General features: G+C 44.6%; 1 protein-coding gene across 1 annotated transcript; it reads left to right on the forward strand.

Moving 5' to 3' along the window:
- The first annotated feature begins 32,849 nt into the window (after positions 1–32,849).
- LOC135293271 (uncharacterized) lies at positions 32,850–38,494 on the forward strand. The gene is made up of 2 exons (XM_064407264.1): positions 32,850–34,492; positions 38,248–38,494. The coding sequence occupies exons 1-2, from the start codon at positions 33,627–33,629 to the stop codon at positions 38,492–38,494; spliced, it is 1,113 nt and encodes a 370-aa protein (XP_064263334.1). The 5' UTR covers positions 32,850–33,626.
- The last annotated feature ends 13,443 nt before the right edge of the window (positions 38,495–51,937 follow it).

The raw sequence follows: 51,937 nt of genomic DNA on the forward strand, positions 1-51,937 counted from the left end.
CCTGTTCCATGCTCTTTGTGACTTAGCATGTGTTCTTAGCTGGTTATGGCACAAACATTTAACATCATTTTTTCACAGGTTGCCTATGCTGGCATTAATTCTTGGTGTTTTGTGGTCTGTAGTTACATTCATTGTTCTGTTCCAGAAACTCTGCCCGTTCCTTTTCCAAGTTATAGCTGGGGATGCATGTAGAACAGACGTAGATGTTTTGGAGGAGTGCTTTTTCTTAGACTGTTATTTAGTGTATGAGATGTTCCAGCACCCTCCTATGGAAAAAATAACTTTATTCCTTCCATTTTACCTCTTCCTCCTGCATTCCCCTGCCTTTGTCATGCCAGGAAGGTGGCACATGGCTGTGTATCTCAGCCACTCTGGACTATCTTTTCCCATTTCCTTCTCCATAGCTGCCAACCCTGTGGATAGCTGATCAGCATTTCTGTCTGAGTGCAAGAGCTGAGTGCTGGCTGTAGGGAGCCTCCATCTGGGGCAATCCAGGACTGGTGTCCTGCAGGCAGGATATAGGGTGGCAGTCACTTCTGCCTTGTGGAGCTAAAGTTGCCTGGTGGTTTAGGGGCCTGCAAACAATAACCCAAATTTCCTTGCTGTTCAGTGTTCCATAGGTTTTTTCTCCTTCCCAGTGCAGTATTGAGTGGCCATGTGCCTGGTGAGGCCTCTTCAGAGGTCAGTTAAATGGGCAATCTGGATAATCAGTGTTTGGGGAAATAGGCCTTGAGGCAGAGTCCCAAGAGCTGTAGCCATGGGCCAGAGCCCTGCTGTGCCAGGCAGTATGCAGGAATGAGGTGAAACTGTTTTAGAGAATGTCTTTACAAAATCCAGGAGATACTTGTGGTTTCTGCTCTGTTGTTGGTATGATGAGCATCACCTTCAGCTCCTCAGCAGTTCACCAGCCAGCTCTTGAACCAGCCGGGCTCCTTTCACCTACTGTGGTGGACAGAAGTAATTTTTAGAGTTTAAACTTGTAAATGGACTAAGTTTGTGGACTTGAAAAAGGAAATCCTTTTGCATGTGATGGGGAATTTTGGTTTTGGAGAAGAAGTTGAATATCATTACACAGGTGATGACAATGGGAGGAATACGTGATCCGCAAGTCTTTTGTTTTCTTTAGGATTAAAAATTCATTCCTGTAGTCAGTCTTTCCAGTGCTGGTCTTTTCCTTGTCCCTGGCAATGCCCTCTCTTGTCAGATGTGTAGCTGCTGCCCTGGAGTGTTTGCACTCCTTGTGGCAGACCAGCTGGCTCTCCCTGCAGGAGCACTTGGGAGCTGAGCACCAGCTGCTTCTGGGCAGCCAAGGGAAGGTGTGAACACTGGAAATGGAGCAGTGGAGGGAATAGCAGCAGCAGGAATGTGGTAACAGGTAGAGAGTAGAGTACAAGCCCACTGTGAGCAGGGTATACACACACCAGTTGTGTTTGGTAACAGGCAGACTTTCCTGGGGGTATTCCCTGTCCCTTGCTGGAGAGTGGAGAGAAAGGAGAGGCTACAGCAGGGGTGGGGCAAACTGGGAGTGGAGGAAAATCTCAGAATTACAGAACACCCCGTGTTGGAAGTGACCCACCAGGATCATTGAATCCAACTCCTGGCCCTTCCCAGGACATCCCAACAATCCCACCCTGTGCATCCTTGAGAGCATTCAAACACTCCTAGAGCTCTGGCAGCCTTGGGGCCATGCCCATTCCCTGGGAAAGCTGTTCAGCACCCAAAGAAAACCTTTCCCAAATGTCTGCATAGCAAATATGTTCTTTTCATTTTTCCTTGATGGTTAACAAGAGAATTCTGTCTGGTTGAGAAGCAGTAAATGGCAACTTTCCATATTCTGATTTTGTTCATTTGAACAAAATAAAAATAAAAACTTCATTTGCTAAGCCTGTAATGTCAAAATGTGAAACTGTTACAGCTTTTCCAGTAAGTCACTGGTTTTCTTAATTACTGTGGTACTTTGTGACTTTCAAGTGACTAACTTTTGGGCTGACACCAAGCTCACGTGGCCACCAAGCAGCCTATAGGAAATGAGCCTTATTTTCTCTCCCTGTTTTTTTTTTTTTCTTTCTAACGTGTAAGATGACAATAAGATGACAATAAGGTTGAATGAAGCTGTTGGAAATGAATAGAATAGAAATTAATAGAAGTGAGTCAGGTTGTGGTGAAAACCTAAAGGCAAGGGTAAGCCAGGTTCATTCAGTGCTGTTTCTAAATTCTTTTCCTTGAAGGGGAATAAAGGAAAATATATGAATATGAGAATTTTTTTAACTTGAATTGAGGAATTACCTAGTGAAAATAAAAAAAACTATGACCATAACTAAATTATAAAGTGATCCAATGACTCTTTTCTTCTTTTTTTGTTTCCCATAGGCCGAACTCACGGGCACCAAACAGCGTAGGTACAACTTTGAAGGCCATGGGGACTGTGGGCCCATCATTTCAGCTCCAGCCCAGGATGATCCCATCCTGCTCAGCTTCATCCCCTGCCTGCAGGCCAACCTGCTGTGCGTGTGGCACTGGGACATCAAACCCGACTGCGAGGAGCTCTGGATATTCTGGTGGGGGGACGAGCCCAACCTGGTCGGTGTCATCCACCACGAGCTGCACAGTAAGCCACTCTTTGCTTCTCAATTACTTCCATTTTTTTCCAGTGAAAAAGCAATTTTTTATAATGCCTTAACTTGCTATCTTATGTGATTTTGTCATAGTTCATGTTTTAAGACTTACTGGAAAACAAAAAAACCTGTAAGTTTGACTTTTTTTGCCATGTGATAAAACGCAAAGTGAAACTTGAACTCCCACCTGTAGTCAACATCATGACTTGGATTTTTGTGGAACCTCTGAAAGTAAATTCTAGTTCCTAGGGATGATGATAATAATAATAATAATAATACCCCAGCTCTGGCATAAGGTAGTAGCTGATGGAATAAATCACCTCTCCTGTAGAGTCAGGTGATCTCCATGGCACCCCAGGTAAACCTGTGGGGTCAGGACTTGCTCCTTGCTCGAGCTGCAGGATTTGAGCATGATCCAAGGCGAGTTGCAGCGAGTGGAATAGGAGGCAGGAAGAGGCAGGTAGGTCAGAGGTGACAGTGATAAATTGGTGATTATAGGCTTTGTGTAACTGGGATTGTCCTCAGAGTCACCAGCATGTGGAGCCTTAGCATGATAAAGTTACTTCTGCTGTGCCTGTTTTGATCCTGCTTGGGTTTGACTATATCCAGTGTGTATTATTTTCTTTCCGGTGGTGTGTTGTTGCTATGACAAGTCTTAGTTTGTCTGAACTAAAAGGTCTTTTATTAGGCTGATTAATTTTACCTCTATTTTCACCTTGTATCTTGCAAGAAAACAACTGAAGTTTACTAGTTCTGGAATAATAACAGTAGTTTAAAAAGCCCAAGAAAATCATAAGGATCAGGTTCTGGTTTCTTGCAATAATGTTTTTATCCTTGTGGTCTTTAGACCCTCTGGTGACTTGGTGATAAAATTTGTTTCAAGTTCACAGTATATTTTGTTTATCAAGTGTGCTTGAATTGTCCCTTATCTCCCACCTGTACCCTGCACTGTTTTAGTCCTGGGTTATGGTATATTAATTTCTTTTCATTCTGTTCTAAGCACTGTTCCAAACTTCCTGCTTTGATGGTTGCCAGATTGTTTATTTGGCACCAGAGCCTGTGAAATCACAGATATGGAGGCCTGGGTACCTTGGGGCGTGTTCCACGCAGGTAGCCCTGTGATCATGTATAATTAAAGAGATGGCTCACAAGTGCTGTGCCGAGCCATTCCACTGACGTTCATTTTTTATGAGACACCTGTTTTGAATGAGGGAATGGGTAATATTTCTACTTACCCAGCAAAGCTTTAATAATATATGCTTTTCTCTTAGTGAAATATAGTTTATTTAATATTTCAAATGCAGTAGATGGAACTTAAGTGTCTTTTTATTTGAGGGGAGTTGCAGGTGATGTTTCTGTTTCTGTTGTAAATTGGTGGAGCTTGTTTATATCTGACATCTTGGTTACAACAATATGATGCTGCTTGCAGTGGTGGTGGTATGGAAAGCCACTTAAATGTCTGGACAGCTGAACCTGCTTCTGCTGGGTGCAGTATGGGGCAGAGTATAGCAAAGCAGCACTGTCACACATTGTTTGCCTGGTTCAAAATTGTATGGAATCACAGAATCATTTAGTTCAGAAAAGACTTCCAAGGTCATTGATTCTAACCTGTGTCTGATCCCCAGCCAGAGCACTGAGTGCCACATCCAGGTGTTCCTTGGACACCTCCAGGGATGGAACTCCACCACCTCCCTGGCAGCCCCAGCCAATGTTCAACACCTTTTCATGCAGAAATTCCCTGGTGTCCAACCTGGGACTCCTCTGGCACACCTGAGGCTGTTCCCTCTCCTCCTGTCCCTGTTCCCTGGGAGCAGAGCCTGACCTCCTCCTGGCTGTCCCCTCCTGTCAGGAGTTGTGCAGAGCCACAAGGTCCCCCCTGAGCCTCCTTTTCCCCAGGCTGAGCCCCTTCCCAGCTCTTTCAGCTGCTCCTGGGGCTCCAGCCCCTTCCCCAGCTCCCTTCCCTTCCCTGGACACGCTGCAGCCCCTCAAGGTCCTTCCAGAACTGAGGGGCTCAGAACTGGACACAGCACTCGAGCTGTTCCTGCATCCAGGCTGGAGCCTTCAGAGCAGTAACTTCTAAGTGGAATTCAATCTGAAACTCGTTTGTTGTCATGTGTGTAAATCCTACAAGGATAGATTTCCTTGTTCTATATTAAAAGCACATTGCAACACTTGTAGTGACTTATCAGGTATAGTTCAAATGTAAATTGTGTAAGTGTTGTACATTTTCTGCTGATAGAGCTGTTGGGCTCTGCTCAGTACATTTTAGACTTCTAACATCAGTAATGACTAATATTGAGCCTCAAATTCTGCCAGAACAAGGCATTTATGTCCATTGATTCCTTGAGATAGGACAAAGGACACAGTTTGTGTTCACTGCTTCATGCAGCCAGGAGGAACAAGTTTCTTCTGATTTTTGTTATAAACAGGCCACAATACTGAGCTATTTGATAGTTGAAATTAGCTTCCTGAAAATCTAAAGGGCTTTTCCATGTGGGCATACAAACAGAAAATAAGAAAATTACTGAAGCAGAGTTTTCCTTGCCTGTCAGCTGGGCCAGGGTAACACAATGCATTTTTCTGGCATAACATGCTCAGGAAATGAGCTGCTTTGGCTTAAAATGCTGTTCCTGCAGGTTGGATTGTCACTGTGACTTAGAGTTCCATTGCCAGAACTTTGTTCTTGTGCTGTATTCACTTCTTCAGGAGTACAAGTCCCAGGAATCTGATGCTGCAAATCCAAGAGGAAGACTAGAGTCTAACCAAAACATTGACATCTGAGATATAGGGACTATAGGGAATAATGTCTGTTAGTAAGGTCATGAATTCTTATCAAGAATAAAGTTTTGGATTTCTCTTTTCTTGCCTAGGATTTGTGCTTTGAAAGAGAAATATTTTAGTGATAATTAAATTCTAAAGAATTTAATTTTTAAATGTTATGTTTTATTAATTCAAGTCTAAATTATTTTTTTTTTTTCTGGATAAGAGAGTCACTCCAGTAGTGCTGTGTGATACTTAGTGCTTTGAGTAAACAGAGGAAAAGTCCAAACTGAGGCTTTGCTTTCAGAAGCACTTCAAAAACTTTTGCTCATGAACTCTTTCTCTTTATAACACTGAAGGTTTGGTAAACAACAAATCTGCCATTAATAAAAGAATTTCAAATAGTCATAGGGAAACCAACTTAGTGTTTGTAAACAGGAGGTGTGAGGAGAGTTGTTTATGTAGTAGCTTTCCAAAACTGTGGATAATTAAATGCTGTCATGGGAGATTAAGTAAAAACAATTATTTGCAGAGCAGTTATAGATCAGTGGAGTGGTTGGATTAACCAAGCAGCTGGGAACTTCAGAGGTCTCTCTTGCACATTCTCCTACATTTCTTCTTCCTGCCAGCCTTGACTGTGGTGTTCTGATTTTTATTGTGCTGGCATTTAAAACTGGATGAGAAGTTGAAGATTTTTATTCAATCCTGGGTGGAAAAAGCTGATTGGGGTGGGGTCAGTGAGTGGGGGAAAACTGGAGTGGCTCTATAAATCTGAAAAAGTTGGGTGTGCTTAAGTTTGTTGAAGTTTGGTTTTCTGAAAGATAAATGCTATTTAATGATATTGCCTGGAGAAGTTTGGCAACTGTTCCAGCCACAGTACCTTTTCCTATAAATCCATTTTTTTGTACATCTGACAGAAGAAGTGGAAGGAGAGGAGGGAGTGTCTGACTGTTGGCAGCGTTTTTGACAGGAACTTTGTGGATTTGCAAGTTGCAGAGCTCTCATTTGCATTTGGTGACCAAATACCATCTGAAGCATCACGGAGAATTTAGACTCAATTCTTGGGTTTTCTCTCTTCTCCCACCCCTGCCCTAGACCCTGTGGGTTCCACAGAGATTATAGGGAAGGGAGATCTGTTCCTCAGTTCCCTTCTTGGCTTTTGCAAAGAGCACTTTGCCCTGACATTTTACACCACTCCAAGAGTTGGACTTGATGAACTTATGGGTCTCTTTCAACTCAGAATAATCTGTAATTTTCTGACAATTTTGTCTATCAATTTATAATCTCTGTTCTGGATTTATGGATGTATTCCACTTGGTCTGCTGCATTTGTGGTACAGAATATTGGCATTCTCAGGGACTATTATGTGTACCACTACTGAGAATACAGGTTGGAGACTGTAAGCACAGCACTGGAGGTGGACTCTGGAAGGCTGGCAGGAGATAGGAGCTTGAAAATGAAGACATTCTGGGTGTTTGATAGTTCTTTAGGTAAAACTACATCTTTCTATCAGCTTAGTAGCTTGTGTGCCTGAACTCACTGATTCTGGTAGGTAGTTGGGATTTCCATCTATGTATTGCACATGATCCATTAATTTCTGGAGCTGCTTCCCCAGAAAAATGATACTATTTCAATTTCTGCTGTGTAGAATGTAAGAATTTGGATGTAAATGCTTATGAAGAATAGATGATCTTGAATGAATTAGGCAATTCTTTCTTGAAAGATTATTGTACAGGATCTTTGCAGCTTGGTAAGTTTAAAAACGTAGCTGAAATTTGAGCTATGACAGGAAAATCCTGGAGCTTTGGCTCGTTCCTGTTTATGAATTCTTGGCATATCAGGTTGGCGCAGCCACAATCCCCTGGTGCTGATAAAAGCGAGGAGGGAAAAATGCTGCCTGTAGGAAGAGCTGTGTGCAGGGCACCCACATTAACCCATGTGGTTGTTCCCAAAATTAACTTCTCTTATTGTTTCTCTATCTGAAATTTGCTGATTTTTACCTACAGGAAAGCAGAACATTGTCAGCTCTGTTTTTAAGGGTGTTTCCTGAGGAGAACAACTTGCCCCAGAACTCAGTTTAGTTGTGTTTATTCCTGCTAGGAAGGGTTCTTGATGCTCTCTTATGAACTGCCAGATTTCCAAGTTTCATTTATCAGTCAAGTCTTCTAAATCAAGTCAGTGTTTAACCTGTAAGTGGTAAGTAGTAGGTGGTCAGCATTTAGTAGGGATTAAAAGAAAAACAATGTAAAACTTGGAAAAAATTATATTTTTTGTTTCCACTAATGTAAAAGAGAATAAAGTAGTGAAAAATCTACTTTCCATTTCAATTTGGGCCTATTTAAAGTTCTTTCAGGGTACTGTCTTACTTCTGCAATTGTGAGGAATTTGGAGCTCTGTCAGGAATTAGAGTATTTTCTAAGCTCTGTGTAGTGAGATGTGTTAATCGTTGAATGAGAAGATGTTTCTGTCTATTCAAACACATTTTAAGTGTGTGAAGCAATGCATGAAATGAAGACTGACCTCCCTTGCTGTGAAATGGGTGTTCAAATGAGAGTGCTCTTCAGTCTTTTCATTCTACCATGAGATTATGGCAGGGGGCAAGAAGGGAGGGAGTTGCTGCTGGAATTGCATTACCCCTGACTTGGAGACTTCCTTGGATTTGCCCGAAGGTTATTCCTGGGATCCCTGGGCTTTGGTGAAAACATGGGATGTGTATTACAACAATTTTCTGCACTCTGAGTAACTCCAAAAACCCCAGAACTCTTGCCATGCCCAGAGGTACCAGGAGCGAGAGCAGCCAGGGCATGGAAAAGCAGTTCATGAACAAGGAATAAAGGATCTGAAATGCAAGGCTTTTGGAAGGCTTTCCATCTAAAAAGCAGCAATGAATATCAAGCAGCTGAGTACCACTTATTAATAATTTGGAGTGAAATCTGAAAATGGTTAATTGCCGGTTCTTGAGTGCAGAGTGGAATTAACAAGTAGGTTCCTGTGACAGAAGACTTTATTGGAATATTAAGTTACTGAAAAGTCTGTTTCTGGCTTGATTATTTTCAATAAGATAAGTAATTTGCATTTTCTTAATTGCCTAGCATAGATTATTCCCAAAGACATGAAAATAAAGTTCAACTTTTCCATTCTTTTGGCTAGGAGATGGGATTGAAAAGTGAATTCCTTCTTTCTCAGCCTGCAGAATTGTTCTGTGACCCTTATATCTGACACTGGTAATTGGTGTCCAGTGATTGCCAGTTGAAGTTCAGCTTAGACAAAATAAAATTTTCTTTTAAACAGGCATATTAAATGAGGTGATTATGCCATCATTTGGGATTAAGGAATTGCTTCATGGGAAGATGCCAACTCCTTTTGTACCCATGAAGTTGACAAGAGCCTGATTGTGTTTTGCTTCATTTTGTTTTGCTTTCTTTTAAAAATAAATGTTCTTCCCACCACTTCTACTCCTTTTACTTGTAAGTTGGGTTATGGGAGTCTTTAAAAAATATTTAAAAATATTCCAAACATTTATTGGAATGTTTGGAATAATGATTGCACTTACCTTTGCCTTAATTCCTCTTTCCTGCAGTGGTGTTGTCTCCACATGAACAGGGAATCTCAGCGTTCAGAGCAGGATCCAGTGAGTACATGTGGCATTTATGAATTCATTACCAATTCTAGTCAAGAAATGGACGTAACTGATCCGTGTGGGTCCATTCCAGCTCAGGATATTCCATGGATCATTCTCACATGGTGTGTTTTCCCTCTTCTTACAGCTGGCAATATCTAAAGCTAAAAAGTCTGGTCTTTATTAAAAAGTCTGAAATCTACCAAAGGGCCATATGTAAAAAAGCCTCATGCTTTTTGTTGTTTTATTTTATTTGTATCACTCAAGAATTAATATCTTAATTTTGTTCATGGCTGGGAATTTGGAGGTTTTCCTGTTGATTGCAACAAATTACCTAATGAAAACAGTTTAGAGGAAAGACACTGATGGAAGGCAAAGCCAAGAAATTCTCTACTGAATCCATGTGCTTCCTCATAATCTTTCTGCTTTCCAAATACAAGCTCAGTTCAACTGAAATAGTTGAAATTTTGTGTAATTAACCTTTAGGTTTTATTTGCCACACAATAGTTCCTGTTTTTCTCTGGTGTTTTTGTGAACAAAGGACTTAGTATTCCAGAGATAACATTAACAGCTGCCTTCTGGATGGACATTTGATGATCCTTTGGCAGAACTGTGTCAGCAAAGCCAGACTTAGAGCAAATCCAGGCTATTTAAGCTGGGATAGAACTGTGGGAGTGGAACTGCCAGGAAAGCACTGGAAATCCAAAGCAAGGTTCCAATAGCTGGGAATCCCTCCCATAACAGCAGAGTGAGGTGTTACTAATGAATCCAGGAGAACTATTGTGTAAAATGGGCTTGGAATTAACTGGACTGCTGAGAACAAACTCAAGTCCAAATTTTGAATGTAAATAAAATTGATGTGTTACCACAGGCAATTTGGTGAACCATGAAAAACGAGACATTATGCTGCAGCTGCAGCAAAGCAGTATATAAAGGATTTATATTCTAGTTATATGAAAATTAAACAATCATTAAAATACTGTATTTTTAAAAGTGCTGCTCAGGGAGGGGGGAAATGAAAAAAATCCAATCAGTAGAATTTATTTTTCAACAATGTATTGGGCAATATCAGCCACAGTAGCTGATGTTTTTTCCTTTAGGGAATCTCTTTTTCCAGTGAAATGAATTCACTTAACTGTGTGAAGTAAATCTAAGTTAGCTTGAAGTGAAATCTGCATTAATAGGGCTCATTACTAATGTTTGTATTTGGATGTATTGAGTAATTCTAAGAACCCAGGGTAAGATCTACTGGAAAATTCAGACTTTAAAAATAGATGGAATGCCACCTTCTGAAGAAAATTATTAAAAAATTGCATACAATTGTATTTCAGTAATGGCATTTTTAGAATAATTAATGAACTTTAAGTGACAGTGATGGTGCTGGATTGCAAACAGAAAACACTGAAAGACAGCTCTGATTATGTTAACACATCATTCCTCTTTAGAGAGAGATGGTTTTCATTATATAAAAGTCACTTTCTTTATAATGAAGTTCCTGTTAAAGGTCATAAATCTTACCTAGAGAATTCTTGTACCCCAAGCCTGAGACTGGTTTCATTTTAAGGGGGCTTCATTATACACCTGCACTTACTTATCCTGGGATTTGACTGTAATCTGTAGGACAAGTACCTTGGATACCTGGCAGTGTGTCCCTGTAGCAATTCCCAGATGTGATCCATGGCTCGGGGTGTCAGTGATCAGCCAGGAAAATGGGAGGAGAGGCAGCTTTGGAAATGTGGAGTTTGTTCCTGATGTTCATTGAAACCTCAGGGCCCTGAAACTGGAATATAGCCTTTCCAAAGAAGCAAACAAAACCATATTTCTGCATGGAATGGAGAGGAGGAGCAAGTGGAAGACAACTGAGTACGTGGGATAGGTTAAGAATGAAGGTGGATTCTTACCTTTGCTCTTTGCCCATGGGAAATGGGGGTTTCAGAAGGAAAAGGCTGGAGTTGTGCTGTTAGTTAAATATTAGTCTCTTGGTTAAAAAAACCCAAACAAACCAAGCACCCGTGTGTTGCGGTCACTCATATAATGATAAGTAGAGCTTTGAGTGGAACTGTAAAATTGATTTTCAAGGCTGAAATGCTCAGTAGTTTGAAGTGAAGGTACAAACCAGAGGAAAGGCACGCTGCAGGGTGGGCACAGCTGAAATGCTTTTGCCTCTTTGTTGATGTAAACTGTTATGAATAAAAAAGTTATCAATTTTTTTTTTAAGGTTGCAAAGTTAAAAAAAAGTTGAACCAATTGCTGTTAAATTGAAAGTTACCTGCATGTTGCAGCCACCTGTTGTTAAGAGCTCTTCTTCAATTACCTGTTAATGGTTGGTGATTAGCCATTGTCCCCTCTAATGCTTGCCAGGGGTGTTACCAGACCCCGCAGGCAGCAGGGGAAGGGGAGTGACATCAGAGCTAGTATGCAGATGAGAATGCATTTCACAACGAGCCAACATGGAATTAAGAGACCTAAGTGACATCTAAGGACAAGGAGCTTAATCCAGTATCTGCTAAGATCCTTTTACTTCTCACCCCAACCTGAAAAGGTCATAACTAGAAAGAGGACCTGGAATGTTAGACTGAAAAAGCAGGAATTTCCTACTCTCCCATGAGGACAGAATCCCCAGCTCTGCCTGCAGACCAGCAGACACAGCTGCACCATCCTCCTCCTCCTCAGTGCCACTCCTGGGAGCAGCGGCGGCGTGGGCGCGACCCATCGGCTTCTCCCCACCTGAGCTGATTCTTTTTAATAAAGGCATTAAAACGGAGAAAGATCTCCTGCCCCATTAATTTCATAAACTACACTTAAATGTGTCCTTGGGGCTGAGCAGAGCCAGCAGGAGCTGCAGCCCAGGTCTGGGTGCCGAGCCTGGCTCAGAGCAGCAAAGGCTGCGGTGCTGCTTTGGTCCCACCAGTGCCCTGCAGCTGTCCCTGCGCTCCCTCAGCTCAGGGCTGCTGGGAGCCCGGCACAGTTTCAGTTTCTGTTCCAGTGCTGAGGGCTGGGAGCTCCCTGAGCTGCCTCTGCCTCCTGCCAGCCCTGCCTCTGCCTTGGCAGGAGCCCAGTGCTGGGCTGGGCCCTGGCACAGGCACCTCGGGTGTTCCCTGGCTGTCCCGACAGCCATTCCTGCTCCCCTTCCCAGCCCTGATCTCTCTGCTCCTCCTGGACAGTGTTTGCACCAAATCCTGGGACATTTATTGCTTTGGAATAGTCAGTGAGCCAGAGGAGTCAAACTGAAATGCTGCAGCTTTCTACAACAAATTGATGGGTGGATCATACAAATAACCACACACAAGTAGCACCTTAAATTCCTGGAGAAATTGAAGTGTGAATTTAATATAATAAAGTGCTTCTATTGATAAACTTGGGCTTAGAAGGAAGAACAGAAGGTGGCAGGTGTGGCAGTTTCTAAGCAGGAAATAAATTTCAGATTTGCAATAAAACATATCTATTTTGTAGGTGTTCCATGACATTCTGGTTGCTTCTGAAACACAAGTAATGGAACACCTTTTCCACCAGGGAAAATTCCAGTCACAGGTGATGAAAGGGTCATTGTACAGGATTGTTTTACTGGAATGGCTTTAAGAATTTAATACTTATTCTTTAAAGATCTCTAAAGAGATGGGAAGTATGGACAGTGCTATTGTGTCAACAGGGCAGCAGCAGGGCTTGGAGTCTGATGGGTTTATGGTTCTGGAGAGCTGGAAGGAAAATTTCTTGGTCCCTTTGGAGTTTGACAAAAATTATTCTATGCAATACTTGACTACATATGTCAATGAAATTCCCTGGAATCTGTTCTCTAAAGCAGCTGAAGGGGAAGTGTGTGGTGTTTGTCTGCTCTGTCATTTTTTCATCTCTTCTATATGAAAAGGATGTGATTTCTGATATTGTGGTAATGAGCAGTGTGACTGTAAAGCAAGCTTGGCTTCTGTATTTGAGTGATGTCCTCTGCTCATATTAAGAGATGGAGGTGATGTAGGACTGTGCTGGGATAGAATGGTGAAGGGCTTAATTGACAATCCTGCCCTTTCCAGAGATATTCCTGAGAGTTCTGCCACTTTAACTGGCTGCTGGTGAAGAGGAATCTTTGTTCCTGATGAAAGCTTTATAGGTTTTCTTTAATGTGTAGTTGGCTTATTGAAAGATAACTTTTTATTTTTATTTTCTACTAACATTATTGTTTGAATAACTTACAAGTAACTTCAGGATTCTCTTGCCATCCTTAGCAGCCCTGAGTTGGGAGTCTAATTTGGATTTTCTATACAAAGCAAAGTAAGATTTCCATTGCTGCACCATACTAAAATAAATGAAATACTTCACTAAAACTGGGGTGTCCTGAAGTGATCTCACCATCATTGCTGCTGCTTCTCTGCTGGTATTGATGCTTCCAGCTTCAGTAAGGCCCTCTGGTCCTCTGCACAAACCCATGGAATTTATACCCACAAGGTTTTGCAGTCAAAATGCAGGAGTTCCCACTCATTTATTCCTGTTTTTTGAGAAATAGTGTATTCAATAATTAATAAGCAGGTGAGGTAAAGCTGAGAGTAATAAACAGCAGCATGTTTGAGATATCTCCCCAGAGAGCCTTTGTACTTGGACAAGCTGTCCTTGGAAGTGGAAAACTTCCAGACAGATATCCCCTGTCCCAGGTGTAGGTGGAATTATGGCTCAGTCCCTCTCTGCCTTTTTCCTAAACTAAACCAGACTGCAGGAAGCATTATTTTATTACTATTTCTTTTGCTGCAAACCACAGTTAAGGCCTGGAAAGTGTGAAGAAAAATGTTTTGCCTGCAAGACTTTGCTACTTCATCTCAAAAGTAATGCACTCTAGTACTGAAATTCCTAATCCTTCCCCTTTTGGTATAGGGGTTCCTGCCTGGCCTTGTCCTGGGAGGTTCTCAGTGAGCCCACAAAGGGGTAATTGGTGAGCAAACATTACACTCAGCACTGTTTGCTTGTCCTGTCCCAGACAGCTGTTGTAGGATGGCTGAGCCTGGAGGTGAGACTGCCCACATTCAAGGGCTCAGATTATTGTGTGGGAACAGCAGAGACAAAAATTCTGGTGCTTAGAGGCATGCTAAATATATATTTGTATTTTTAAAAAATCATTACTGCCTTAAAAATAAGTGACTTTTGAGTTTAATATGAATTTACATAAGTCCAGTTTTTCAGTTTTCAATGAGTTCTTGCAATTATATTACACATTTATTTATTCCTGCATAGTAAACATGCCAGCAAACCTGTGTTATAAATCCCCATGAGAAATGTTAATTTGCTTAATTTTCCCTCTTCAGGTACTGACTACAGTTTACATTTTGTCATTAATGCACTGAACAGGAGTTCCTGTAAGTTTCTGAAACTCAAAATGTTAAAATTAAGCACCAGCCCCAAACTGCCTCTTTGGGATTCCTGCTTGTGCTCCCCAAATGCTGGAAGAGGCAACTGAATTTTTTTAGTAGCTTCTTGTGAATTTACTTGCTTTGTTTATTTGACATGTAATCACTTCACTGAAAAAGTGGAGACATTGGCTTACTGGTACATTGGGAAATCTGGAAGCTCTTCATTGTCCAAGATGGCATTTTCTGGAGCTGGCTGGATATCAGAGCTGTGAAGCTGATGTAGAGGGGCTGTGGAAGGAGCTGCCCACAGAGGAGGCTCCTTGATTCATTTCTGTGTGAGTCCAGAATCTTCCATTGCTCAAACTGCTGAGCTTGGGAGTTCTCTGCTGTCATTTGTCTTTGTTTTAATGGGATTGAGGAATTATGTGTGCATTTTCTTTCAACTAACCAGCCTGATAAAAGCAGGCACAACTGAAGAGCCCATAAATTGTCAACTCTTCTGTTCCAGCAGAAGTGCTTTGATGGCTCTGCAGATTTTACATCTTGGTGCATATATTTAGCTGCCCTGCAAAGGTGAGTAAGACTAGAGAGTAGTTTCTGTAATCAGTGAGCTGAGGGTCTCCCCTTGGGAATGTGTCTGGGGGAAAGTGGATCTCAGCTACAGGGCAGTTCTAAAGGAGAAATCCCTGGCACTTCCAAGCAGAAATAGAAGCTGTTGCCTCAAACACTGGAGTAACTTCATTGGAACTAATAATGTCTGGTATGGATATTTTGGCTGTATCAGTCTTGGGTTCAACTTTTGCTGTTGCTTTGCAAAATGTCTGCCCGTGTCCTGCAGCTGTTAAGACTCACCAGTTTTTTGTAAGTTTGATATCGATCTGATTTTTCAAGTAGGAACTGCTCACTGTATCGTGGCATCTGGAACCCTTTGTATTTAATGAATTCATCAGGTGTTTGTTATGTGATATCATTAAACCACTTAATGCTTTTCAGAACTTCATTCTTTCTGCATGGCATGTTTATGCATTCAATTTTATCTTTACTATTAATTCAAATTAAGTATTGGCTTGAGAGTTTATGTGATCACTTTAATGAAGTGGCTGTGCCTGCTCACTGCTTCTTGTTTATTTTAAATATTGGTCTGGGGAAGTAAAGGTTTTAATGTATTCCAAATTATACCTAGCAGTAACTATGCAATAGTCCTCTTATTAATTCAGGTTTAAGAGCTCTGCATATAAGATGACTTTTACACTATTGTGCTGTCTCATAATTTCATGTGAGAAAAGGCTGCTGTTAATTTGTTTTCCTGTTAGTCCCTATGTGTCAGAGGCAAAATTTGTCATTCGTCTTCTTGTAGTTGTGTTGTCAGCAGATCCACTTCTTTTCTGGAGTTTCCCTATGACAATTAGAGTTTCTGCATTTTTGTGCTTGCGGCCACTTAATCCCAGGTATCAATTCAGATTAACATGTTAGGATGAGGAATGAATTACTGCATCCTAAAAATTACTTTTCTTGTCATTTGTACAGTTTGTTAGAAGTTTTCTGTGGTTACTTTGCACATGTTAAGTGGTCTTTGTTTAAGAACAGTGACCTGTGATGGAAATCCACAACCTTCCAATGCCTGTGGGGCCAATAATCAGTCCAGCCCCCTTGTTTGCCTGTCTTACACATGGAACTGTTGGTGTCCTGGCTTCCTCCTGCAGTGGACAAGTTCTGTGGGAATGCTGAGCTCTCAGATCCTTACACCCTCCCTCACCGGGCTGCCTGCAGTGGTTTGCAAACCACACCAGTGGCTGCCTTTGCTTTGGGATCTGGAGCTGCAGATCTGACTGGAACCAGGAACTGGGAGCTGCCTCAGCCAAAGCTTTTGTGTTCAGCTTTTCCCCCTGGCCACCAGCTCTAAGCTGTGAAGTTATCCAGGATGTGTGTGCAGGATGTGGGATGGAGGAAGAGGAGGGAGCCCTGGTTTAGGTGCTGTGCTGAAGAAGCAGGCAGTGCAGATGGTGAATGGAAGGGAAGGTTGGTTATTGCTCCACTTTGTGTTCTGGGAGCTGGGGAAATTGGGAAAAGGAGACAGAGCTGGTGTGGAACTGTTTTAAACAAGCAGATACCCAGTTTTCCCTCCTACTGCTCACACTACTCCCAGCTAAGTCTTTCTGCTAATCTTCACATGATTAAGAATGTTGGATGGTGACACAAAGAACTCTACAAAGTAATGCTTAAGGATATCCCGCTGTGTGCATTTGATGCCACATCTGGGATGAGATTATAAATAAATAAATTAAAAGGAAAAAGAACAAAAGAAAATACAACCCTGAAATCCTATGAACTGTAACATTTTGTAAACCTTTGAATATACAGTGCTTGAGGAAAATGGAAGAAGTTAAGATCTTTTGTACAAATATATTAGAAAAAGAGTACAGAATACATTTGGAGTACAAAGACTCCCTGAGTTTTATTGGCTGTGGTTGTTGTCAGTGTTAACAAAACATACAGTCAGCATGGCCCCAGTCTGTCACTGTGACATGCTGAGCATTTGCAGATGTAAATCCCCATCATATGTCAGAAATGTGACATTTTGCAATCAAATAAAAACACACAGAAACTTGGGATTTACAGAACTTTCTGCCATATACCATAATTCTGGCCATAGCTTCTGTTCAGCATTGCAGCTGCCCAGTGGATAAAGGGAGTTTTCAAAACCATATGTGCTGTGAAAATGGGGCTGTTTATGTAATGATAGTTTATTTAATGGGAGCTTTGCATAGAATTGACTGTGCTGTGCAGTGTCCAAGAGGGTGAGACACAAAGCAAGTGGCAGGCACAGCCATCGTAACCTGAAATCCCATCTTCAGGTTTTTGGGGAAATGGATTCAGTTTCTCAGAGGTCAGTATTTCATTGCTGCTAAAAGAACCCATTTTGTACATACCAGAAGGGGCAGAGCAATGAAAATTGGTGATGGCCCAGCATTTACGGTTCCTCAATCCCAGTGTGATAGTTGGGTTTGTCACTCATCTGCAGTGGGTGCATTGCATGGGTGGCATTAGGTCCTGGTGCTTATTCCCCTCAGGAGGCACCATTTGTTGTGACAACAGGTATTTGTGTCACATGCCCTGGTTTGGGTGTGTGAGGGATGTGTTGCACCCTGACCTTGGTGTGCAAGCACAGCAAACGTGTTCAGCACGTGTGGCTGAGATAAGCTGAGCTGAGCTGAGCTGGTTGTAGCCAAGTTGTTCCTCTGCAGGGTCAGGGGCAGCTGCCAAACGGCTGCAAATCACCCCTAAGTGCTGAGATCCCTGTGTTTCAGCATGGCTTTGAGGTTTGAAGGGATGTAGCCACTGGAGCTGTGTAGGTTTTGACTGTGGATGCACATTTCCTTTGTGATTCCGTGGATTTTCTACTTGAATTGTTTCACTTGAATTTATATGTTTTTGGAGGGTTTATTTTTCACTTGAAAAAGTTTTTCTTCAAATAAAAGTATTTGTACAGGTGTCTTCAGATTTCAAAACAGGCTTTGTTCTTTCTGAGCTTTGTCTTGTTTTTCTGGCTTTGTACTGGCACTTTGTGGCTGTTTCTGTGGTGTTTCAAATGACAGGAGTCAAAACAGCAATGGAAAATAGCAACTTAAATAAACATTTTCAGGAAGTATAAAGCAGGGTGAGTGTGGAAACCTTCCCCAGCTCAAACCCTGTACAAATGTTCTCTACAGCTCTGCCCTGGGAGTAGATTTATAGGAGAGAGATATGAGCCTTTTAGATTTATTTTCTGTGGCTTTTTTTCAATAGTAAATGCTGTGAACAAGATGTTTCCAGACACTCTATTTTGTGAACAATCTGGTGGGCATTAACTTATCATAAGCATCAAATTTTCTTTTTATTGTACAGGGTGATTGGTGTATTTTCAATTCTAGGCTGTGTCACCATTCCTCACTTGATCCTGCACTGTATAAATTACTTTTTTCCAGCTGTCTCTGTGTTTGCAATCAAGGAGGAGATTACATCTTTTTTTTCCTTTTCCTTTTTTTTTTTTTATTTTGTGTGGTGACACGATCCGTCCTAAGGACGTGAGTCGTGAAGGTTCTTTTTCACTGATCTCAGGGTGCAAAAACTGTCACGACAAGGGGATTTGCAGTAAAATCAAAACAGATATACTTTTATTGAATAGCCATAGCAAAGATGCGTTAGAGAGAAGGGGAATGAAGAAAGGGGAAAGAATAAGGAAAAGAAAAAAGAAGAGAGGAAAGGCAAGGAGGTGTATAGCTACCAGACGTGCAGATGACAAAGTCCCTCGAAGTCCGGTCGACGAAGAGGCCTGTCGTCTTCACGTCAGGGGAGATCTCAAGGGTATCAGTCAGCTCTAACCCTTTTTATAGTCCTTTTGAAATGGGGGAAGGGGACACATTTCAAAATAGTCTATTGATAAAGGGTACAAGGAGTCCATCAGTAGTCCATCAGGAGCAGGCGTCGTCAGCAGCAGACGTCGTAGGCAAGAGCCATTGTCTTCTCGGTCCAGTGGTCGCTTGCAAAACTTGCTCCGGTCCCCACGCATACCTTCCCTCACCCTACGGTGGGGATTTCAGTCTCAGTCCTTCTGGGAAGAAGAGGGGAGCTTTTCCATGTAGGGGTCGCACGTCTCAGTCCTTGAGGGGAGAACTTTCTCCCATCTCAGTCCATCTGTCATGGTGGTTGATGTACAGTGAATGGAGGGTCTTTTAGTGGTGACCTCCGGGAAGGTCATTCCAGAGAGAAAGTCCAGCCAAGTCAGAAGGGTGGAGAAATTCCAGCACTAGCGTTGCTAGGTGATGCAGGTGAAGGAGAGCACACTGCCCCTTCTCGGGTGCAGTGTTCCATGAGTTGAGCAAACACACCCGTAGGCAATAATCTGGCTCGGTGGACCAGACAGACCTGGATTTTCAGAACAGGATCTTTTCCTTTCCCTGGTGGTCTTGGCTTTCATGACGATTGAGAGGCAAAAAATGAGGGAAGTTTCGGACAGACACAGCTGGACTCAGTCCCCTCATGCAGATCATCAGTGCAGATACTGGAATCCACGCTGGCTGGCTCTGATCCCTCGGCCATCCTGTGGGTTCCCTGTGATGGCTCTCAAGGTGATCTGTTCCATAACCTTGCCAGGCACCAAGGTCAGGCTGACAGGCCTGGAGTTCCCCAGATCCTCCTTCCAGCCCTTCTTGGGGATGGGCTCACATTGGCACCTCCACTCCTCTGGCACCTCCCTGCTGAGCCAGGACTGATGGTAAATGATGGAGAGCAGCTTGGGGAGCTCATCCACCAGCTCCCTCATCCCCCTAGTATGGATCCCATCTGGTCCCATACACCTGTGAGCATCTGAGTGGCTCAGCACCTCACCAAGTGCTTCCTCCTGGATTCCAGGGGACTGCTCTGCTCCCTGTGCCCATCTACCAGCTCAGGAGAACACTTGTCCTGAGGGCAACCTGTCCTAATATTGAAAATTGAGACAAGCAAGGTGTTAAGTAGCTCAGCCTTTTCTTTATCTTAGTTACTATATTCCCCACTGCATCCAAAAAAGACTCGAGGTTCTCCTTATCCCATGTTTTTCTATTAATTTTTTTTAGAAACATTTTCTATTATTTTTTACAGAAGTGGACAGGTTAAGCTCTAATTGAGCTTTCACCTCTTTCCTTTTCTTTCTGCATGATCTAACAACATCCTTAAACATTTTATAAGTTGCTTGACTTTCATTCCAAGGTTGATGCACCCTCTTTTTTCCCTTGAGTTGCAACAACAGCTCCATGGTCAGCTGGGCCAGTCATTTTCCTCTCTAGCTCATCTTTTGCCACAGTGGAACAGACTGCTGCTTTCCTCTTAAGATTACTTTCTTGAAGTGTGTCCATCCTTCCTGGACCCCTTTGTTTTTAAGGGCTGTTTCCCTTAAAAAAATCAGTACCTGATTTGTTACTCTGCAAATGTGCATTCTAAACAGGCCAAAGTCTGCCCTTCCTAATTCCAGTGTAGAAGTTTTGTTGCTGCCCCTCTTTCTTTCACAGAATATTGAGTACTTGATTATTTCATGGTCACTGTACCCCCGGCAGACTCCGACAACTACATCTGCCACCAGCCCTTCTCTATTTGTGAACAGCAGGAGACAACAGAGCTTTCCTTGGAGGTGGGAGTGTTACCAAAAATTCAGTAAAATAGAAAACTCCTTAACACCAATGTAGCATTGAGAAGCAGCATTCTTTATTCAGCTGGATGCACTGGGAATGGTTTCTCCCAAAGCCGTGCATGCTGAGTACAGGAAAGTTTCTCTTTTATATACTGTATTTTGCATAGATATTCATTGATTGTCCCAGACTAAATATACATCTGATAATAATTTTCCCAAAATCACTTACGTATTTCCCCTCCCCTACTCTCCTGGGGGTCTCTCTGGTGGTCCCTGGTGGTTGTGGACCCCAATGTTCCAGTGGGCCTGGCTGAGCTGGCAGGACACTGAGGCTGGTGAGCTTCCAGTTCCCCTCCTCACACAATGGGCATTATATGGTTTCCATAGGCCTGGGATTTTGGAGAACAAGCTCCAGGTGTCAGCTCACCTGGTGTAGACAATTGATCATCTGGGAACATGAGGTCACAGAATGGGCTATGGCATCACAGAGTGGGTTATGTGATGTCATTGAGAAACTATGACATCACAGGCCATCTCTGTGACTTCACAGACAGACTGTAACATCACAGATCAGAGGTCTGATATCACAGTGCAGACTATGACATCACAGAGTTGGCTGTGACATCAGAGACCAGCTGTGTGACATTAGAGAACGGGCTGTGACATCTCAGAGCCAGCTGTGACATCCCAGATGGGCTGTGTGGCATCCCAGGAGGGCTGTGTGAGGTCACTGGGTTGCTCACTCTGCCCCAGCTCCCCCTCACAGTTTCTCCCAACAAGTCCAATGCTGTTCATGCCCAGCAGGGTCCCTGTCCCCTGGTATCCCCCCGGTCCACCTGGAGCCACAGCCTCCAGCAAAGGATGTTGCACAGGATCCAGCCCAGAGCCTGACATGGGGACAAGGGGCCAGGGCTGTTGTGCCCACATGGCAGCAGCTGCCTGGGCCAGTGCCTTTATTCACTGATTCACACGGCCAATACATTTTCCCTATCCCTGTGCCATGGAAATGCCCTGGGCCAGTTCTTCTGTGAAATCCCACAGATTCTCAAGCTCTCTTGCTCCAAATCTCAACTCAGGGAGCTGGGGCTTATTGCAGTTAGTGTCTGTTTGCTATTTGGCTGTTTTGTGTTCATGGTTTTCTCCTATGTGAAGATTTTCAGGGCTGTGCTGAGGATCCCCTCTGAGCAGGGACGGCACAAAGCCTTTTCCACCTGCCTCCCTCACCTGGCTGTGGTCTCTCTGTTTCTCAGCACTGTCACATTTGCTCACCTGAAGCCCCCCTCCATCTCCTCCCCATCCCTGGATGTGGCCCTTTCAGTTCTGTACTCAGTGGTGCCACTAGCCCTGAATCCCATTATCTACAGCCTGAGGAACCAGGAGCTCAAGGATGCCCTGAGGAAAAGAATGACTCTATCTTTTCAGAAGCAATAAACTCTCTTTTTTCTGCTCAGAACCTTCAGAAGGTAACTCTTTACAATCTTGCCCTTTTTCTCCTATTTGTCCATTTTGTCATTGGGACCTTTTCTTATTATTTTTACAGTGTCATAATGTTTTTTATAAATTACTGGAGTAATACTCTTAGCATTTCTACATTAACATCTGCTTTTCTTTTACAACATAAAGACTTTCAGGAGGGTTGTTCCGTATGCATTTGAATAATAACCAGTGTCTGCCCTGAGCTGTGTGTCCAAGGCATTTCCTCAGCCCTTCTCTGGCTCTGCAGGGGCAGTGCCTGTGAGCAGAGGTGGAGGGAAGGGGCTCCCAGCACAGCAGCATGGCCAGGGACAATGGCCCTGGCTCTTTCCACATCTGCTCCTCCCAGCTCCACACTCCCCTTCCCAGCCCTGCTGTGGGTGCGAGGCCGGAGTGCTCTGGCAGCTTGGCCACTGTCCTGCTGCGTGTCCATGCTGTGCCCTCAGGCAGGGACAGGCCATGGGCACTGCTGGGACACAGCTGGGCTCCAGCACAGCAGCTCCACCAGCAAAGGGCATCTCCTGAGCGCAGGGCAGGAAGGCTTTGCTCCCCTCAGAGTCACTCTCAGGACTCTCAAGAGGCTCCTTGTGTTCCTTGTTCTCACAGGACTCAGTGGAATGAGATCAGGGTCTCACTGGGGCCTTCAGGGGACTCAGGTCTGGGTCAGGTTTTGCTTGTTGGTGGCCAGTGCCCATCAGATGGGGAATGGTCTGTGCTGAGCCTTCCAGGGGCTCTGCAGCTTGTGCCAGGGCTGATGGCAGGGGAAGGTTTGTCTGGAGGGCCTTGGGAGCTGCCAGGAGAACACAGGGGACCTGCAGGGACAGGGTGTGCCAGGGACCAGCAGGGAGTGGAGCTCACTGGGCACAGGCCTGGCCAGGCTGGGGTCACCCCGAGATCAAGGACTGAACGTCTGCTGTGAGCCAGGAGAGCTCTGCAGCCCAGGGACACAGCAGGCCTAGGGAAAGGAGTCTGGGCACTGCCTGGTCTTACCCTCAGGGAACTCCCCCAGGAGGATCCAGGGCAGCCCCAATCCCCTCTGGCAGCCCTGGCACAAGGCAGGCACCTCTGAGCCCCCTCCATGGCCCCGCAGAGCCTGTGTGGGAGGGAGTCAGTGCAGGGAGCACCATCAGCTGCCTCTGTGTGCCAGGCTGAGCAGCAGAGCCCAGCAGAGGCAGCCCAGGGCCCCGGGCAGCACAGCCCCCGTGCTCTGCAGAGCAGCAGCCCCAGCTCGGGGCTCTGGGCAGCAGGGCAGGGGCTGCAGCAATGGCTGCTGGGGCCAGCACAGACGTGTTCCCCTGGGAAAGGCTCTGGGGGCAGCTGGCATGGGCCAGGAGCAGAGCAGGAGCCCGTGGGTGTGCAGAGGAGCCCTGGCAAGAGGCTGCCCTGTCCCTGGGCCAGCAGGAGCTGCCTGAGGAGCCCCGGGGCCAACTCTGCTGCTGGACTGGGCAGCGGGGCTGGCCCTGGGGCTGCAGGAGCTGCCCGAGCTGAGCATCTGCTGAGCATTGCAGACCCAGAGTGGCTGTCCCTGACCTCCAGTGCCACCAGTTCCTGCTGCAGGGCCAGACCTGACTCTGCTGCTCTGCTGGGCTGAGGCAGGGGCGGGGAAAGGCTGAACTGGGCAGTGCCAGGGAGAGGAAAACAATGGACCCTTGTTGCCATGAGTTCCCCGCAGTGTCAGAATGGGCTCCGTGGTTCCATGAGGCCCCAGTATCACAATGGCCCCTTGGTTCCATTAAGCCCCACAGGGTCACAATGTCACAGGAGGCTCTGCAGTGTCACAAGGGCCCCTTGGTTCTGTGGAGCCCACTGGGTCAGTTTTACCAGTGGGCAGGGTCAGCACCAAAGACACAGACACCAACTGAAGGAATTGTGTCATTTATATAAGGTAAATCTGCAAAAATTACACAAGTAAAGCACATAATTATTTGAAAATAATTACAATAGGAGCAGCTCAGCAATGCACTCAATCATCACCACCAAAGATCAAAGATTGCAGCAGTGATTAAGAAAGATCCAGCACCAGTTCCCGTCAGGCTTTACCATCTCCCAGATCCACACAGCAGCTGGGTGAAGCTGTCACAGCCAAGGGCTGCAGAGCCACTCCTGGACACTGGGAATTCCTGAAGGTGCCTCCAGCCACAGGTGAGGCTCCAACCTCGCTGTGAGAGGGCCCAGCTCTGACAGTGCTGAATGAACAAACTGACAGCACTTCTAGTGCAGGAACATCTGGTTTCATTCTCCTCTTGGGTTCCTCCCAAAGCCTGGCCAGGGCTCAAGGAGGAACCAAGGGAGGTGACTTTGATCATTAAGCCCCAAACAAGGCCAGACTGGGGCCTTGTCTGATTTTTAAATGCACAGGTAAATCCACATTTCACCAGTGAAAATGTACAGAGATCATACTGCTAATAATAATTCATTAATGAGCAGATGCAAAGATAACCTTTGGTTGGAAGGTTCATCGAGAGGTCAGCTTTGGCCCAGGGCCTGCTGTTCAGGCCTCACACAGGGCCTGGTGTTGAGGCCTCAGGACTTCAATCAGTGCTTTGACCTACAGATGATCTACAACCTTCATAGCAATTCTTTCAATAACACAGTTTAGATTAGGTATTAGGCATTGTCTTGGTTTGACCCGGAAGTGAGTTTCTGGAAAAGTCGTGGTCAAACCAATCAGTGGCCAGATTTGAAATTGGTACCTAGTGTGGCCACTGGGGATTTGGATACACCTCTGAGAACACACAGAGGTTAAAAGCAGAGCAGTCCCGCAGAAACTCCCTCTTTGGATGCGGCTGGTGAGCTGGTCTGACCTCTCCCTGCCCAGCTGTGTCTGGGTGGGGCAGGGGAGGCCATGCGGCCTGTGGGGAGGGAGGCCGGAGCCCTGCAAGGTGCAGGGTGGAGGAGACCTGGGATGTTTGGGCAGCCCCCCCGGGAGAGAGTGATAGAGAATCTGTGCTGGCTGGAAATTTGATATCTTGTGCTGGCACCATGGCCAGGAGAAGAAGTGGGGGGCGAGGTGCCCAGCCGCTGGGAGACCGGGCTGAGCTTTTAACTCTTTTGGTATTGAAACAATGGAAGCTGTAAAAACACTGATCCTCCCCAGCTGAGGATTAAGAGGGGACGGAGGATGGGAAAGAAGGAAAGGTTTGAGTAGTTGAAGAAAATGCTAGCAGATGAGAGTGCCCTAGATGGAGGAGATGATTGGAGTGGCTTTGGCTGAACTTTTCTCTTTACGTAGCCACGGGCGAAACCAATTTCTTCCGAGATGTCAGAGAATGCACCTTGGGGGAGGCAGTTGGCCGGAAGCCAAGAAGGAGAAGTAGAGGGAACAGAGACTGAGGGGGAGGGTGTGGTGGAGCCCTCTGCCTTCAGCGAAAGATCTCTGTTCCCGAGAACCAGGCCCCAGGAGAGTAAAAATATGGGGGGGGACAGGTGTCCCAAATGGTGAGAGGCTGCCACATCTTGGAACTGGGCAATGCATTCTTAAAAGGACCTAAGGAGCATTTGGGTCCATGGCCGGTGGTGAGAGCACTGGACATGGAAGGAAGATGGTCACCACAGCAGCTTCTCTCTGGGCAGCTGCCACTTGTGACGTGGAAGCACAGGAGGTTCCACTGTGTTTCCAGGGGAGGCCCATGGTGCAAGAGGGAGACTCCTCTCTCCTGATGAACTGGGGGCGGTTGTGTGAAGGAGGGTATTGGACTGAGAATTGAGTGTTAGAGGGGATTGAGTGTTAGAGGGGTGGGGGGAGGAGGAGTGTTTTGGAGGTGTTCCATTGTGGATTGTTGTGTGTGGTTTTTTTCTTTTTCCCTTATGTTTCTGTGTTGTAGATTATTAAAGTGTTGTGTTTTTCCCTCCATCCCCAAGTTAAAACCTGCTTTGTTCTGTTTCCGAGTCACATCTCACAATAAGCATTTTGAAAATACACCTTTCATAAAGGCCCTGGCATTGTGCCAGGGTCAAACCATGACAGGGACTATTTCTACAATTCCATGGACTGAAATTGGCTGCAAAAATAATCTTAGAGCCACTTGAGTAATCTTGCAACTGTTAGATGATTACTTGTTACAGACTGATGGAAAAGCTAGCACTTTTGCTCAACTTGTCAAGTGACATCTGGAATCCCTGAAGTACTTGTTAAAAATCAGTTTCACTGCCAATGCTGCCATATAAAAGTACTTTTTTTTTTTTCTTTTAGAGAAATGGATCATACACCCTGTACATATTACCCAGTCACAGAAAGAGTCACTGCTATAATTATTAGCTTTTCCCTGCGTGGAGACACGGTATGGGACACTGTTTGAGGCACTGGAACTGTCAGTGCCTTTTGAGCGACACAAGTGGAGTAATCCCAGTAGAGGTTTCCATATGTGCTTTGTTTGTGGTGGGAGGCAGGACCATGAATGAGCAAAAACTCAGCAGATGAGGGGTCCTATTAGTGGTTGGTTAAACCCTCTGGAGCCCAGCTGGCAAAGAGAAGGACATTTCTTCATGTGGGTGATTTTCCAAACCAAGCTGCAACAAGCAGACAGGTGCTGGGGTGGTGATGGAAACCCAGTCTCAGACCCTGAGATGGTCTCAATCACTGGGGGAGGTGTTCACTAATTGCTAGAAAAGGTGCATTGTAACTAATTAAACATTAATCACCCTCTGTTCAGTGCTAAGCAGGGCTGTATCAGAACAACTCCCTTGAAATGAAAGAGTTGTCCTATGAGTAATGGACAGAAGTGTTGCCTGTCTTTGCCTTTCCCTGACTCTTCCCCATTCTTTTCTGCAGTTCCTAGGGCATGCCTGGCTGAACCTCATCAAGAATTACAATTTTATCAGGCTGAGATAAAGCTCAGTGGAAATGCAGCCCTCGGTGAGCGTGGCAGGGAGCTCCAGGACAGGACACCTGGGCACCGGACCATGAAAGCCTGAGAGGGAACAGCCAGCAAATTACTGCCTCTGCAGGAAGTCTGGAATGTTTCATTCTATTTCTTTCACATATTAATGTTGCATTGACAGCTGCTCAAGCTTAAAACATCTTTAACTGAAAGGTTAAATGAGAGACATGGGAAGATCCCAAAGAAAAGGTTCATCTCTCTTTATAGTCATGTCATATGAGTTTGTGTTACCCAGTGGCAAGTCTTTCTAGATGCAATTTATTCACAGTGAGTACTTGAAGCTTCTTGTATCCCTTACTTCCTTTTATTTGTGCAAGGCTGTTCAATACAACATCTGCATCCATGCTTCCTAATAGCTTCATCTGTGGATCTCTGTAAGTGGGTTTTTTTGCATTGTAAGATGTACACAAAAGGTTTGTTTTTGATTACACATATAATTTCTTACAAGTCAACACTGCTGTTGTAAAGAGGTTCTATAGCAAAACATATTTTGAACTGTTTTTTTCAGGCACCAACTTTCCTTTCAGTTTAAGACATGGTTTTAATTATAATTAAAATTAAATTAAATTTTGATTATAATGTATGAAATATTTGGTTTTTTTCTTAAAAAAACACCCAAACAACAACAAAGGAAAAGCATACACAATCCTTTAGCTTTAATGAATAACTGAATAATATGGGTCAGGAGAGGAGCTTCATGAAATACATATTATAGAAAAATGACTTGCTCTCCCATCCAGTGTCAGAGCAGCCATCTGAGATAATTCCTTTATTTTTTTTGGCCATGCAAAACTATAAAAGCTAAAGAAAACTGCAAAATAAAGGAAAATCCAACACAAATAATGTTTTAGAGAAAGCCAGAGTTAACACTTTTTCAAAATATCACCCATTTTCCAGGAAGACCCAATAAACTGGTGTTTTTTAAGCCCAGACAGCCAGTTTTGGTGAGACAGCTATGAGAAGTGCCCGGAATCCCACACTCAAGGTGCAGTTCTGTGGGAAATGGATTTATAAAGAATTCTCAAAACCTGATAGAAAGTTCACATAGTCTTGTACATCTGTATGTAAACACTGAGATAAGGTGTGTTGGTTTAGGAAGGCTCTAGAATAGAGATGACATTGTTGAGAGAGAGACTGAACAAGAAATAACTTTTAATAAGTTTCATAAGTTTAATAAGTTTCAAAATATGCCCTTGTGAAAAGACTAGATACTTTAGAGAATTAGAACTGTGAAAGATGGATTGTAGTAGGATCACCTGAGGTAAAAATATAGGTGATTGGTGTTAGAAGCATTGTGTTGTAAAAGCTAATAGGCTGAAAAGTGTTTACAAGCATTTTAATTGATGAAATACGGCTTCCTAAGTCATCACACCTTAACTCAGTGTTTGCACAGAGATGTACAAGACTGTGTGAGCTTTCTGCCAGGTTTTGAGAATTCTTTACGAATCCACTTCCCACACAGTTCTTGTCTTGTTTTTGCAGTGGAGCAAGAGAGAAGCCGGGGCTTAGATCTGACCTAAAGCTTGGGCTTAGGCTGACCTAGGTGAGGCGTGAGGGCAGAGGGAGACGAGAGGTGGCCTGGCTGGAAAAGAACACTGGTACACACAGCATGGAGCCAGGCATGGCTGTGGGCAAGGTCAGAAGGGAAAAGAAATAAAAATAATTACCAGCAGAAATGTGATGGGACGGGAGAGAAAAAAACTTCAGGTTTTTAGCAATTACGGTGCCTGAGGGTGAAGCTGTCAGTGCACCTCAAGATCTGTGCACAGCCAGGACAGAGCTGCTTTGAGTTTCAGCTGTGAAATACTGTGTGGTGTGCCAGAGTTAACTGGGGAACGGAGGGACAGGGATTTCAGGGAACAAGTACCTGCTCTTTAGGGAGAAGAGCTGAGAGACTGCACCTTAAACCTTCATTTCTCCTTAGTGTGTGTGCAGGGTGATGTGCTGTTCTGTGCACATCTGTGCTGTTCTGTCTTATGGGAACTAATACCATGCTTGCTGTCGGTTTGGAGATTTCATACTGTTCCACCCCCACCCGTCAGAACATTTCATTACATCTCTCAGGCAATAGAAAGGACTTTTTGATTATTAGGTAAGTCATTATATTATTAGATATGTTTTTGAATATATGGGCAGAGCTGTCATTTTATAAGTCTGTCAGATGGCAGAAAACAACAGAGAATAAGGGGAAAAACATCAATTCCTACCTCCATATAGCTCATATTGCTAAACTAGTTACCCCCCACTTGTAACTGGGAATGTAGAAGTGTGAGTATTGCTAAAAAAAGCCTTGGCACTGCTTACAGCAAACTTCAGGGGCCATTTGAAAGCTGTGGGCAATCCAGGACATCCTACACTGGAAATTTGGACAGATATCCCAAAAAGCCTTGGGCTTAACACCAAGTTCTGCATTTCCAGTCTGCACTCACTGCTGGAGAATGGATATTTGCAGAGCCTGAGCTACAGTGTCTTTGTAAGTTAAGCAATAAATAAAAATTTAATTCATAATCTTGGTGTATTCTTCAACTCAGAATTAAAATTTTCATGTCTTTTCCACTTGTAGATCTACTTCTACCACAGTCAGTGATGTTATATCACTGCAGAAAGACATCTCTTACAATTGTATTTTACAAGGCAACTGAGTGCCAGTGTCACTATGCAGAGTCCCTTGGCAATTGTAGAGACATCTCCTCCAGAATATGGAAATATTCACTTGTGCATGTGCATTTTCCTGGAAGCTTATCCCCTAGAACTTTTAAATTAATGCTCTATTCTGATCACCAGGAGTGCAATTTGGCAATGTCCTGTTGTATACATTGAGTGTGAAGGCACACAAGAGAAAATGTGACTCCCCATCCTGTGAAGAAGTTTTCTGTATGTGAGATCTTAGGACCTGAGTTAGTTTACACTGACTCAGGGGCAGAACAGAATCCTGTCAGAAGGTGACACAGAATGGATTCTGCAGGGTAAAGCCATTTCCAAAAGATCTGCTCCACATCTTCTCCATACTAAGACTCTGACAGCCGTACATTGCAACACATCTCTCACCACAAGAAGCACTATTTCATTCCAGAAACATTCCATCCCGCACTAAAGGATGGCACTGAGAAACTTCACTGACTGTCCATCTAAATTTCTCTTCTTATTCCACTGTTTTACATGATGGTTTTGGTCTCCTTAATGCCATCTCACAGATTTAGACAAGAATTCTTTTACTCACTAAGAAGTCAAATAAGGGGCTAATTTTTTGCAGGCAGTGCATAAACATACACTGGAAACATACACTGGACCAGATATTCCTATCAAAAGCAGATAAACATGAATAGATCCTAGATCAAACAAGGGATTCAGGGTACTTGCGGTTCAGTTGTTTTGGTTTAACTATCACCTTGTCTACAGGAACAAATCAGCTGTGAATACTAAAAGTTCTTAGCAGAGACTTTTTTTCTGGGCCTGTGCAATGCTCTAAATTTATTTTTGTCCCTTACCACAATATTTCCTGTAAGTTGACCAGACTGTATCACAGAAACTCCAGGCAGAAAATTGATGAACATCAAAAATCCATGGCTAAAGCCTCTCCCTCAGCTCTGGAGCCACCACACATGCTGTTGATACAGCCTTTTGTAAGGAAGGGGCATGGTACCACCACAGTGATGTTTCCACAACCAAGGTGCAGATGTGAGATGAATGGCCAAGATGAATCCCAAGATGAAGGAGTGCCTCAAGAGTAAAGTAAACTGCAAATCACCAGGAAAAGAAAGAAAAACTACCCAGGTATGTTCATGCACAGGCATGCACACTGATATTTCTCAAGGGGGACTGGTTTGATAAAAATTATGACCTTTTTTCCTCTACCCTATTTTATTTTCCAGTACTAAAAATATTGCAAGTGCCTGAGGCATAAGTCAGAGCAAGCCTCCATTATCACTGCAGAGACTTGGCAGCTTTGCTCATTAGGCTTCCTAGGATCTGGCTGAGTGACCTTGTTTGGTGGGAAGGCACAGATGGAGTCTGTCAGTAAATCTTGTTCATGTAGCAAGTATTCCTGCTGCTAGATGAGGTTTGCACCTCCTACGAGTGTTTCTAGCCCCAGTAAACAACCACTGTTCCCTCCTCCCAATGTCAGCCCCTTATTTCATGCCACCAGGTACTCCAGCACTTCTTTTTACTGTCAATTACCAAAAAGAAAGAGAACATCTCGCTGTGAGTGTAGGATGATCTTTCTCTCAAAGGCAGTCGTGCACCTCACTTCTAGAGAAGCTGATGTTTGCTTTTACATTTGGTTGTGTTACCTGATAGACCCTAAGGCTTTCTTCTGCTGTGAGTCTGTTCCTGAGCTTGAGAAATAATTCTATGATAGGAATGCAGTTTTTTACTAAAGTCATACTCACACAGTTTACAATACAATATAAATAACTAATATATAAGTAATAAATAAAAGGTTTATCTATGAGCCAATTTTAAGTGGTCTAAAATTTCAGGATGTAGCCTATTTAGTTTCAGTGAGAAAATAAAAAGCTGCTTTTAAAGTTCATTCAGCTTCTAAAGGGCAATGCTAAAAATGTGACACCACCTTGGTTCAGTGAATGCCTTTGGGTAAAAGAAGAGGGATACAAGAGTAACTGAAATACTTAAGTAAAATTCAGTGTTGTGACCCTGAACACCAGGACAAAATTCACATTGTATAAGCCATATTTCTAAGTGCAATAAACCATATCTATAAGTGATAATTTCTAAGTGTTTTGCACTGCTGAAGTACAGTGGCAAAGCTGAGAGTGGTTAGGTGTAGGGGTGCATTAGTTTTAAGTTGGTTTATTCCTGTACCCCCCATTCTGTTTATGGTTCTGCCCGGGCCCTCTCTCTCTCTCTCCCTCTTCTTGATTGTCATGTCAGTTACACTTTTATCTCTTCTAAGACCTCCCTGGCTGCCTGTCCGTTATTCAGTGTCCATTCCTTTCCATCTAGAATCTTCTGTCCAGGACACTGAGAGATTGGCCCGAAGGTCGGGGCTCAACCCCCAGTTTATTCCCACTGGAGATCCGAGATGTTTGTTATGCGTTATTCCCTCCTCTCAAAATTTTAGATTGGTTAATGTATCCTGTTTATAAAGCTTTGCCGAGCAAGCATTTTTGTCCGCGCCCGACGCTCCTTCAATAAACATCTCCCTTTTCCCTGTCCGTGCGGTCCTGTCTTTCTCCTGCGAGACGCAGACTGACTACTCTGCAGACAGCTCCGGGAATTCTCGCTCTCCTAAAGGCTTTTCGCCTTAAGCACTCTCCCCAGGAAATCTCTCCGCGGGAGAGTGCCCTTCCCGCTTCGGTACTGCCGGCGGCACTGCCCGCAGCAGCCGGGAACCCAGAGGCAGTAGTAGCCGCTGCAGGTTGGCGCTCAGCCGTGGGGCTATCCGACACCACCGCGGACCCTACGACAGAGAAATCCCGGAGCCAGCGGGCTCGGCTCGTTGAAACACCGGAAAGTTTCTCATGAGACGTTAACCTACCCCGTGGGATAGCGGACCCATTTTCATGGGTATCGCTCCACCGGGGACTGGGTCGGTAGCTCCGTGCACTCCGGAGTCGATCCATTCGCAGGAGCCGCCTTCCCTAGAACGTGAGTTTTCTCTTCCTTTCTTTCTCCCCCCCCCCCACTTTCTTAACTTACGCCGGTTTCGCCCGGTACGCCGTTTTCGTACGGCTTTTTCGTAACTCACGCCGGTTTCGCCCGGTACGCCGTTTTCGTACGGCTTTCTCGTAACTTTTGCCGGCACTGCCCGGCGGTGGGGGGTTACTCCAAAAGTCCTTTCTCTCACGTTTTTCCAGGGTTGGTGGTTTGAGCTTTTTACCATCTCATTATGGGTGCTCGTTTTACCAAAGCTCAAAAAAGACACTTTAACTTTGTTTCTGCTATCCTTTCTCAGGGGGGTTTTGAAAAATTCGAAAAAAAAATTAAAAAACTAATCATTTGGCTGTCTGCTCAGTTCCCAGAAGTTTCCCCTGAACAAATTCACGATTGGCGTTTTTGGGGACAAGTTTGCACTAAATTAGGAGAATTGGCTAAATCGGGGAGCTCTCCGCTTTCGCGGACTGCTTTCTGGGCTTCCCAAATTAGGAAAGTTCTGAAGTCCCAGAGGAAACTGAGCAGAAAGCCGTCTGACGTGCGTTTTGTTCCCAGCTCACCTTGTTCCCTCTGTTCTGTTCCTTCCCCCGCTGCCCCCGAGCGCGGAAACCTGAAAGCGGCAGCCTACGATGGCACCGCACAGAAACAAAGTCACTGCTCCGACCCCTTTCGGAATTCTCCCCGTCCTCATTCTGACTCAGTTAAGAACACTCGCAGCTGCGAAAGTCCAGTTCGTTTTAATATTCCCCCCCCCCTCCTCCTCCTTCCCCGCCATCTGCCCCACTTTTACAGGATAGCTCACAGGGAGCCCGAAATGGCGGACACCGCGTGGCGCCTCCCGCCGGCATTCCTTCTTCTTCCCAAAAAACACTTCTTTCTCGTTACGACTCTTTCCCTTCTCCGGTTTCCCCTCCCGCTCCACCTCCCTCCGCCCCTCCCCTCCCTCCTCCCGATTCCACGCCCCGCGGCACTTCCACTCCGGCGTCGGCTCCTCCCCCATACCACGTCTCCCAGGCGGGGACAAAGTCGTCAGCCGTCTCCGCCCCCATTCTTATCTCTCCCCCTCCTTCTTCCCCTCTCAGCTCCGGTTCCCACGCTCCGTCCGGAGCCGCGGCGGGGGGGGCTGAAGGCCATATTCCAGAGCCGCCAGTCCTCTCGGCGGCACCGGTCACTTACCAGCCCGGGATGGGGGGGGGAAACCAGCCCCAGTGGAGCCCGTTCCCACATCACTCGATAAAGGAGCTGTGCAAAGCCCAAAAAGACTTCTCCCGGGAGAGTGAATACTTCCGGGGAATTCTGAGAGCCACACTCTCTGACACCGTGGTCACCCCCGCAGATTTAAGGCGGCTGTTCTCCTGCCTTTTAAACCCCACAGAATTCCTGGTTTGGGAAAAACATTGGCAGAGAGAAATTGGTAAAATCTTGCCCTCGCTGCGGGAGAACCAAGTGACAGCCACAGATCTGCAGGGGGGTGTGTTAACAACCGACCACTTGTGTGGGACAGGGGCATGGCAGGATGGGCAGGCTCAAGCGTGGTATGTTCCAGTGGAGGCTTTAAAGGAGGGAGCCAAAGCAGCCGAGCGGGCTTTCTTCACCTTACGATCTCTTGTTGCCCCCTTAACATCATATATGAAAATCATTCAAGAATCTAACGAGCCCTTTTTAAGCTTTGTTGAGCGCCTCCGCAGGGCGGTCGAGACGCAGGTCCATGATGAGTCGATTAAGAGGGGAATCCTCACTGAGGTGGCAGCGACGAATGCAAATCCAGCTTGCAAGGCCGCTATCCTCAGCTTGCCACTAGATCCTCCCCCCACGCTGGATCAGATGCTAGACGTCTGTGACCGCAAACTCGCTATCATCGCGGGGGAACCCGACCTGCAACCCAGGGCTCCGGCTCGAAGGGTAGCTGCCACCGACCTGGAGGAAGTCACCACAGCTGCTGCTGCTGCCCCGTCCCGACAGCCCAACACACCAAAGCTGCAACCCCGGACGGATGCACCGTGTCACCTGTGCAACCAATCCGGGCATTGGATGCCGGACTGTCCCCTGAGGTGGGAGTTTTACGAATTTAAAAAGAAACATCGGCCTCAGGGGACCCCACAACACCAACCAAAAAACTAAATTGCAAGCGCGCCTCCTCCCCGCGCCACGATAAAAATAGGGCAGGTGTCATCATTCCACCACGCGGGGAAAAGGGAAGGGAGGGGGACCTCCAGCAGGACCTGCCGGTTGCCACAGACTCTAAAACTTTACCAGACTTAACTTCTCACGAACCTATTTCTGATTTTTTTCAGGCGGTACCTCGGCCAGTCCTAACAACCACTTCCAGGACGACCCCCTTTCGGTTGCAGTTGACGGAGCCGCTCCATCTTATTGACTCAAATATCCAACTCGTCTCCGTCAGTCCGGAGTGCCCAGGTACCTGGCATCGGACCAAGGGTGGGTTCGTCACGGTTGGAGATTCTAAATCTACACCACAAGACATTCACATCATCCCGGGTCTCATATCATCAGACCCGAAGATATTCGAAATAGCCATGTATTGTGCCAGCCCTCCCACCTTTCTGCCTCGGGGTCAAATTGTGGCGCAAGCCATTCCTATCCCTGAGGAGCTCTGGGACTCCAAGCCACCCAAAACATCCACATCCTCACACCTCCCATCGGTGGCTTGGGCTCAGACCCTAGGCAAAGAAAAACCAAGAATCACCTGCAGCCTACAGAAAGGTGGGGACCAGAAGTTCATTCATGGGCTTCTGGACACTGGAGCAGATGTCACGGTCATTCCCTCACGGGATTGGCCGTCGCATTGGGAGTTGCATGACGCAGCAGAGCGGATCCGAGGTGTAGGAGGGATCCAATTGGCGAAACAATCTAAGAGCATTGTGCAAATTATGGGGCCGGATGGACAATTAGCATCTGTACGTCCATTTGTTTTAGATTACACGGAGCCCCTGTGGGGGAGGGACCTGCTCGCCCAGTGGGGAGCCCGTATTGACTTACCAGCGGCTCCCCAGGTTTTTGGGGCAGCGGTCACTGAGGAGCGCCCTACCCAGAAACTGAATTGGCTGACTGACACACCTGTCTGGGTAGAACAGTGGCCGCTTTCTAAACAGAAATTAAAGGCGCTCGAGGAGCTCGTGGAGGAACAGCTGCAGCGAGGTCACCTGGTGGAGACCACGTCTCCGTGGAACTCCCCAGTGTTTGTCATAAAGAAACCTAATAAAGAGAAGTGGCGGCTCCTTCACGACCTTAGACAAATTAACAACGTCATTGAAGACATGGGTCCCCTCCAACCAGGGATGCCCTCCCCAACAATGCTCCCCCAAAATTGGAATTTAGCCGTAATTGACATCAAAGACTGCTTTTTCCAAATTCCCCTACACCCGGACGATGCGCCGCGTTTTGCTTTCTCGGTTCCTACCATTAACCGAGAGGCCCCTAGGAGGCGCTACCACTGGAAAGTTTTGCCCCAAGGCATGAAAAACAGTCCAGTAATTTGCCAGTGGTATGTCTCTTCCTTGCTCTCATCAGTCAGGGCAAAGGCAACCAACGCTACAATTTTCCATTACATGGATGACATTCTCGTATGTGCTCCAACTGATGACGAACTTGCTCACAGTCTTGACCTAACAATCAATGCATTGGTTGCTGCAGGGTTCGAGTTGCAGCAGGACAAAATTCAAAGAATGCCACCCTGGAAATATTTAGGTCTTACAATTAGCAAAACAACTATCACACCACAAAAAATTACAATTCGAAATTCCATTCGAACGCTTGCTGATGCCCAGCAGCTGTGTGGGTCTCTGAATTGGGTGAGGCCTTGGCTAGGCATTCCCACCGAAGACCTGGCCCCCCTTTTCAATTTATTGAAAGGGGGAGAGGAGCTTAGTTCTCCCAGGTCGCTCACCCAAGAGGCGCGAGCTGCGTTGGAAAAGATCCAAAAGTCCATCTCGGAGAGGCAAGCCCATCGTTATCAGCCGGGTCTGCCCTTCAAATTCATTATTCTTGGGAAATTGCCACACCTCCATGGAATGATCTTCCAGTGGGAGGACATCAAGAACACCAAAAAAGACCAAGGGGCTAGGGACCCTCTCTTGATTATAGAGTGGGTGTTCCTTAGTCACCAAAGGTCCAAAAGAATGACGAAGCCACAGGAGCTGGTGGCGGAACTGATCCGTAAGGCTCGCCTTCGGATCAGGGAGTTGGCAGGTGTGGATTTCACATGTATTCACATACCACTCAAATTAGATTCGGCCCACTTTACAAAAGCTATGTTGGAACACCTTCTCCAAGAGAATGAGGCCCTACAGTTCGCTTTGGACAGCTACACTGGTCAGATTTCTATTCATCGGCCGGCTCACAAAATTTTTAATTCGGAAGTCCAGTTTAAATTATCTCTTCAGCAGGTTCAGAGTAGGACTCCTTTGAAGGCTCTGACTGTTTTCACTGATGCATCCGGCGCATCCCACAAGTCAGTCTTGACTTGGAGGGATCCGCAGACTCAGCAGTGGGAAGCTGACATCAAAGAGGTGGAAGGATCACCTCAAGTAGCTGAGTTAGATGCTGTTGTCAGAGCTTTCGAGAAGTTCCCTGGACCATTCAATCTAGTCACTGATTCCGCTTATGTAGCAGGAGTAGTTGCCCGTTCAGAACAAGCGATTCTGCAGGAGGTGTCCAACATAGCCCTCTATCAGTTGCTCACCAAATTAGTAAGATTAGTCTCTCACCGAGAACATCCGTTTTATGTGATGCATGTGCGGTCCCACACTAACCTGCCAGGGTTCGTTGCCGAGGGGAACAGGAGGGCGGACGCCCTCGCTGCCCCTGTGCAGGTGGCCCCGCTCCCAGACGTGTTCCGCCAGGCTAAGATCAGCCACCAGCTCTACCATCAGAATGCGCCGGGTCTGGTCAGGCAGTTCCAACTTAGCCGTGACCAGGCCAAGGCCATTGTGGCCACATGCCCCCACTGTCAGTCCTTCCAGCTTCCAACTGTTAACACGGGGGCTAACCCTCGAGGATTGGCGAGTTGCGAGGTGTGGCAGTCCGATGTTACACACGTCTCTGAGTTTGGAAAACTGAAGTTCGTTCACGTGTCAGTAGATACCTTTTCCGGCGCGGTTTTTGCCTCCGCCCACGCAGGGGAGAAGGCAAATGACACCAAGAAACACCTACTTCTAGCCTTCTCCACGCTGGGCGTTCCAAAAGTATTAAAAACTGACAACGGCCCAGCATACAAATCCAGGGAACTGCGCAACTTCCTGCAGCAATGGGGAATAGAACATAAGACCAGCATCCCCTATTCCCCAACAGGTCAAGCTGTAGTGGAGCGGACCCATCAGAGCCTCAAAAGGGTCCTCCAACAACAACGTGAGGCAATGAAGATGGAGTCCCCCCAGGTCCGCCTTGCCAGGGCCCTTTTTACAATCAATTTTTTAAACTGCTCTTTCGAAAATCTAAATCCACCCATTGTTCGGCACTTTAGGCAACACCAACAACTGCAGCCGAAAGAGAAGCCTCCAGTTCTCGTAAAGGACCCCGAGACCTGGAGGACGGAGGGACCTTTTGACCTTGTCACCTGGGGGAGGGGATACGCCTGCGTTTCCACTCCCTCGGGTCCAAAATGGGTCCCTTCAAAATGGGTCAAGCCATACACCGCCTCCAGTAAAGTTCCAACTAAGAAAGTGGCACAGGTCGAAGAGGCCTGCTGGAGGAGAAAAAAGAGGCCTTCTGAAGGAGGTTTAGACCTCCCGGAGCAGAACCATTCCTAATGTTTTACCTGTATGACTTTTTGTCTTGTTCTTTTCAGAAAGCCCGAGAATGTCCGTCCCCATAACCCACATCGAGCTGATCATTTTCTGGAACTTTTTTGCCATCGCGAGCTCATGGATTGTCCCTCAACCCAAGCAAAACATTTGGAAGATGCTCGCTGGCGCCCTCGGCAGAGATCATTTGTGCCTCTCCGCCACCTCGGCAGCAGACCCCTTGTCGACCTGCCTTGTGGGGATCCCGCTTCCTCCAAAAGAGTTTCCCGAGCCCCTTTACTCCTTCCTTGAACCCCTTTCCCAAAATAAAGTTTTCAGTCCCTCTAGTCCCAATCCCAATCCAATCTGGAGGAGGCTAATGTCCAAATTGAATATATCTAAATCTGACCCCACCGAATTTAAATTGCTCGGCTCCGCGTCAGCAAATTTGTGTGTTCAATTTTTCCCTTCCCGCGACTGCTACGAAAAATCTTTTACACCAATTATAGAACAGAATCAAAACTACGCGGCAGGGAATTGGTGTTCTGTCACCTCTCATATTACCACCCCCATCTCATTTGACGATAAACCCAGATCCCTCCCCAACGGCGTATTTTTCATTTGCGGAAACCGAGCATGGGCAGGTATCCCCCCTCGCCTTCTAGGAGGCCCGTGTACATTTGGACGGCTGACGCTGTTTGCTCCCAACAATTCCCAAATTAAAGATTGGAAGGAGAAAATTGTCGCACACAATTCGGTCCGCGTAGCAAGAGACCTTAAAGATTTAGATGAACAGTGCGACTCCAAAATTGTTCATTGGTCAAAGCCAGAAGGTGTCGCATGGACAGTGTTTCTCCCATGGGTGTCTATTGCAAAGTCTCTAGGTGAATTAGCTCACCTGGAGTGTTGGGTAGCCAGACAGGCCAATTTTACCTCAGCCGCTCTAAGCAACCTCCTAGCAGACGAGGAAATAACAAGGCAGGCGACTCTCCAAAACCGGGCAGCAATAGATTTCCTATTGCTGCTTCAGGATCACCGGTGTGAGGAGTTCGAAGGGCTCTGCTGCCTCAATTTATCATCCAAAGCCGGGGACGCCAGAAGATCTATTGACCAAATGAAGGGAATGATCAGCGACATTAAGGAGAAAACATCAGACTGGTTGGGAGACATCTTTACGGGATGGGGTCTCTCGGGCTGGGTAGTCTCTATTTTGAAAACTGTTGTTTTAGTCCTTTTCATTTTACTAGTCATTTCGTATGGGGTCTCTCGGGCTGGGTAGTCTCTATTTTGAAAACTGTTGTTTTAGTCCTTTTCATTTTACTAGTCATTTCAATTGCAATTTCTGTCGTTTGGAGAATTCTTAGAAGGCTTATAGTTAAATCGATGTCTGCTTTAGAAGTGAATCGGGTGGTAGTCGAAGAACAGATTATGGACGAAAGTCAAGAAGAAGGTGCCGAAGAAGACGAGCAGTTAAAAGACCACCCTGGGTCAGATGAGTCCTCAGAAGATGGTGTTTAAGTTACCCCACTCCTCCTTTTTCTTTTTAAACAAAGAAGGGGGAAATGTAGGGGTGCATTAGTTTTAAGTTGGTTTATTCCTGTACCCCCCATTCTGTTTATGGTTCTGCCCGGGCCCTCTCTCTCTCTCTCCCTCTTCTTGATTGTCATGTCAGTTACACTTTTATCTCTTCTAAGACCTCCCTGGCTGCCTGTCCGTTATTCAGTGTCCATTCCTTTCCATCTAGAATCTTCTGTCCAGGACACTGAGAGATGGCCCGAAGGTCGGGGCTCAACCCCCAGTTTATTCCCACTGGAGATCCGAGATGTTTGTTATGCGTTATTCCCTCCTCTCAAAATTTTAGATTGGTTAATGTATCCTGTTTATAAAGCTTTGCCGAGCAAGCATTTTTGTCCGCGCCCGACGCTCCTTCAATAAACATCTCCCTTTTCCCTGTCCGTGCGGTCCTGTCTTTCTCCTGCGAGACGCAGACTGACTACTCTGCAGACAGCTCCGGGAATTCTCGCTCTCCTAAAGGCTTTTCGCCTTAAGCACTCTCCCCAGGAAATCTCTCCGCGGGAGAGTGCCCTTCCCGCTTCGGTACTGCCGGCGGCACTGCCCGCAGCAGCCGGGAACCCAGAGGCAGTAGTAGCCGCTGCAGTTAGGGACTCCCATTTTTTCAGTGCTGCCTTCAGATTTAGTTACTAAGTTCCCCATCCAAAGGCAGATGTGAAGACATCATTCCAAAGCAACAGCTTTGCATATTTTGAAATGATATTCCATCCTGCTTTGCAGATGAAAGAATCAAGCTTGACATCAGAAACTGGGATGGATTTCTAGTGTCTCTTCCCTGACCACTTGGTTCTACAGGCTAGTTCAGGGCTCCCGCACAAAGAATTCTGAGCCTGAATCCAAGGAAAAGCAGCTTTCTGCTGCCTGTGCCTGTCCCCGCAGGAGGGGCTGCTGCAGGGTGCTATGCAGCACCTGGTGACTTGGATTGCTGAGAAGGAAGGAAGAGAACAGACAGAAGCCACCACATGGCTTTTACTGCTGCCTTTGCACCCCTCATCCCTCTTCTAAAAGCCAGCAAGGCTCTGCAATGGAAAGCCAGCACTGCTCACAGCCCTACTGAGGCTTATAGTGCCTGCTTGTTTGTTTTTAAACACGATAATTTATCTTATCCCATGGGTGTTTCTGCCAAGTTCTTGTTGCTTCCAAAGTTCCAACATTTTATTAGTTAAACTTCTCTGTGCTGCTTGCTACTGTAGGGATTAGGAAAAGAAATTAAATTTAGGGCACCAAAGATCATCACAGGCAGAGGAATAAAACCTCCTTGCAAGCTTAATTACAAGAAGAAGATGGGCTGATAACAGAAAATATTTTGCTAACTAGTCACCAAAGGTAGGAGAAGGTAGAAAAGTACATACTATTATTATTTAAAAAATGCATAATATTACAATATAATAATTATATTATATTACATATTATTATTATTAAAATATTTAAGTTGCATAGAAGGTGATGTCCAGGTACTGATACAAGAGGAATGGGAAAGGCTTCTCAGGGTCTGATGGGAAAGAAATGAGCAGAGTGTGTTAAACAGATAAATGGGACAGAGGAAGATGTTCTAGACAGAAATATGCCGGAAAGATTTTGAAGCAGAGTCCTGGCAAAGTGTTTTCAACGTTGTTGTTAGTAAGGTTTGAATAACACTGGTGTATCTTGACCTTGGCTTCAGGCTTTCAAGCAAGTGAAATTATGTGCTGGCATGATCCATGACTTCAGAGAGGTGTCCCTTTCCTGTGCCTGTGCTAAGGGGCTAAAAAATCACCCAATCTGTGTTGCTTGCTCCTTTGAAACGACTCAGTAGTGTAAGAGATAACTACATCTGTTTTCAGACAATAAAACTTGATATAATTCCTTGGGGAAAATCCTCCCTCAGTGTGTGCATGTAGATCATCTGCACACTTCACAGGAAATATATGCTGGTCAGCATAAGTTCTGTAAATTTAATAATAATAATTAAAAATGTAGGCAAATCTATTTTAGCTCTGCCTTTTCCTCAGTGAGGACTAATTGGGATTTGCATGTTATGAAGACTTTTTAAAGATGTGAGCTGATATTTGTGCCAGTTTTGCACGCTGGAGTTCAAAATCAGATTGATTCTTTCTGAGATTGGTAGGTCAGGATTGTCAAGCCCTTCCTTCCACTTGTCCTTGTTCACTGGAGCTATTTTCTTGTGAGAGTGGCTCTGTATTGCAGGGATCAGAGCATTCCATGCCCTGCACTACCATTTCTGCAGGTGCCTGCAGCAATGAAGGAGCAAGCCTTGGCAATTCTCCCTGGTAAGAGTCTGTTTTCATGGTTAAATGACACAGCCATGGAAGTGGAGCCTCAGATTGCTCCTGCATCTCTGCAGACACACTTGCAGAGAAAATATTCTGGTCCTAGGAAAACACCATTCCCTTCAGCTGACAGGCCCTGCAATGAAAGCCTGGGGTAGCTGGAAGAAGTGAAATTCAGATTGCCTTCATTTTATCGAAATATTTATCAAAATAAAACTACTTTTTTTTCCTCCTGCAGAAAATTCATGTTTCCATTGCTAGTTGATTTTACCCAATTCATCCTAAACCATCCAGATTTTTTTGGTGAGGTGTTGTTTTTCGTTACATGCAAATGCAATTTCCCCTGAATAAAAATTAAAAATTCTCCATTTTTACTGTACTATTATTGTTGGGTTTTTTACCTAACTTGCTAAATTTAGAAATGGAAACCTTCAGCAATGAATAAACTATTCTCAGACAAAAAAAAAAAACCTAATGCAAGTGCTGTACTTTTTATCTCTATGTTGAGTTTCTCTATTGAGCTGTACTTGACAAATACTTGAATTACTGAGATGTTGGTTTCTCAAACACCAAAACAAATTTGCCACTGATTATGGCCACCTGGAATTGTCCTGGAGAAACATTTTGCTTCACAAGGCTGGATTTGCTGCTAACAGTACAAACTTATTTCCTGTTGATTTGTTGAAATAACTGTGCTTATTTCTGTAAATTTGGATTAGGGCTAGTTTATTTCACATCACTAATGGGTAGCTCACAAAATAGCCATTAAATGTTTTCAGATTATTAAAAATACTGAAGGGGAAATAAAAATTTATCACTACATCATTAATTTAACCATAATTCTTTACCTTCCTATAGGCCAATGTCAACACCTTTCAAGCAAGCTCTGAAGGCAAAGTCAATGAGTTGTGTTTTGGAAGGTTTCTGATTTAATTTAAATCCATGCAAATCCAGTGTAACACCATTCAAGTGTATCAATAATTGAAAAAACTTTCCACTGAAATTAGTTTTATATGTGGGGGAAATATTTTTTTTTTTTAATAAAACTAGTCATCCTTTAAAAAAGCCCAGCCAAGAAGAACAATGGTCTGATTTTCATGGGAAATTTTAACAAAAAGTGATGTAATATTACTTCTCTGTATTCTCATATGATATATAAAATAATCCTACAGGAATCTGGAGCTTTTTAATGACTGGCAACAGCTCCAATGTCCTTGATATGTGTCATGGCATGGATTACTGCTCAGATCAATGCATAGCAGTTTCCAACCAAGGGAAACAACTGTCCATTGGCTTGTTCTGATACATTTTCAGAGTATCCCTACAGCCTCCCATGGATGTGCAGCTGCTCAATTACAGCTTAATTGCATGAGCCCCGTAGGGTGACACCCAAGGAGTGCTCGTGGTACGTGGTGACATGCAGAACAAAGCAAAAAAGCAAATTCAGTGAAGACTGCAGTTCACACAGGAAGGGAAAGCAGACCATGTGAAAAGAAAGATGTCATTCTATCATACAGTTGTCACACATGTTCTTGTTTACAAATCCCTAGGATGTGTGTGTGGCCCTAAAATGCCCACTCTGCCCCATCAACTGATCTGAAGACACACAAAAACACTGTTCGTTTCTTATCTACAGGAGAAAGAATAAACCAGAAGAGAAGAAAACAACCAGTATCTTTCTCACCAAAGCTCCTGGAGAATCTCCTTGTTAAAACCAAGCAAACACCTTTCAGCAAGGCTAGTGTGCTAGACAGCATCACGAGCCACTGGGGAAATTGGAAGGCACCTTCAATCTTCTGGATGTTCCAGATTTGGGAATATTTACTGCAACAGAAACTGGCCAAAAGCAGCAATTTTATGGCAGGTATTCAGACCTCACTATACGCTACCAAATACACCTGGTCCAGGGAATAATCCTTTTTGTCACACATAATTGCATTGTGGAGTTACAGGAAATTGGTTGGACAGAGAATTTCTACCCAGCTCCCAGCTCTGTCTCCTATGATGCTTCAAATCAGGTTTAATTATTCTTTCTTTTTTTTTTTTTCCTGGCAGGATGTTGTGATGGTTTTATGCCAAAAGGTTTGAAGAAAACTCACTTTTAATGCAGCATTTATGGCATGGCTTTTATATATTTTACTGCTTACTTGAAACAATATTTGGACATTTTGTTATCCACTTTGGAAAACTATTTTATATACATTTCACACTACATCCATCTTAAGGAATGTCTTAAAGAAATTACTGTAACTTAAGGAGCCAACAAACAATAGATATAAAAATGATGTGTGCATAAATAAGACAATTGAGAGCTTAGAAAATAATTCCATCAGTCTATATCATCTTTTTCCAGACTAATGTTTTAAAAGAGCAGCACCTTTTTCTTTGTGACAAGGCTTTTCTCCGTGCCTAATAAGATTCTTCTATGTCCTAGGAGTAACCCATGCAATTTGAAGAAACAGGTGAAAGACAAAAAGATAATATAATGAAAGTCATAGACTGACAGGGAAAGAAAGAGTCTGTAAAGCAGAGTTGTCATATTACCATAATTTCTGTCACTGATCTAATACAGAACATGTTTCTTCAAAATATTCACCACATTTTCAGTACATGAGCCAATCCTTCTTTCTTAGGAAATGTGTTTATTGCTTGTGTAGTTACTAAGATTCAAGCACACACTTCAGATGCTTTCCTAAGTGAGATTACAGTAGGAAACAGTAGATTCTAGAGATCTTGCTTCAAGTGTTTCCACTTCTAATTATACCTCCACTCCCTCTCTTAAGAAACCAGTATTATTCAGTAATAAATTCCTCCAGAGATTTCTTGGAGGGTTTTTTAAGGATAAATGCTATAGAAGGGTAGATGTGTGCCATGTCAGCTGGCTGTAAAAGCATTGCTGGCAGGAACTGAAGTTTAGAACAAGAACTGCATCCTCACATATCACAGGAGAAGACAACGTTTTTGGTATCTGGGCAAGTTCATTTTAAAACTGAGGAAGCTGTTTATGTAAAAAGCACTAAAATACTATAACTGACCACAAAACACACTTGCTCAAATTAAACATTCTGAGCTAGCTTCAGATTTAAACAAAATTTCCAACTATTGCTCTATGGAATATGACAAACTCAGTGGTGCTGACCACTTCCAGTCACCTAAGTGGTGTGGGAAAAACAGAAGGGATTATGATTTCTTTTTCCAGGTGTCACCCCACACCCTACCATTGCAAACTCTTCCAACTTTTTAAAATAGAAATGATAATGTGTCTTATCTATCTCCTTCTCATTCTGCAGCTAAACCAGTTTGATGATCTTACATGTTTTGGCCTCTTTTCTCCTTGCTTGCAGTGTGGAAGAATGGGGATTTGTGGCTTCTTTGGGGCATGGAAAGAGCTGACAGAAATGTTTCCTCTCCAGCTTGACCTTATTCCTAGGAATATTCTGTTCCACATCACCTGAGGGACAAGCTGAGTGTCTCTGAGCCCCCAGGGTTTCTGTCTCCTATCAAGCACTGAGAGCACAGCTGAAATTCTGGAGCACAGGCAGCCCCAGACACCCCCACACTGCAGTTTGAGTGCTGCTGCACTTTCCTTGGGCAGGATTTGGTACCACAAGAGTGCAGAGTCTGGAAGAGAGACCTGAAGTGCTCACAGCAGGCTGCATTGCTAAACAGCCACTCACATGCCACGACTTGTGTTTCCAGTTAGCTGAAATTACAATTCCTGTGCCTGGAACACAAAGGTCTTCAGCACAAGGACAGCAGAACAATCTCACCATGTTCTGGTGGGCTTTCCACAAACCACTTGGCATTAGCTTTATTCCTTCCTGTGCAAATGTTCAGGTTAACCCCAGCAAGCTTTCAATACCTGCTCTGGGAGTCCATACTACCCATGGAGAAAAGGATTTCTAGTTAAAATTGCACTGTGGGCAGGACACACTCGATTCCCCTCCCTCTGTGCATGGGCTAGAGGAGATGTGGTTTGAACACTTCCAATTCTGGAAACTTACTTAGGGTCCTCAGTCAGAAATCATAAAGCCAGTCCTGAATGCTGCTATTGAAAATAAAATAAAATAAAATAAAATAAAATAAAATAAAATAAAATAAAATAAAATAAAATAAAATAAAATAAAATAAAATAAAATAAAATAAAATAAAATAAAATAAAATAAAATAAAATAAAATAAGTATCAGTCTGCATGTACATGCTGAAACAAAAGTTTGCAGTTCTGTCCAGTGACAGAGAACCATGAGAACTCTTATATCAGTTGCATTTGGACAAAGCAGAGGAACACTCCTTCCTAGTGATAGAGAAGACATTTGTAGCCTCCATCTGCTGCTGAACACACAAGCCAGGCTTTCAGCCTTTTGCTCTCTGTAGGGAGCTGGTACAAGTCAGTCACCTTGGACTGAGACAGATCAAAGGTCTCCAAGTCTGGAATCCTTTCCAGCACCCTTCAGGGACCAGCACTGAGCCAGCCAGGAGTTAACACACAGTGCTTCCAGCATGTTTGCCATTCCAGGAATCCCTTTTCTTTTGCATGAACACCCATAAACATCCACACCTGTACAGTCTGGCTCTGACATACCCATTCAGCACTCTGCCTCGTGTTTCCCCAGCCTCTCCCTCAGCTTTTGTGGGCAAAGCACCCTGTGCACCCAGGCGTTCTGCAGAGCCACACTCTGAGCCTGCTGAGCCTGTCAAAACAACTCTGTTGTTGTGGGAGCCAAGAATATGGGGTTTTTTCCTCCACTCTCACTTACTTCATAATATATTGACAGCTGACCTCATTCCTTCATGGCATTTTTAAAATGCATTTATTGTGCTGCAATGTGAAAAATTAGAGAAACCCTCTATTACAGAAGAAATTCACATATTGTAATATTTACTTATAATAATTAGTCTCAAGGTGTTCTGAAAGATACAACCAAAGGAACAGAATGAGAGTCCATGAAGACAACAAATGAGTGTGCTGCAAAACAAATGCTTGTGGTATTTATCATGCTTTTCATGCATGAAAGGGAAATAAAGGCCTTCTACATCAACCATTTCTGTTACTCTTCCTTTTTTAAAATTTGTTTTCCTCTGGCCAGTGGTTTCAGTTTGGTTAGGATAGAAAGAAACAGAAAAAGAAAGAAAGGAAGAGAAGGAAGAGAAAGAAGGAGCTTCTGCTTCTTAATAATTCAATTTTTTTTACTGAGGAGTCCATAGCATTTTCTGGACCAAGGTGACACACACTTTGAATTGTATAAGCAATAAAAACCCATTACTGTGGACAAAGGCAACTTAAGAGTTGTAAAAATACTTGAATATGAGAAACTGGAGTGTACTCTTGTTATAATTTATTGATTTGAATAGAGATTTGTGTTTCAAAATGGCCATTCCACTAGCCAAAGTTCTGATCTGACTGCTAACCAAAGCAAACAGAACAAGCCACAGTAAGATGACCTTTTGCTTTGTACTTTGGTGGGTTTTTAGCTTATCCATTTGACATGTGATCACAAAGAGGCCCCAATTAAGTATAGTTATATCATCTACACACACTTGGAAAATCTTGTAACTACTGTCTGGTACTAAGAACAGTAAAGACATGAGAGGTTTTGCCACTCTGCTAGACTTGTCCCGCGTGAGTCAGATGGTTTGGTGTGGAGCAGGGTGGCACCTCCACAGACAAGGGGCGTGAGTCACCCCTGTGAATGCCCTTGTGGGGCACAGCTAGGAGGGACATTGGCCCAAAGTGGCTTCCCAGGGAGCTCCAGCTGCTCTTCCCTCCAAGCTCAGCAGCAGGATTTCAAGCCTGAGAGCTGTCCTGAGCTGCTCTTTGTGGCCAGGTTTGTTTGTGTGAGGTGGGGCACAGCCTGGCTGCTGATTTCACCAAGTCAGCTTCTTTTCCATCTGTCTCTTGGGGCTGCCCCGCTGCTCTCTCTTGTCTTTCATGCTTCACAGAGGGATGGTTTGGCTATTAAGCCAAAGGCTGGCTCAAAAACTGTGCCTTTCTGTGGAGCATGAAAAGCAGCAGGGAAGAGCAAAGCACCTATGGCTCCTGGGGAAAAGCTGGCAGGGGCTGAGAAGCCAAATCCTCTGTACACTGAAGTTAAATATCTCTGATGGAGTGAAAGGACAGATGGAGCCGGACAGAAAAGCAGTGCCAATGTTGTATAGCACTGAAGTTTAGAAAAGTGATACAAAATTCAGCAAGAATGTGACCAATGTGACTGGAGACATCAAGGGAGGGACAACATTTGAAATCTACATCCTCACTCATACCAGATGCTGTGAGTATCTTGAAGCCAGTATAAATCTGAATTCTTCTACATTGTAACTTCCTAAGGTGTATCATACTATACAAATGTCCTTAGGAATTGAATTGTGATCACATATAGACTGAAAAAAAAAAAAAGAATTATTTTCTCACACCTTGTACCGTTCCACAGGAATCAGCAATAATGTGTTACACAAAGAAAAAAAGGAGAGTACACCTCAGCCGACACCTCGTCCTCCATTTTAATTGTAACAGCCTCCCAGAAGATTTGCTCTTTAAAACTCATCTTTTCATGCAATTCACCACACACTCTTCATATAGCTCTCACCACTCTCTTCTTCGACAGCTTCCTAAACACTTAATAATCCTGACTCTTGACATTTAAGAATCTGTTTTGCTTCAGAAAAATGCCAAATCCACCATACTAATCTCCATCTTACTCACCTCACTGCTCCCTCTCCCACTTATGCTCCAGATGGGCCCAGGAAAATTATTTGCTCAATGATTTTTATTTTTCCTTTTTAAGCTTCCTTATTAAACAACAACAACAACAACAACAACAACAAAACAAAACAAAAAAAACCCAAACCCCCCCAAAAAAACCCCAACAAACAAACAAAAAAACCCAAAAAAAACCCACCAAAAAACCCCACCCAACCAATTTTTATACGAAAATCTCAAATTTTCTCCCAATTTTCAAGTCCCAAACAGTGCATGCCAGATACTATTTCTTAGAACTGCATTAAGTGTTCACTGTCACACAGCTATTCTCAAAAGCTGCTGTTCACCTGCTTCTCAACCTTCTACAAGTCTGGGTTTTTCCACAGTGTCCTCATTATTATCTGAATTTCTGAGGCACTGTGATCCTCCTCCAGCAAAGTGCTGAGAGGAAAAGGAAAGGCCAGTGCAGCTGTTCCAGTCTCCTCCCACCCCATTGCCCTGCTGATATTCACACCTTCCTCTCTTCACAAAGGAGACTTTCCAGCCTGGTTTCTTCCAAAACATCATCAGATGGTTGCTTGTGAATACAGGAGGACCCTGTGGAAAATCCTATGGGATACACTGCAGTAACAGTTTTGTCTGTTCTGGGATTTTGGAAGCTTTCCCTTGCCACGCAGGAGTTTTTGGTCCATTACAAACACAGTTATGAGGAATATGTGTGAGACTGAAGCTGCCAGAGGTCAGGCAGACTTGTCTCCTGAGTTTCAGACAGAAGGAATCAAGACAGGGACAGAATTATGAATCATCACCTTTCAAGATGTTTTGGGTTCAATCCATGCCTGAATCCAATCTCTGACCCATTGAACTTCTATTTTCAAACAATAAATCCCCATGACCTACTTCACCACTCTTGCAACCTGCCCAGTAAATCAGGGCAAAATAATAACAGGGAAAAAAAGTGAAAAATGTTACGTCTCAACACTCTCAGATATTAAGCTGCCTACTACTGAAACTAACACCCAGTCGGGTTGCTAGTAATGCTAAATTATTAGATTTATCTACATTCTCATGCCTACACTTACAACTAATAATACGTGTTTGTATAAATATAATTTCACACACAGACACTCTATATAAGTACAATAAACATACTCAGAAGGCGTTTTGTGCACTGGTTGGAACAAAATATTGAGGTGTGTCAGAGTCAATAGACAGAGGAGGGGGAGCTGTGTTTTATGTTGAGGAAGGATTTGTTCTTCTTTTGTTCCTGGTTATTGTGGGAGCAGTTATTTTTTGTTAGTTCACTTTGATCCTCCATGAAATCAAGTGAAACTTGTGAAAATGAAAACAAAGAATTCTCTACAAGTTTGAACACATTTGGTTGCTTGTGCTTCATTGGCCAAACCAAGTAGTTTTTAATTTTGCTGGTGTTTGCAGGCTTATTTCTATATTCATGTTTTGAAAATAGAATTACAAAACCCAATTCACTGGCTGTGAACATTTCATCAAAATTTTGGTTTTCAGAAGCATTTAATCCATGCCTAGAACTTAAAGGTCTCCAGTAGGAATGTGAAGGATCAGGATTTAAATTACCAAAAAGTAAAACCCAAACTAGGTACCAATAGCACATTGCCAACATTAAATTGTTCACATCTCCCCTTTTAACCAATTTTGTTTTGATACATTGTGGATGAATAAAAGCAGTATTGTGTTTTTTGCAGAGGCTGCTTGCTACTGGACATGCACATGGGGAAAATGCAAATGATATTTCCCTCATTCATTTTTGAATCACTGTGAATTACACAACTGAACTTTCCGTATTCCAAACATAAACAGACTAAAACGAGCCAAACAATCTCTTTTGGGATGCTCCTCCTCTTTATGAGCTGGTTTTACAGATATACAGGCAGTGTGGTGCTGAGACAGCCACTGGAGGTTTAGGAAACGTTTAGCCAAAAAGTTGAAGGAGAAGCCAAACATCAACTTGCATTTAACTGAAATGTTACAAGGAGATAAGGCTCCATAAAAGAACATTGTTCTGCACTTATCATTATCCTACAGCCTAGAAAAACTAGTAAAAGATGCATTAGCACCTAAGGAAGAAAAAGTATTTTTAATTTCCCATTCTCCCTGAAAAAACTAAAATAAAAATCCCTTGCTACTGATAGCTGGAATTGTGATGTAAAAATTGAGAACAGAAACTGCTGAGAAAGCTTATGAGTACCCCTCTAAATACCTGTAAGCCCCAACTATCAGTGTGCAGTTGGAGGGAAAATTTCCCCCACTCTACCCAGCGCTGTATTGCTCATACATTACCATATTCATTAATAAATAAATTGATTGCTGCTTGAATATTGGCCTAGTCAAGCTTCTCATTTATAACACCTGTGATAAACAAAACCCTCCCCCACCAAGGAATCCACAATTTGGTTATAAACTTCCTTCTCCTAGCAGACAGTCTCGCTGTACCCCATTGCACCCCGGTCGGGTCCGTCCTGGCCACGAGAAAACTCAGACTGAGACTATTTGCTAGGTTCTTTTCCATCCATCTCCCAGGTCAAACAAAAACACCCAGGAATCACCAGCCGGAGGAGTTTTTAATGTTGTGCACTGTGCCTCCCCTAATCCCCGGGAGTCACCCCCACCCAATTTTAAGGTGCCCCAGTCCGGTCCGTCCCAGCCACCGGAATACTCACAAAACCCAAGATTCTTGAAACGAAAATCTCGGAGGTAGTCCTTGAACCAGGGGAAAACTCCTCTCACGTCTGGAACGGAGGGGGTTGACTTTCCCGGGAGCTGCAGCAAGCAGAAAGTGTGCGAATTCACCGGCAGCGCTTGACGGAGCACGAACTTCACTTGGCAGCAGCGTCCGTGCGCCCTGCAGACAGCTGAGGTGTGCACCAGCGTGCCCCAATCCCTGCAGGCGATCGGGGCAGGCCCAGGAGCGGCCGTGCCCGACCTCTGCCGCCGGCCGGCAAGGTCACGGTTCGGCTGCTCGAAACGCGGGCTCAGCCTCTGAGATTCATTATAAAGGAAATAAGGAACGAGCCAGTGCTGGCTTCTCCGAGCCGCTTTATTTCTGTCCCGCGCCAGGATGGCGCTGCTTGGAATCGGCAGCGTGGCACAGGAGCTGTTCTTTGCCGCGGTGGCAGCAGCGCCGGCGTGAGAAGATGGCGCAGCACTCGCAGGCAGCGGCAGCGCGGCGGGGACAGTCT

This window comes from Passer domesticus, unplaced genomic scaffold (genome assembly GCF_036417665.1).
Source record: "Passer domesticus isolate bPasDom1 unplaced genomic scaffold, bPasDom1.hap1 HAP1_SCAFFOLD_98, whole genome shotgun sequence".
In the NCBI taxonomy this organism is placed as follows: domain Eukaryota; kingdom Metazoa; phylum Chordata; class Aves; order Passeriformes; family Passeridae; genus Passer; species Passer domesticus.

What these genes read in the sequence shown, in the direction of transcription:
- LOC135293271 (XM_064407264.1), top strand. Translation starts at nt 33,627, where the DNA reads ATGGGGGGGGGAAACCAGCCCCAGTGGAGCCCGTTCCCACATCACTCG. An exon ending in ATGCCGGACTGTCCCCTGAG is followed by an intron (nt 34,493 to 38,247) that starts GTGGGAGTTTTA and finishes TGTTCTTTTCAG; the next exon opens with AAAGCCCGAGAATGTCCGTC.